A 69,852-nucleotide genomic window follows, 5' to 3' on the forward strand; every position below is an offset into this window, starting at 1 on the left:
CATGCGTCACACGTTTGACGAGTTGGGAGTGAGAACGTGTTGGTTCTGTTGATCTTATGTGCTGCACAATAATGTTTAATATTTAGTATATACTGTCATATTCCCATATATCATTGTGATGTTGTTTATTCTATTACTCTTGTTCTCTTCTGCTTGTTTTCTTTTTTCTTTCTCAGCAGGTGACCCAGGTGATTGATATATGCATTTTTTTTTCTTTTTTTCTTCTTTTTTTTCTTTTTCTGCTCATTCTGTTGGTTTTTGGTTTTTGCCCTTCTCCCCCGTCCCTCTTCTCAGCTGTTTCTCTTTCCCTCTTTCTTTCTCCCCTTCTTTCCCCCAGTCAAGTCTGTCCCATGTTCAGTAAGTGAAAATAAAATAAACAATAAAAGGTGAATCAAATGGACCATTATGGCAAGGCTGGGATGGTCAATTTGGTAAAGTAAATCCGTTGGGCATCTTTCTTTGCCTTTAGACAACAATTCTGATGGCAAAAGAGCCAAACGGGACAGGCAAAAAAAAAAAGAAAAAAGAAAAAAAAAAAAGAAAGAGCAGTTTCTCAACAGCTCAATTACTTCTTAACACAGAATAACTACTATGATACCTTGCAGTCAGGTTTTAGACAGAACCACAGCACTGAAACTGCTCTAACCAAAGTGTTTAATGACATATGTCTGAATACAGACAGTGGAAAAATGTCAGTCTTAGTTTTACTGGATCTCAGTGCAGCATTTGATACAGTTGACCACAACATATTACTCAAAGGACTGGAGAACTGGGCAGGTCTTTCAGGAACTGTACAAAACTGGTTCAAAACATACTTAGAAAACAGGAAATACTTTGTATCAATAGGTAACTTCACATCTGAGCAGACAAGTATCACATGTGGGGTTCCCCAAGGTTCCATCTTGGGACCTCTTCTGTTTAACATTTACATGCTCCCACTGGCACAGATTATAAAGAACAACAAAATAAACTATCATAGCTATGCAGATGACACACAAATAAATATCACAATGTCACCGGGAGACCAAGGCCCTGTACAGGTTCTTGGTAAATGCATTGAGGAAATTAGTGACTGGTTTGCCACAATTTTCTCCAGCTAAACAAAAACAAAACTGAAGTAATAGTCTTTGGAGCCAAAGAAAAACAAGTAGAGGTCACCAGAGAACTTCAATCTATACACCTAAAAACCACCAACCAGGCACGAAATTTGGGTGTAGTGATGGACGCAGACTTAAACTTACAAAACACGTTAAGAAAATAACAGCTGCAATCCAGGGGGATACTAGGATACCCACCCCAGCCTGCTGCCTCTCACCAGCGGCAACTCCAGACTAAGACAGAGTCTAGCCCCTCTCCGGGAAACTGGTTCTAGAACCCAAGCCATGTACTGAGGTGAACCCGACTATATCTAACTGGTACCTCTCAACCTCACCACTAACTCAGGCACCTTCCCCACCAGACTCTTTCCCCACCAAAGAGGTGACATTCCATGTCCTAATTGCCAGTCTTGGTAGGCCCGCCAGGGCCTCTGCTCCTGGCCGCTTCCCGGCACACAGTGCACCCGACCCCTATGGTGCCTCCTGTGGGTGGTGGGCCTGAAGGAGGATGGCCGAATCTGCCTTTTTCAGGCTTTGCCCAGCCGGTTCCCATGGACTAAGGACTGGCCACCAGACGCTCACTCTTGGCACCCTTCCCAGGCAGGGTGAACGGTTTCCTTGGTGTTGTGCTCATAGGGGTCTTCTGAATCAATCAATCAATCAATCAATCAATCAATCAATCAATCAATCAATCAATCAATCTTTATTTATAAAGCACTTTTCATACAAAAAATGTAGCACAAAGTGCTTTACATAGTTAAAAGCAGCCCACCCCACCCTCCAACTCACTCCCCACACTCTCATTAACATAAATGATGTGAATACACACATATCTCCCCCCCCCCACCCCCCCACCCCACCCACACACACACACACACACACACACACACGCACACTTAAAGAGTAAAAATTGGGCTGGGTTCACATGAGCCAAGTGAGGAAACACTATAACAGGGAGCCGTCTGCACCGAGAGCCGGTCACAGACCGCAGCCTCCAGGCTGGGCACACAGCAGGAGGGAGGCAAAGGAGGCCCCCAGCCAGGCTGAGAGGACCCCCAGCGACCCAGCAGCCACGGTCGATCACAGCCCCAGTGCAGAGAGCCCCCTCCGAGGAAACACTGGAGATATGCCACAATAGGCTATATACAGGGTAAAATGATAAAATAAATAAGAAGGGGATACAATATAAATATAAATAGAGTAAGAAGATTAAAAAATGGATAAGAATAAAATCAATAAATATTAGGTAAAGCCTAAATTAATAATAAAATAGCAGGATAGAATAAATAAGCATAAAATAAATAAACGCTAAGTAAAAGCTAAATTAAAAAGGTGAGTCTTGAGCCTATTCTTAAAAACATGTACGTTCTCTGCGGCCCTGAGCTCCTCCAGCAGGCTGTTCCACAGACGAGGACCATACCACTGAAAAGCTGCCTCTCCGTGAGTATGTGCCTGACTTTAGGGACAATCAAAAGGCCAGTACCAGAGGACCTCAGGGTCCGCGAGGGTTCATATGGTAAAAGCAGATCTGAGAGATAAGAAGGCCCAAGACCATTAAGACATTTAAAAACCAATAAAAGAACTTTAAAATCGATCCTGAAACACACGGGGAGCCAATGCAGCGATTCTAAAACCGGTGTAATGTGGGTCCGCCCTCTGGTCTTCGTCAGCACACGAGCTGCCGAGTTTTGCAAAAGTTGTAAAGTTGAAATATTCTTCTTAGGAAGACCAGAGAGCAGGGCATTACAGTAATCAATGCGACTGGTAATAAAAGCATGCATCAGCATCTCCGTGTTGGCCCGAGAGAGAATAGGGCGAACTCTGGCTATATTCTTTAGATGATAAAATCCAATTTTGGTTACATGTTTAATATGTGGGATAAAGCCAAGCTCAGAGTCAAAAATAACACCCAGGTTTTTCACTTGTAGCGAAGGACATAGTGAAAATGCCTCTAATTTAGACAAGAGTTTCTCTCTCTGAGCCTCAGGACCGACGATTAAAACTTCAGTTTTGTCCTGGTTAAGCTGTAAAAAGTTTTCTGCCATCCAAGATCTTATATCTAAAATACAGTTAAAAAGGGCATCCATTGGTCTGGTGTCATCGGGAGACACAGAGATGTACAGCTGCGTGTCATCAGCGTAACTGTGGAAGTTCACTCCATGCCTCCTGATGACACCGCCGAGAGGGAGCATATACAAATTAAAAAGTACAGGGCCTAAAACCGACCCTTGAGGCACACCACATGTCATTTTATGGATCTTAGAGGAGCATGTATCCATACTCACCATAAAAGTTCTGTCAGAGAGATAGGAAGTGAACCAGTTGTGTACAGCACCAGAGAGGCCCACCATGTGTTTCAGTCTGTTTAAAAGAATAGCGTGGTCTACTGTATCAAAGGCTGCGCTTAGATCCAGTAGCACCAGGACTGAGAGCTTTTGGGAGTCCCAGTTACATCTAAGATCATTTAAAACCTTTAGGAGAGCAGTCTCTGTGCTGTGGTTCACCCTAAATCCAGACTGGAATATTTCCAGGATCTGTCTATCATTTAGAAAATCATTAATCTGAGTAAAAACAAGTTTTTCTAAGATTTTACTTAAAAATAGTAAGTTGGATACAGGTCTGTAGTTATTAAAATCATTACAATCCAAATTGCTCTTCTTCAGAAGGGGCCTCACCACCGCCGTTTTAAAGGCAGCAGGGAAGACACCCAACTGAAGAGAGCAATTCATCATGTATAAAAGCTCAGCCTCAAAAAATCCATAAAGTGTTTTAAAGAGTGAAGAAGGGATTGGATCTAAAAGACATGTGGTGGGTCTCACTGTGGAGAAAACTTTCTGAAGGTTCTCAGCATTAACCAGGACAAAGCTGTCCAGTGTCTCCTCAGGTACAATCGAGCCCTCAGATACAAACATATCGCGATTAGATAAAATATCAGATCTGATGGCGCTTACTTTTCCCCTGAAGTGGTCTGCAAACTGCTCACAGAGTGAGTCTGTGGGGGTTCTTTGGGAGCTGTTAAAATCAGGGTTAAATAAATGATCTATGGTGGAAAAGAGGACCTTGGGATTATTTTTGTTATCACTGATTATTTTGGCGAAGTATGAATTTCTTGAATTCCTTAATGTATTATTGTACATTTTAAGTTGCTCGCAAAATATTTGATGGTTGATAGTATTTTTATTTTTCCTCCACCTCCTTTCTGCTGCCCTGCAATTTCTTTTGAGTTTTTTGACTTCTTCGTTTCTCCAGGGTGATACGTGTTTTACGTTAATCTTTTTGGTGGTGAGTGGAGCAACGGAGTCAAGGCTTTTCTTCAGTTTGCTGTTGAAATGATTAAAAATCAAATCGCAGGGTGCAGATAAAATCACAGGGGGGCATTCGTCTAAAACCCTGGTAAAATTTGCAGCCACTTCAGAGGTTAGATAGCGCCTCCTCACAGTTTGCACCGAGGTCTCCCGCTGAATAAAACCGGTGATGTTAAAAAACACACAGTAGTGGTCAGAGACAGCCAAGTCAACAACAGAGGATGATCAGTTTGACATGGGAGACCCTACCAGGGGGCAGAAGTCCCCAGACAACATAACCCCTGGGATCCCCTGGGACACACAAACCCCGCCACCATGATAAGGGTATTTCAGACAAACATGTAAGAGAATAGTGTATTTATTGGATATGTTCCAAGGTGTCTGAGTCCTATTCCCTACGTATTGGCAATTTATTAAAAAAACAACAACAAATCATTTACGCTGCCCAGTGTGCAATAAATACCTTAAAGGCAATAAGTAGGGAAGAAAATAATTTTTCCTATTGACTTGTTTGAATATTGCACAAAATAGGCCTACTGCTTGTCACGGTCATGTCACTGTAGGGCATAATAAGACATACCTTAAAAAAATAATGGGATGTAGTCTTGCTTCTGGCAATAACCATGCCAATTGATTAACTTGTCAACAAGCAACGAAGTTTTCAAAACTTTAATTAGTTGTAGACTCTCCTGACTGAGTGCTCCATCTATCAACAGTGTACAGCTATCAAGGGGAATGATCTCTTAGGAAAGATGATGACACCATATGACAACTTCAGTTTCATATAACCTTTAAAATAATGTTCCACTGTCATCTATAAGAGAACTGCAGCGGTCAGAAGAGGAAATTTGTGTTTGGAAAAGGACGAAAGGTTTCTCCACTAGACTGATTTTTTGGTTTCAGTCTTTAGAGTAAATCTTACATTTATAATGACAATGATTGACTCTTAGAAGTTATTTAAATACTCGTGTTTGTTCTCAATGGCAGGTAACAGCTCACTAATTTGTGCTTTCTTGCACCAACTATTGACAGTCCGGGTCATGATTGTGCACACCCTGGTCATAATCTTTCTTTGTATCAACATGTTGCTCATTGTGACCTTTGTAAAAAAGGAATGTTTTCACACATCTGCTCGCTACATTTTATTTTTTGTCACTTTACTGTCAGACAGCTTTTTGTTACTCATGACCGATATCCTGCTTATTTTAACCAGATGTTCAGTGCAAGTTTGGTTGTGTATATTTATCTGTCTTTTTGTGCTTGTGTATTCTATTGTCACACCAGTTACTCTGACAGCAATGACTCTGGAGCGCTATGTGGCCATTTGTATGCCCCTTCGTCATGGACAGCTGTGCTCCACACGCAGCACTATGTACTGTATCCTGATTATTCATGGCCTCAGCTCTGGGCCATGCATTGTTATCATTTCCATGTTCTTTGCTACTGCTTCACTTAGCTTCTACAATCAATACACTATTTGCTCTGTTGAAATGTTTATGCTTTATAGATGGCAGGATCATGCTCGCTCAGCTGTAAGTCAGTTTTATTTCATGACTATGGGCATCACTATTGTTTTTTCATATGTTCAAATAATGAAAGTGGCCAAAGCTGCATCAGGAGAGAGTAAGAAGTCAACACAAAAAGGAGTGAGAACAGTGATCCTTCATGCTTTCCAGCTGTTTCTCTGTCTTGTTCAGCTGTGGAGTCCATTCATAGAAACAGCTGTCCTTCAGATTGACGTCAACTTGTTTAGAGATTTCAGATATTTTAACTATGTATTTTTTAGTATTGTTCCAAGGTGTCTGAGTCCTCTCATCTATGGCCTCAGGGATGAAACTTTCTATCTTTCTTTGAAAAATCTCATGCCTACTTCATCCTGTTCAAAAAAACATGTGATTTGACAAAGTACATCACTACTATTAATAATGGTAACATCCATATTTAATCAAAACATTCATTAATTTGGACAATATCGACAAGCATGTAATGATTAACTTCATATATTTTAACAGGTACAATTTACACTGAGGTTTTAAAAAAAAAATGTAAATAATAAGAGTTAGTTCATCTCATTTGACAGAATTTACTGTAGAATATCTACACAATATGTGGAACAATAAACAAAATAATAAGTATGTGTGGTGTTTTCCACTTATCAAGTCTAACATAAGAGGCTAAATAAGAATAAATGTCTTTTTGAACAAATTTATTTCTCTAATGTCTTTAGGCATAGACATATTTAATCAGCAAGATCAAACACGTCATGATTATTTATCACAATATAAATAAAACTAAATGGAATTTTCCAGGATCTAATATGTTCATTATTAAAACACCTGAATCATGTCATCGCAATTTGGCATTATGTGATAGGGCACCAAATGTGGATGCACAACCGATATCATAACAATTATAAATTGTAACAAATACACATTTTCTTTTACTACTGTTATGTAGATGTCATAAAACAATGGAACACACAATAATTTTGTTATATTATTAAAGCAAAACACATGTTATATTTCACTTATGGATTAGATAGAATGGTGTCTGTCAAGAAGTCATTCTTAAGGAAGAAAAACAGCAAGAAAAGGCTGAAGTATGCCAAATTACATAAGAACGGGACTGAAAGTTAATAGTAACAAGCTGTAACGATTTATCCAACTTAGAAAGTTCTTGGTTCAACTCATCATTAATACACTTGGCTTCATTAAAGGTTGTATCAAACCTCAAGTAAACAAATGAAATAAATGCTTGTTGGTGAGTTTGTGTTACTTTTCTTAAAAGTAATGCAGCAAGCGAAGTTGAAAACCAGCTCAAAGAGACTTTAAAGACACCACAATGATTTTACTGTAGACACATGAACAGGTAGAAATGGAGATTGCAAGCCTGACTGCTCATTACTGCCTTTGTTACTTGTTAGCAATCAGGCTCTGGCTGCTGGGCAGTGGTGTCCATACACTCAGCTTTAATATCATTTACGTCTTGCATATTTCCAGAACTCTATATCCATAATCACATACTGTGTATACTACTGTTTATAATATTATCTTACTTATTTTGTATTTGTTTGTATTTATTTGTATTTTTGTATTTTTCTTCTGTACCTGAGCTGAGGTAAAGCATAAATTTTCCCGCCATAAGATCAATAAAGTCTTATCTTATCTTATCACTTGGGGTTCTTGGCTAGCTTTGCGTTAGCATGCCGTCTTGCAGATGTTTGAAAAGAGCTGAAGTTCTGTTAGCAGTATCATCAAAATCAGTATAACTTTGTTGCATGCTACAACCAAAACTGCAGACAACATTGGTTTAGTACGGAGCCCCACAGGGGACATGGGAGAAAAAAAAATTAAGACGGACTTTTGGGAGATCTCGCAAAACAAACTCGGGATCTCGCAAAAGTTTTGCGAGATCTCGCAAAAGTTGAATTCCAACAATGGCGGCAGCTACTTAGTTTTAATATTACTCTTTCTGGGTCACAAAATACACTTTTAAGATATTTTGAGGCGTGAATGTAGTTGTGTAAACGTCAGATACCTGCTCAGTTTACAAGACATCACATATTTGCAAAAGTGCTCCGACGTTTTTGGAGATCTGACACCCACTAGCTCGAAGCTAACGGCTCCCATCAACACTGTGCAAAACGAGGGATTTAGGAAAATGATCAACATCCTAGACAAACGCTACACAGTGCCGTCCCGCAACTATTTTTCTATTGTTGCACTACCTGCTCTATACACGCAGTGTCGAGCAATGGTGGAGACGGAATTTCAAGCAGTACAACATTTTGCGGCAACAACAAAACGTGAGACATTTGTTGTTTTTATGTTTATTTATTGTTTTTATGTTCAGTCTCAACTGTTACGAAGTTGATGTGCAGTTAATAAGTGCAATAAATATTTATACTGGAAAAGAAAATCGTGAGAGAATCGTGATCTCAATTCTAAGCCAAAAAATTGTAATTCTCATTTTATGCAAAATCGTGCAGCCCTACTATATGACTACATTAGAGCACTTTACTTGTTGTTCCTGGAGTATTTAAAAGTAAAATTGGAGGCAGAACCTTCAGTTTTAGGCCCCTTTTATGTGGAACCAGCTTCCAATTTGAATTCGGGGGACACACACTATCTCTACTTTTAAGATTAGGCTCAAAACCTTTCTTTTTTCTAAAGCATATATTTTGGGCTGGATCAGGTGATCCCCATCCACCCTTAGTTATGCTGCAAGAGGCATAGGCTGCTGGGGGATTCCCATGATGCATTGAGTAGTCCTTTTCAGTCACCTTTCTCATTCACCATTTGTTAATAGAAGTCTCGGCATTGAATCATTAATTACTATTAATCTCTGGCTCCCTTCCACAAAGGGAGTATTTCGTCCCACTGTCGTGATAGTTATAATAGGGGATAATAGGGTATATGATTGTTGGGTTTTTGTCTGTATGTTCTGTTGTAGGGCCTACCTTACAATATAAAGAGCCTTGATGTTGTTGTGATTAGGCACTCTATAAATAAAATTGAATTGAAATTAAATCTTTAAAAACAAGGAGGAGGACACAGTCATTTTATTTAAAAAAAAATCTTTGTTACAGCAAAACATATATTGTAATCCACTGATGGATAAGAATCACTGGAACAAAATATTAGTGATTCCATCGTTTTCCTACATTTACTAACCCTAATAAATAGTCTTAAATAAAAATATATGCAAGTGGTTTATTGTTAATTTTATTTTCAAAATTAGCCTTTTGTGCTTTGTTCTTCTGTGAAAGTAAACATGTAAATATCTCACAGCAGGAAAGCTATTACAGCAAAAAGAGTAGAAAAAGTTTTCAAAGTTGAGCTCATATTACTTTGAAATCAATAGCACTTGCACATTGTTTTCCTGTTTTCCCATATGTCTGTGTTAGTCCTCTCGTAGATAAGCCTCATGCACCTCAGGCCCATCACTATCCTCAAGGAAGGCAGCATATTCTGCCATCCTCTGGATCTCTTCTACTTTTGTCTCAGCCAGCTTCTTATCTGCCTCTGCAGAAAGTTTCTGTGCTTCTTCCACCTGCGACTGGGCCACCTGGATGTTTGTCCTCATTGAGATGGATGCCTGGTGAGCTCCTGGAAACACAGATTCATTTTGTCAGATTTCTAAGTAAAAATATAGGTGTATGCAACTATTCTCAGAACTTTATAAAGTAACAGCACATGTTTCAAATTTGATTGTAATGACTTCATTCATCCATAATTCAGGAAAATATTCTTCTCACCTGAAGTGCACGCTGCCTCAGCTGCCATTTTACACAGGCTGATGGCATTGATCCAAGCTGATTCATAACGTTTGCATTCGACTAGTCTTTCACTAGCCTGTTAAGACAGAGAGAAGTGACAAACTCAATAATTTTGTGGTGTAAAAGCTAATTTCCAAAATATAAACTCAACACAAAAGTACATTAAACATTTGTTTTAACCTCTTAAGCCCCAACGCCCGCTGATACGGGGGCAAAAGGCAGGCGATCAGGTAGGCTTGGGGCTTAAGAGGTTAAGAACAAAGAGGACAACACACACCAACCTCTGCACGCCAGCCATTGATCGCTTGCTGGAGTGAATCCTCCTCTGCTGGGGTAATTTTTCCCAGTGAGGCCAAATATTGTCTTTGAAAAGCAATGCGTGAGTGCACAGCCTGTGAGTAAACAGAGGGAACAAAAGCAGTCAGTTACAGTACACAGCAACATTTGAATTACAAACTCAGAAGAGTTTGTAGGACACTGAAAAGTATTTCGGGCTACTTGTGTAAATTCAAATCAGACATACAAGACTTTATTTTAGATTTTTTGCAAATTTTATCCATTGTCTCTCAGTTTTTGTAAATTGGTCCAAGTAAATTAAATTCCAAAGTTTATTGTCACCATATTTAATATTAGGCTGAAAACTGCTGCAGTATATTACTGAATAGATGTGTCCAGATGTTTTTGTCCTCTCATATTTGTGTTGAATTTAAAAGAAGCTTTTTTAAATCTTTTGGGATATGAAATTTTACAAACCATGTCTTACACACTGTAAAAACCTACCTTTGAATAGTCTGCAAGGGCATCAAAGTAAGCCAAGGTGGTCTGGGAGAGGAAAGTACATGAGCTGTCTGTAATCACTGAGGCAGCTCTTCTGATCAGAGAGTCATGTGAGAGGTTTTCCACTTGCTGCAAACAAATCAGTGTTTTTTAGTCTTTTCTTTAATTTCTCCATATGTATATTATCTATAAGAAGAAGAAATTTTCCTGAAGAGTCAACATTAGTGCTAGTTGTAGGTGACTGTACTAATTCATACTTCTATGATATTTTTGGAGACTCACCCACCTGTGTAAAACGGACAGTGCAAAACCCACGGGCAACGCTTAAAGATGCTATGCTCATGTGTGAAGGCTTTATCGGTTCCCCAAACTTCTGGTTTCCAGGTATCCTGCTCTCAGAGCTGCTGTAGAAACAGTGCAGAACGTTAGGAGTAGGACCAGCAAACAAATTAATGATATTTCATTTTGAAATGCTGTGAGTTATTGTCCTATGATCTGATTTGGACCAACTTGTGGTAAATATCAATTAGTACCAAAGATCAAAGTCCGGCTTTAACTTTGCAAAGCATTTTGTTGAATATTTATTCTTAACTTACCCGAGGAAACGAATGCAGGCTGCTCCTCTCCTCAGCACGCTCTTGCTGGTCCGCAGCACTGAAATATCTATCTGATTCCGCACAAGTCCTGTAGCGGCACGGCTCGCACACACTGAACACTGACGAACAGCTTGCATTTTGCAGATTAATTTGATCTGCTGCACTTACAGAGTCTATTTATCTAATCTGTAAAATAAGTTCCTGGCTGGAGGTTTTTCTGTTCAGTTTAAACCTTGCACTTTTCTCACTGTTGCCTTTCCTTAGTAAAAGTCTTACTTGCTGCTAGAGAGGTTTGAATCTGCTCTGTGAATAAAAACTATCATGTCTTGTCAGTATTTATAGTGACTCAGCACCACTCAATTACGCAAAAGGCATTGATCTGTTGACTGTCCCTGCAAATGTGCGTATTTGGTGTTATCTCTAAAACCCTGTAGATACGTGCAGGTTAGAGACCATTTGTGCTGGTTGTGGACTTTCTATCTTTTACTATGTCTATCACTGCTTAGGGTTTATATGTATGGCTAGATGTAGTTAATGGCAAAAAGTTTACCAACTTTCATTACATTTTAATTTGAAAAAAAAAAAGCAAAACAACTATTTTTACTCATACAATTTCCCACACCTGAAAAGGGGCTTTTATTTCATAATGTACAATTAGGGTTAGGGCAGAGCAGAAGATTGATAAAGCACAAGGGCCAAACTCTGTTTTTCATTTTTCATTATCATTTTTTGTAATGTTGCATAACTACAACGAAAGTCAGTAGCCACTACCTAGAACAACAAACTACTGGGAGTTGCATTGTGGGTAATATAGGTGTTTTGAACAGGCTTATTGAAGCTAGTAACTTCAAATGAAACCACCCCAGGTTAACACAAGAGCCAAAGATTGGAAGTAGGGCTGTTGTGCATGCTCACATTGGTGAGGAAATGAGACAGGAGAGACCAAGGATTGAGTGAAAATAATTAGGGAATTACAGGTAAAGCAAGACAAAGGTAGCAAGAAAAAAACAAAAGATGCATAAGGGAAACTTTCCAAAATAGAAGGAAGTGACTGTAAGTTGTGTACCACATCTGGTCATGGCACACTATACTCCTTGAAGAGGTAGATTTGTCACAATTCGGGTAGACTGTGGTGCATATGTAGTGCATTTGCTGTCTGTGCCTAACGTCAGCATTTCTTCATCAACTACCACTGTGAAAATCACTATGTTGTGTGTAATTTATGGTACTGCAAATCTATCACTTTGCATACAGATTTCCATACAGACTCATAGGGAGAGGGGTTTTCACTAACTGCATGTCACTGAGTGTAAATGGCCTATACATCAGTCGAACGGTTGACAAATGGACTGAAATAGGGAAGAGAGCAATATTGAAGTTCACTAAGAATGTGAAAAGTATGCAAAAACATCAACGATTAAAAAAATACAGAACATAACTGAAACAGATATTTGGTTTATTTCTGCTGCACTATTTTCAGACACTTTCTCGCCTCCCCCCCCTTTTGGATCAAGTTAATCTTGTATGAACAATATGACATAAGTGCAGCACTGAGTCCATTGTTTTGTACAAGTCATCTAAACTGTGTTCAAAACAAACAATGTTAAAATAGAAAGTTTTAATTACTAATGCAAATCTTATGATATCAAATATGCCAAGATGAATTTTGGCAGGTAGTTTTTCAAAATGATGCACAAAACATTACAAATGTTTTCTTTTCCAAAATAAACTTTTTGTGTTGGAATCCAAAAAGAGACTACAGTTGTTTATGGTGGAGAAAGAGGGCCTCAGTTGGGAAATGAGGAACTGCTGATGTCATAAGCTTCGGTTTTAATTTTTTTTTTCTTTGTAAGTACTGCATTAAATAAGCTGATATGATCAGATAATAAATTGACTTCAACAGGTTTAAAACTACTTTGAGGAAAATGACTGGAGAAACTATATACTTAGGTGTTGAATCTCAGGAAAACTTTACAACATGATGAGCACATTGGATGGTCATACAATTGGGCCAACACTGTAGCAAAATAATGCATCATTTCTTCGTCAAATCTGCATTACACACATACTTCACCTTCTCTGCGTTTCTCTCTGTGTGCCATTTAATGTTCCACTAAAACTCAACTGGCCAAAAGTCTGGCAATTGCCCTTTGTCTGATGCAATGAAAGTTATTTGCTGAGCTGGGTTCAAAAAACAGAAAGTTTGTTTTGGACAGAACTGTGGCCCAGTCCTCTGGGGTCCTCATTACTGACGCAGAACTTACGTAAACAGCTGACAAACCCCCATGAGCTGCTCTCTATAGAGTCAACTGGTTTGCCAAACAAAAGAAAACTTCGGGTTGCTCAATGGGACTCGAGAGCTTTGTGTTAATAATCAGCGAGTCTGTTAATTACTAAGCGGGGGACTTGGGACATGCCCTCTAACGGCCCTCTGGAGATTCAACACTCAATGAAGAAAAACCTCTTAATAGATTTCATCACCTTTTTTAAAAAAACAATACTGTTGTTGCACCTGCAGCTCTATGCTCTGATTACCAACTTGAGTGATGTTGTGCAAGAATGTTAAACATTGTCACAAAAAGATAATGCACTATGTCAAAGATACCACAGGTTTTGTGCCAGTAGGGTGTTTGCCATTTTTACAAGACCAGGACAAAAATCTAAGCAGCATATACTAGTACAGACCTGAAAATCACAGTTGGAGGATAAACAAAAATTAAATGGTGCATTGTGTTCAAAACATTCAGGCCATTCCTGCTGGAGTTCTGATATACAGAGGTCCACATATTTGTCCTCCTATCTGGCAAAAACATTACTTCTCATATGATACCAGCAATTATCATCGTTAAAACCTTACTGAACACTTAATCACATGTCTGAACATAATCCTGGACTTCATCAAGAGTCTGATGGTCTGTTTAAGTAGCTTTGAGCCATTGACAGTTTTGGACAATCCACTACAAACTAAGATAGTATGACCAGGTAGAGTAAACTTAGATTCTGGTAAAAACCCAAAGCCAAATCTTAGCTAGATGTCTAAATTCTTTACCAGTGATACTGCATTTAGAGCTGCCAGACCAAATGTGAGCAATAGTGTGCCATCTAGCCCACCAACCATTTTCCATTTTCCACTTTGTTAAAAATACTGACTGAAGGGGTTCAAACTCTAAAACATTTTATTTTATTGATAATCAAGCAAATTATTTTTAACTTGCAGCTAACTATACATTTTATCAAATGTTTTTTTAAATATAAAAAAACATCTTAAAGCATTAGATTCTTGTACTACATTTTCTTGCATTTTCTCTAACAATTATGTCCAACATATAACCAGAACTGGCCCACCAAATGTCCAATCTGTCATAGTGGATGGTTTACAAAATGTGGAAATTTTAAGAACAAAGTGGTGTGCATTTTGGACCTACATCTGCATTTTCATCAGTATCAGCATTTGTGGCTTTTCTACTGTGTTCGAGCCTTTTTCCGTGCCCTCAAAGTACAGCTTTTGGTACACATGAACCTTCATTGCATAAGAGGCTTCCAACATGGAGCCAAGTTCAGCAAACTTTTAAGCCTGTGGGATGGAAAAACACTGAGCTTAGGAAGGTAATTACTGTTCTGGTTTATGATCATTTAGGTGTTTTTTAATTCTTGGCTGTTGGTTTAAATATTTTATATATCTTGATTATGAAGGTTAACATATACATTAAATTCTTTGACCCTACAGTCTTTTCTAGGGATGGGTACCAGTATGCACCGGATAGTAACCAGACTGAAAAGCAGCGCACATTTTGGTGCTTTATTTCGGTGCTTTTTTTTACTGAGATGTCACTTTGGATTCTAGCCAATCATTTTACCTTTCCAAGGATAGTAGGCAGGCCCAGGTACGTACATTCTTTTAGAGCAAAGCTACAGATTAAAAATGCCCAAGGCGAAGTGGTCAAAAGTCTGGCTGTACTTCACAGCAAAAGATGCAAACTCAGCAGCCTGCAACAAGTGCTTTAAGCTGATACTGTGCAAAGGAGGTAACACCTCGAATCTGATGAAACACCTGACGACGCATAGCGTTTTTTTAAAAGCCAAGAAATGCACCGTATTTGATAGCTTGCTGCGAGACCTCACACCGAGCGCATCTACTGCGGGTGTGGTGCCTGTTATCGGACCCGGAGTTAGCAACATCCCCCAAGAACCCGAAGAGGAGAGTCCTGGCCCCTAGCCCTGCCAGTGTAGCAGAAATGATGACGGATGATGATGGCAGCAGCAGCCGTTCTTCTCTGCGTGAGTAGCTTAATGTTGTTCGTGTGTAATTTACGTTGAGTAGGCTCACCACGTTATTACATTAATGCATGTAAGGTGAACTAGCAAACACCATCGTAGTTACATGCGGCTGTCCTCTTGTTTGATGGCAGATACTCCCTTCACCCTGGCCAAAAATGACCAAAGAAAAAGTGGGAAACAGCTAAACATGAGAGGTTTTTGGACAAAGTTTGTGTTTTTTCCATTGTTTAAGCACTGCTTCCAGCCAAAAGTGATACCATATATGCCCCATAGCTGCAGAAAAGGCTAACATTGTTATCTTTTTACAAAAAAACAGCTAAACATGAGAGGTTTTTGGACAAAGTTTGTGTTCTCCATTCTTTAAGCAGCGGTTTGAGCACTGTTTAAACACCTGCACCGTTTCAAAAGTACCGGTTTGGCACCGGTATCGGATAAAACCTAAACGATACCCATCCCTAGTCTTTTCAGGAGGACATTTAAAGGAAATAGCGTAGGACTGAGGCCTGATGATCTTAATGCTAGTCCCAAAAGCATGTTGCTAAAATGAAACTTTCCAGTAAAAAAATAATGATGACAGCATACTGTTTGTTACTTAACCATTATTAGTAGACATTTGTTCCTGTGCTTGCAAGCCAGGCTTGACACCCCAGCATAATTTCTTCTGTCTTTATATAGCAGCTACTGAAAAGCTAATGCTGAGACTTCCTATTATCTAAAACCACTGGATTGGACCACAACAGCTACAGCCATCTTTTTCATACAATCTGTGCTAGAAGGCATGATATATCAGTGCTTCAAAACCACATTTTGGGTCACTAGGTGAGGTCAAGGTAGCTACATTTATTTTTATAATCGGAGTAAGAACTGTGCCTTTTAGTCAATTTAGAAAAATCTATAGAAGTTATGTCTTTTTTGTACTGTAAACAAATGCAGCCACACCCTCATTAGTCACACCCAGATTAAGGTCTAACTGTATATAATTTTGTTAGCAAAATTTATTAGGTAAAAAAACTCATCCTACTAAGACATTGCTACACCAAAAAATACTGCAAAGCTCAGATGATAATGATCTACATTTATTGTGGTTTTACTTAATACATTTTTACTTTTGCTATTGTATTTTGCTGCTCAGGAAAGCTCACTGGCTCACATACCCCTCCACTAAATATAATATAGTTTATATTCAGGGTATTTGTGTTTTGTACTGTTTAAAAAAAAGAACATTTACTTTTTTAATGTACGCTAATATTTTAGCACCAGTAATTGTGAAATTTTAATGATCTTTGTTGTCAATATGAGCAGTGAAATTAAAGTGAATTTAAGGAAAAAAAGTAAAAATACAAATTGATAACATTTAGTCAGTATCAACTGCTGCTTTTGATGCCTTACAACACAGGTGTCGGACTCCAGGCCCTGAGGGCCGGTGTCCTGCAGGTTTTAGATGTGTCCTTGATCTAACACAGCTGATTCAAATGGCTAAATTTCCTCCTCGAAATGTCCTGAAATTCTCCAAAGACCTGGTATTGATCTAATCATTTGATTCAGGTGTGTTGACCCAGGGTGAGATCTAAAACCTGCAGGACACCGGCCCTCGAGGCCTGGCGTTTGACACCCCTGCCTTACAATATAGAATCACTTGTCTGTTTAACTTCCTTTCATGGATCCTGTGACAAAAGGTGCTTTATCCTTTTCCCCTACAGTAATCTGTAGTTAATGAGAACCATGATGCTTAATGACGATAGCATGAAATTAATATATCTCTGGGGAATCAGCACTGAGTCAAACATAAGATAACCGATGCCAAACAGATCAGACAAGAGAAGACCATCTTTGACACTTTGATTGCTGAAAACATGTTGTGTGCTGAGAAGAAGAGAAATCTGAGCTCTTCTGTCAGACAAAGTCATTGTTATTAGGTGAGCGAGGCACTGTCTCATTTTAATGGGTAAATGGTTTGTATTACAGGGTGATTTGACTTTACTGATTATTTTATTAACATGAGGCAGCTAATTTCTGTTGTAAATGTAAATGATAGTATGCATTATGTTTTATTTTATCTTCTGTATATTGAAGTTTAAGTTGTGCTTTTTTTAACAGGTGTGCTGCAACTTAAAGCTGCAGAATGCAGAATCTGACTGAACTCCCTTTTAATGCAACTTCCCAGAAAAGCCTGTCTGTTATCATCAAAGTATGTGCAGTTATCCCCTTCTTCTGCACCTTCCTCTTCTGCATTGTTGTCATGCTGCATGTGTTTGCATCTCACAGGCAGTTCCTAAACACTTCACGTTACATCCTGTTTGCCCACATGTTGATCAATGACACCCTGCAGCTTCTGTCCTCTGTGCTGCTTTTCCTACTTGTAATGGGTCAGGTAAAATTTCCCATTTTCTATTGTGTTCCTCTGCTGTTCATATCCACTGTTACTTATCAGAACACACCTTTAATCCTGGCTGCAATGTCCCTGGAGCGTTATGTTGCCATCTTCTATCCCCTGCAGCGCCCGGCCACCTGGCGCTCAGGCCGTATCTGGATCATTAATCTTTGTCTGTGGCTTACAAGTTGCATGTTCCACATCATTGAGTACTCCATCAGAAAACAGCGTCCTGCTGTAGATGTCCTCTCTACACCTGTACTCTGCAAAAATATACTTATCAACTCATCTCCAATCCAAGCATTATTCAGAACTGCTGTGAGTGTGATGTTCTTTGCAGTTGTGGCTGTTGTCATCTTCTTCACATATGTGAGAATCCTGCTGGAAACCAGGAAGCTGAGACAGGACAGAGTATCTGTGAATAAAGCCAAGCACACTGTGCTGCTGCACGGCTTTCAGCTGCTTCTGTGCATGTTGGCTTTCACGCTCCCCATCACTGAAAGTCTCACATTGTTATACACTAACTGGCCAGTGGAAGACATTGCCTTTTTCAATTATTTCTGTTTTATCCTAATCCCACGCTTTCTTAGCCCACTCATCTACGGCTTCAGAGATCACAGTCTGAGGGGCTACATTGGGAAAACATTCCTCTGCTGCTTAGACACAGTCAAGCCCCATTTCAGAAGCAAACAGCAGGACAGCTTGTCTGCTTCTTGAAAAAGAAACAGTTTAGACTCCTGCAGAAAACCTGTTCAGAGTATCTGCATCTCTGTCTGTCGGTTGCCCGAATGAACACTGAGTAATTTTTTATGCTGTGATTATTTTTTCCATTCACACTGGCCATGAACAGATTCCTTCTTATACTGCACGTGGAACAAACTAATATCATGAAGTGACAGTAAGTGGAAAAAGTTACACTGAAGCGAAAACAAACTCTTTGTATTACTGTTCCTCCTCTAAAGCTCAACATATATACATGTATATATAAATGCTAAATTAAGATATCCACTTTATTTGTCTGATTAATATGTTTCTAAAGCTTCATATTACCTTCACATATTTTTGCACAGAACAGGGAATCTGACTCATGAAAGGGGCTCTGTAATTATCAGGTAAATATTTACAGTGAATAAAAAAAAAAAATTCCAGTGGTAATTTGAGCACATAAATATTGATTTGACTTCTTTTCCTTAAAAAGGCCAATAAAAGGTGTCTAAAATCTTAATAAGAAACTCGTCATGTTGGTCATGTGTTTGTGTCAGATTGCATGTTTGACTAAAAGTGTGATATTTGCACTAATAAATGTTTGACAACTCCATTACATCCCTAACCTACAATAGTTGTTTGAGTTTAGAGCGAATCTCAGAAAATACTTTTTTATTCTTGTTTCAATTTTGTCACTTTGTTAACAAAAATAAGTGCAACACTAAAAGATGTCCCTTTATACTGGAAGGAAATTCTATAAAATTGTGATAAAATGTCTTCATCATCTCAGTTTCATTTTTTAACACATTATCATGAAATCATCTTAAACTGCACTCTGGTTTAAAAAGTTGTCTTGATCAGCACTGGGGAAAATGTTCCCGATCTGAAATTAGTGAAAATGACCTTTTGAGCAAAGGATTTATTGATAATTTTGACATTAGTAATTTAATATGTAAATAAGATTCAAAAAATGAACTGGCTAAATCTCTCGGACTGTCTGTGAAAACAATCATGACCCCAAATGTTTTAGAGATCTAAGGCTGTTAAACATAAACCAGCAGAGACTAAAAATCTGTGCCAGAACCATCAGACAAGATTACTCAATTGTGGGAGTGAATTTAACGTAACTTTAATGACGTTTGAAGGGACACATCCTCTCATTCTTTCAGTGAGGATTTATGATTAACAGGGACTGAGTTGCATTCAAGGTAACTCTAAATGCTTTTTGGCTCTCTGTGAGTTAGTTGGACTTTATAGCAAATATTTAAAATTGTATGGTGTCAGTATTAAAAAGAAATACTTGCAGGAGTATCTGGATGCAGAACTTTTGAATGCATATATTGCAAAGATGAATCGAAACCAGTGTAGCTTTGTGAGTTTGCCTTTACTGCAAGTGTATAGACATAGTGCGTCGTTACACATTTGTACAATCTCACACAGCTCATTCAGGCTCACTGCCTTTGTCCTGCAGATGTCGCTGTGATTCCAAAAACGGTTTTTAAACTGTTTTTAGGAGCAGATGATTTCTCTTTTATTTTCAGATTTTAAAATACTGACTTCACAGTAAAATGTAACAAAATATTGCATATATATATATATATATATATATATATATATATCGCAAAAATATATCGCATTATTTGCTCAGACTGAACTCATTTAATCAGAAACAGCATCCTTGACAACCGCATAAATCTGATGATATTGGTGAGCACATGAGCGCAAATTAATTGTTCTGAATGAATCCAGGCTGTATGTATGATATGATGAACAGAGGGCGAAGGTTTATCTCAGATCAGCTGAGAGCCTGCTCCAAATGCAGAAGCGGTACTGTTCAGCAAAACTGAGAGACGCAATTAAAGTCAATGGAGAGGCCCGTACCCTTATATGTATGATATCATTAAAAAAATGCAGAAAAAATAGATTTAAGGTTTTTGTGGCTTTATTTCACTATGTTGGATGCAGGATCACTGATACAAAACATACTAAGTCACTTCCCGCTAATTTATACAAATGACTCAATAGTTCTTCTGTGGAAGTGTTTCTAATTTTGTGAAGGAATCTTTTGGTCATGAGAAATCAAACTTTGGCTTGATTGTGTCGTGGTCTGGGTGAGTGCTGGGGTTTTTCCACTGAGTCACAGTTCCACCCCTGGGTGGATTCGCTGCTTTCCTGCATGTCTCCACACCTGCTGGCAATTGAGCTGCCAATACTTAAGACCAGCGATCACCACTCCTCTTCGCTAAGCCTTCAGCTAATCACAGTTAGTGCGGGTCACCATAGTGGTTCACTGAAAGAGATTTTGTTTGCAAGAGGATTATCTTCAACCTGTGCTTTTTCTTCCATCAGCTATCCTGTTGTCTGCCACCTCCATCTCCTGGCAATACACACTTTCATCCTGAAGCTGGTTTGTGCTTGGCAGCTCTTTGCGTCACAGCACCTCTCGGATTCACTCGCCTGCCTGCCCTCCTGTCACAGTACTCAATCAGACTACCATCTCCTGTAGACCAAAGACTGCTCACTTGGACCTCTCACCCCTTCCTTGCCATTCCTCCACCTGCCAAAGTAAGAATGTTTCTTTATGGTTCACACTCACCAGGATTTACAGACTCGGTCACTAAAACTTGTCTCCTCTCATTCTAGTGTTCAGAGCCTCCAGGTCATGTTTCCTGCCCCTTGCCCCTGTACATATCCCCTCGTCACAATTCTCTAGTGCTTTCGTAAATCTAGTGTTTCTCATAGTTTAGCGTCACTCCTGTTTACCACCGTAATTGAAGTCCCATGTTATTCCTCATAGCTCACAGTATTTGTCAGGTACGGAAGAGGATTAGGGCCACTGGAGAGGAGAGAAAAAAAAAAAAAAGAATTCTGACTTTAATCTCAGAATTATTTTTTTTATTATTATTTTTTCCCCCAGTGGCCCTAATCCTCTTCCGTAGTCAGGCCCTAGGAAATAAAGTTCTGTTTATTACGCTCGTCCATGCCTGTGTGTATGATCTGCATTTGAGTCTGGTTGTCGGGTTCGGCCTTGGCCGTGACAGATTGTGGTGGATTTTTGCAGTGTTTGAGCTGGAATAAGCTCAATATTTATGGTATTTATATGAGATACGGGTTTCCTTAAATCAGTCTAATATTCTAATTGATACTTTGCCCATGGAGGACTTTGGCAGATGTTAATTTAATACATTCTTATCTTTTTTTTTTTCATTTTGTTCCTTTCTTCTGGTGAAAATAAGGTTTTGTGCATAAAAATGCCATTTTTATTATTGAGTTTTTATTATTTTCAGTCTGAAGACCCTGTTTAACAATACTGTATCTTCACACAGTTTTTATGCCAAAGTATTTGACCTGCACACAGATCTTTACAAAGATCCAGCAGGCGCAATGGCCAACCCTCTGGTGGCTTGTACTTTGATCAGAAGTCTTCATTCAGAGTGGCTGAATGTTGTCTACAGCAATGAAGCCCTCAAGAACCTACAAGGCTGCCCCTCTGCCTTCTTCAAAGACACATCTGTCCCCTCATCTCCGCTGTTGCCACCCAACCCCTCCCCATTCACCTTTTGCCCCTCTGCTGTCCAGTCCTCAGGTCCAGTTACAATGAGGAAGAGGCTAATCTTGAAACTGGAAGACCTTGAGACTTTTCCCTAAAGTCTTCCCAAAAAGTTGAGTCTGTTCATCTGGTCGTGACGTTTTCAGTGGGAGAAACATTTCGTCACTCATCCAGGGGACTTCTTCAGTCTCAGCCGACTGTAGGTTTCCCCAACTTTATAAACAGAACATTTGGATAATGACTGAAACCGGCACCACTGATTAATAATGGGTGGAAGGTCAGTTTATTGATCATTAAAATGCAAATTGATTAGTCACCACTGATCAATGGCCATGAGTACCATTCACAGAGAGTGACTTGTACTCAATGGCTGCAATCACAGTACTGTAAGATGGTGAAAGATGTACCCTTAGGCCCCTCCTCGATTCAGAGATGGTCTTTCCCTTTTCATGTGTCCATCCTCATCGTTGGAAGACTGTCCACTGGCCTGTAGGTGTAAATGGACTGCGGAATCCTGGCCTGACGAGTTAGCTCTTCTGTGTTGTGCCATCTTCTTAGCCAGAGGTCGTTTGGTTTCCCTGATGTATAAATCACTGCAATCCTCCTGGCACTTACTGCAACAGCATACGCTATATTACCATATTAGAGGCCAGATCCTTGGACCAGATTTTGCTGCAGTGTGTTTTGGGGTTGGAAAGCAGAGGAAACAGAGTAATATAAGTGGCACTCACAGCAACTGTTGAATTTGTATTGTTTATAAAGTTGGAGAAACCTGCAGTCAGCTGAGACTGAAGAAGTCACTTGGCTGAGCATCTCCCATCCAGATAAACAGAATAATTTAGAGGGGGTTTCCATACCTGGATGACTGAACATGCATCAAGACAATGTAAACTTTGTGACTATAACACTGACAGTATTATGAGGGAATTGCTTTGCTGGTCCAGGTAAAATTGCACTGCATGTGGCACAAAATGAGTCCTGCTTTATTACATTGTTAGTAAGAAACACTTAAAGGCCCATGTTTTACTCTTAGCTCAGAGTGAATATGATGATATAGTAAACTTGTTTCATATTAACATTAACTAGGCGTACTAAACCTAAAAGCTAGATTAAACTAAAAGGAAAAACTATGAACAGGCAAATTAAAAATACTTTGATGCAACCGTGTAGAAAATAATTATAAAAAATGATACAGAAGTCTGCCTTAAATTAACCTTTCAATAACCCTACACTGACAGGCTCACTATGAAAGAGGCCTCACCAACATCCCCACATCACAAACTGTCTCTACACTGACTTCCACAGTCATTCTTAAAATTTAATTGTACATAAATGTGGTCAAATGCCATCGCCCAGACGTTCACAAGCTACGTCCATGCTTACACGGGTATTTTTGAAAACGGCGATTTTCCGTTTTCGTTTTAAAAAATAATCCCGTCCACACGTAAAGGCAGAAATGAAGGAAAACACTGCTATGAACATGCCAAAGCAACAGGTGGCAATATATTCCTAACCGTGCAGAAATGTTGGCCAATCAGAAGCAGTGTTGCCAACTTAGCGATTTTGTCGCTATATTTAGCGAGTTTTCAGGCCCCTTAGCGACTTTTTTTCTCAAAAGCGACTAGCGACAAATCTGGCGACTTTTTCTGCTGTTATTGGAGACTTATTTTTGACGACTTTTGACGTGAAAGAGCGTGTTGCTCTTACTCTCAACAAGCAGCGGTGCTGCCGTGGGCACCTCACCTGCTAAAGCACTCACGGGCGGAGGATAGTCCTCCCCCAGCTGCAGGAGATGTTCACAACTATGCGTCCAAACTGCAAATGAATCGCGCATGAGCGAAGCCGCTGCTTCCGCACTGTCTGTAACCAGTCAGTTCTTCTTTTACTGTTATGCTGTTTTGTGGATCACAAGGTTTAAAACTACTTATAAACACACACACAAAGTAACTCCACCAGAGTGCCTATTTCGGGTCACTTTTGCCGGTCGAAGCCCGGATAAAGGAGCAGGGTTGGAATTGTGACATTAAAAAACAATAATTGCTAAAAGAAATTTAATTTGTAGTTCTAAATGCATTTAGGAAGTTTTTTGCTCACTTTATGTCTCTTCCACGATGTTATTTCTCTCTCCAACAGCGTAGGTTACAATTATATTAGCATGACCAATTATGCAAATTAGGTGATGACGTCATTTAGCGACTTCTAGCGACTTTTAGGACAGCCAATAGCGATTTTCCTTACTGAGGAGTTGGCAACACTGATCAGAAGTCTAGAAGCCTCGGTGGGAAAAAGTAAACAAAGCTGGGGCATAGAAGCAGAACCGAGTCGTATGTGTGGAGGGACAGTAACTGTGTGTATTTGTAAGCATTTAAACACTGCAGAGAGTAGAATTAACAGTAACAGTATTGTAGAAATTCATTTCACCGAAACAATAACGTGGCGCACAGTGTGATGTCAAAAAATGCGCACACCTTTGACGCTGCGTTTTCTCCGTTTTTCTAGTCCACACATAAATGCAAAAACTGAGTTTTCAAAAATATCCACCCTGGCCGGAGTTTTTAAAAATCTCCGTTTTCAGTGACCAAAAACGCTGTTTACGTGTGGACGAAAGGTGCAAACGCATAGAAAAATCTGCGTTTTCAAAAATACCCGGGTACGTGTGGACATAGCCGCAGTTTATACAAGAAACAGCTGGCCCAATTAACCATGATCATTTGCAAGGTGTCCATTCAGCAAAGTCAGTGTAATGTGAGGGCCAAGAGAGAGAGTTGGACCCCAAAAGCAGACACAACAGACCAAGATTTCCAAACACTGAAATCTTTATTCAACACAAAGAGGTCTGGGATAAGAGCAGGGCATTGAAAGGTAATCATGCAGGTGCAGCAGCAACTGTTACAGAAGGAGAGGAGGGTTATAAGCAGGCACTGAGAAAGATCGAGGATATTGCTGGGTGTGTGTCGGCGGGCAGGACGGCAGGCAGGTGAGTTCTTTGATCCTTTTCAGATTTCCAATGAGCAATGGGTTGGCAGCAGCAACGGGCAGGTGAGTAGTCACGGGTAGCAGATCTGCACCAGGAAATCCAAGAAAAGAACTGGTTAGTGTGGGTAGTGATCCAGAAATGCCAAAGACTGAAGACAAAGAGAACAATAGGTTAACACAGGATGTTACAAAGTTTAAACGAAGCATTGAGGCTGATTTACTGCTAAAGAATAGCTGACAAACTGGTGAAGACTGGAGGTGTGAGCTGGTCCTAAATACAGGTGAGCTAATTACTTACGATGCACTGCAGGTGAGGAGAAGAGGACGCATGAAACTGGAGGTGGAGATGGAGCTTGGTGCTCTGAAAAGGAAAAAACAATTTGTAGAAATACAAATTGAGAACATTTTTCCTAATTTGACTGTTGCAACTGCTGCTTTGGATGCCTTGCGATATAGAATCACTTGTCTGTTTAACTTCCTTTCATGGATCCTGTGATAAAAGGTGCTTTATCCTTTTCCCCTACAGTAATCTGTAGTTAATGAGAACCATGATGCTTAATGACGATAGCATGAAATTAATTTATCTCTGGGGAATCAGCACTGAGTCAAACATAAGATAACCGATGCCAAACAGATCAGACAAGAGAAGACCATCTTTGACACTTTGATTGCTGAAAACATGTTGTGTGCTGAGAAGAAGAGAAATCTGAGCTCTTCTAACAGACAAAGTCATTGTTATTAGGTGAGCGAGGCACTGTCTCATTTTAATGGGTAAATGGTTAGTATTACAGGGTGATTTGACTTTAATGATTACTTTATTAACATGAGGCAGCTAATTTCTGTTGTAAATGTAAATGATAGTATGCATTATGTTTTATTTTATCTTCTGTATATGGAAGTTTAAGTTGTGCTTTTTTTTTAACAGGTGTGCTGCAACTTAAAGCTGCAGAATGCAGAATCTGACTGAACTCCCTTTTAATGCAACTTCCCAGAAAAGCCTGTCTGTTATCATCAAAGTATGTGCAGTTATCCCCTTCTTCTGCACCTTCCTCTTCTGCATTGTTGTCATGCTGCATGTGTTTGCATCTCACAGGCAGTTCCTAAACACTCCACGTTACATCCTGTTTGCCCACATGTTGATCAATGACACCCTGCAGCTTCTGTCCTCTGTGCTGCTTTTCCTACTTGTAATGGGTCAGGTAAAATTTCCCGTTTTCTACTGTTTTCCTCTGCTGTTCATATCCACTGTTACTTATCAGAACACACCTTTAATCCTGGCTGCAATGTCCCTGGAGCGTTATGTTGCCATCTTCTATCCCCTGCAGCGCCCGGCCGCCTGGCGCTCAGGCCGTATCTGGATCATTAATCTTTGTCTGTGGCTTACAAGCTGCATTTTCCTCATAATCGAGTACTCCATCGGAAAGCAGCGTCCTGCTGTAGATGTCCTCTCTACACCTCTACTTTGCAAAAATTTATTTATCAATTCATCTCCAATCCAAGCATTATTCAGAACTGCTGTGAGTGTGATGTTCTTTGCAGTTGTGGCTGTTGTCATCTTCTTCACATATGTGAGAATCCTGCTGGAAACCAGGAAGCTGAGACAGGACAGAGTATCTGTGAATAAAGCCAAGCACACTGTGCTGCTGCACGGCTTTCAGCTGCTTCTGTGCATGTTGGCTTTCACTCTCCCCATCACTGAAACTCTCATATTGCTGTACACTAACTGGCCAGTAGAAGACGTTACCTATTTCTGTTTTTTCTGTTTTATCCTAATCCCACGCGTTCTTAGCCCGCTCATCTACGGCTTCAGAGATCACAGTCTGAGGGGCTACATTGGGAAAACATTCCTCTGCTGCTTAGACACAGTCAAGCCCCATTTCAGAAGCAAACAGCAGGACAGCTTGTCTGCTTCTTGAAAAAAAAAAAACAGTTTAGACTCCTGCAGAAAACCTGTTCAGAGTATCTGCATCTCTGTCTGTCAGTTGCCCGAATGAACACCGAGCAATTTTTTTTACGCTGTAATTATTTTTTCCATTCACACTGGCTAATAACAGATTCCTTCTTATACTGCACGTGGAACAAACTAATAACCTAAAACCAGTCTTCATGAAATGACAGTAAGTGGAAAAAGTTACACTGGAGAGAAAACAAACTCTTTGTATTACTGTTCCTCCTCTAAAGCTCAATCTGGAAACACAAACAGGCAATATATTTAAAAATATATCTAACAGATCCAGTTTATTTGTCTGACTAATGTTTTTAAAGCCTCATATTACCTTCACATATTTTTGCACAGATCAAAGAATCTGGCTCATGATAGGGGCTCTGTAATTATCAGTAAATATTTACAGTAAATTTAAAAAAAAAAAAATTTCAGTGGTAATTTAAATATTGATTTGACTTCTTTTCCTTAAAAAGGCTAATAAATGGTGTCTAAAATCTTAATAAGAAACTCCTCATGTTGGTCATGTGTTTGTGTCAGATATTTGCACTAATAAATGTTTGACAGCTCCATTACATCTCTAACCTACAATAGTTTAGAGTGAATCTCAGAAAATACTTTTTTGTTAAAAAATAACTGCACTATTAAAAGATGTCACTTTATACTGAAAGGAAATTCTACAAAATTGTGATAAAATGCCTTTATCATCTCAGTTTTATTCTTAAACACTTTGGTTAGTATTATCATTAAATCATCTTAAACTGCACTCTGTTTTAAAAAGCTGTACTTTGTGAACATTTTCTGCCGTTTTAATCTGAAATTTGCGAACCATAATGCTTTGACCTTTTAATTTAAGCATTATTGATAAGTTTGACATTTAGTAATCACATGTTTAAAATCTTATGTTGTCAGTATTATAAAGAAATCCTTGCAACAGTATTTGGATGCAGAACATTTGAATGCATATAATGATATTGTTTCTTATCAGACTTTGATGTTTACTGCATTTCTTTGAGGATGATTATCACGTGATGTTAATAAAACTGAACACAGAATAGAGCTGTTGAAAGTCTACAGCAGTAGATAAAAAATTTTCTTCTCGGTTACCCAACAAATTTGTTGTAGATTAGTCTTAAAAACGTAATTCCACAAATTTTTAATCTGAGAAAAAAAACACCTTTTTTCAGATGAATCTCTTCATCATTAATATCACAGTTACAGCCTTCCTTACTTTACAATAAGTCATTGTCTCCTGCTTGTTACTTTTGCTGCACATGGCATCGCAATTCAATGGCAATCTGAAAATATCTTCATATTAATAATAAAAGAAAATCTTTACACAAGACTAAAATAGTCTTTACAATGAATTAAATACATTTGAGTTTGTTCTGGTTCGGTTTAACTCATTTTTAACTGCAGGCTGAATATCTAAATAGAACGTTTACAGCAATGTCAAACTTAAAAAAATATTAATAATTTAGCATGTTTGATACATATTTTCGGCACATAATCTCACTTTAGAAGAACCCCCCCCCCCCCCACCAAAACAAAAAACAAAAAATAAAGAGACAAATGGGGAATAATTTTATTATAGAGGACAACAGAGATAAAATAAATAAATATGCATACTTTTAAACACAGGATCAGTTCTAAAATCTACTGTGAGATTTGCATGGAAATTTTGAAACCCATTGTGTTTTCCCTCTTTGATGATCTTTTTAGGCAGGTGACCTGTTTTTTTTTTTCTTTTTTAGAGAAATTATAACAATAAATATTTTATCACTATTTGTTGTGTTAATAAAATTTCTGAAATGACTTTGCATCCCATACTGTACACTGCTGGTAGATTCATTTCTGGAAAGGTACACACTGCTCAGAATAAAAAGAGGCATGTATGCTTTGATGTCTTTCTGATTTACTTGCTTTCAGTTGTCTTTATAAGTCTGTTTCCCCTCCACTTTCATTGCAATAAACACTATTGGACTCAGTCAAGAATAGGTCAAAGCAGTAATTGATGTCATCAGTCCAGGATACGTCATGGTTTTTTGGTTCTGTGATCATCCTGATGACATTTTTAGCTGAAAGCCAAACTTGATTCTCAGGTGGGGATTTCCCCTTCTTTGAGTGACAACAGCCTCAACATAGCCATTCTCCTCATCACTGAGTTCCTTCTCATCAGTTATTTTTTAGCCTAGATTGCACAGATTATATTCCATGCCATCTTCCGCTTTTGACACTTCCTTATCTATTCCATTCTCACTGCTAGTTTCCTGGCCTCCTCCTCCTCCTCCACTGTACTGATCAAAAATCACCACCAGGGAGGCGCAGTCCGTCTTTTAGGGATCCTTGCTGTGGCACTTCGCTGCTGCAGCTTGGTTGTTGCGCAGAGCTTTGTCCTGCAGATGTCGCTGTGATTCCAAACTCAGTTTTTGAAGAGCAGATGATTTCTCGTTGATTTTCACATTTTAGAAAATTGACTTCAAAGCAAAACTAAACAAAATATTGCAAATATATTACATCGCATTATTTGCAAAAACTGAACTCATTTCATCAGCATCCGCGAAACCCCATAAATCAGATGATGTTGGTGAGTACATGAGCGCAAACTAATTGTTCTGAATGAATCCAGGCTGTACGTATGATATGATGAACAGAGGGCGAAGGCTGATCTCAGATCAGCTGAGAGCCTGCTCCAAATGCTGAAGCTCAGCGGTGCTGTTCAGCAAAACTGAGAGACGCAATTAGAACTGGTGAATCTGCCGAGGAAGAGAGCGGACAGCTCACTTTCGGAGATGAAGTTTTGTGTTCTTGTTTGCTTTCTCTCGGGCCTCCTGAGTGTCGTTAGAGGGGAAATGTATACATCGCTGCTGAACGTAAAGCAGGCGGTCAGAGTTGAACGGAAGCTGATCGATTACCTGAGAACTTACATTGACCACGAGTTGGACAGACTTGAAGACATCAAACGGTGAGTAATGGTGAAACACTGGAAACAGATTTGATTGTAAAGGATTTAAACGATGTGTATCTTGGAAAATATCACACAGAATTAAAAGAAACCCCCATAGGTATTGTTATCTCGGTTTGTTCGAGTTTTCCAGAGGTGGTAATTAACCCGGGAGACACTGCACACACACACATAGTAAATAGTAATAGAACAAGCGTTGCAGATGTGAGGCTTGATAGTGAAATGATCATATAATGAACTACATAAACCTTATATGTATGTCATTAAAAAGCAGAAAAAATAGACTAGGTTTTCGTGGCTTTATTTCACAATGTTGTATGCAGGATCACTGTTACAAAACGAAGTCACCTCCCGCTAATTTATACAAATAACTGTAGTTTTGTTTGTTTGTTTTTTTGTAGAATTGCTTCTAATTTTTCTTCTGGTGAAAATAATGTTTTGTGCATAAAATGCCATTTTAATTATTGAGTTTTTATTGTTTCCAGTCTGAAGACCCTGTTTAATAATTCTGTATCTTCACACAGTTTTTATGCCAAAGTATCCAACCTGCACACAGAACTTTACAAAGGCCCAGCGGTCACAATGGCCAACCCTCTGGTGGCTTTTACTTTGATCAAACGTCTTCATTCAGAGTGGCTGAATGTCGTCTACAGCAATGAAGCCCTCGAGAACCTACAAGGTTGCCCCACTGCCTTCTTCAAAGACACATCTGGTGGTGATATCTAAGCATCCACCCCCCTCTACTGTCACCACCCAACCCCTCACCATTCACCTTTTTGCCCCTCTGCTGTCCAGCTCTCAGGTCCAGTTACGAGGAGGAAGAGGCTGATCTCCCCAATCTGGAAGACCTCCAAGGGGCTGCTAAGGGGCTAATGAGGCTGCAGGATGTATATGCTCTGCAAGTTTCCAGCCTTGTAAGGGGCCGTTTCCAGAGAGTCACTAATGGCGAGTCTGTGGATGTCTACATGCCTGCAGTATCTGTCCAGCTCTCTGGTGATGACTGCTTTCTGGTTGGGAAGGTACTGAAAAAATTATGTACTTTGGAAAAAACACAATCCTGCATGTAAAAGAACAGAAATATTTGGAAAATTTAAGTAAACAAAAATAATGGTGCTGTTTTACTATGTAGCTTTTTTTACGTCTGGCTCCCAGCCCAGGGTTTGGTCATGTGATGGGCGATGCCATGTATGTTCTCCTCCTATGCTTAATGTGTTGGGAAAGAAAATCTTCTACTGCTACACAAATACGTGTTCACAATTTTGTCTTATTTGTCTAAGTTTTACACTTTAGATCAAAAAGTAATTTTTACCAAATTGCCTGAAAGGCAAACCATTCATCAGTGAATCTAATAACTACCTAAGCCTACATAAAAGATGGATAAAGCCACAATGACATCATTCAAAGGTTGGCGGGTTGATGTTTAAAGCTTTGAGTCTGGCATTTTGACCATCTCCATATTGGGGTTTTTTGAGCCAGAAGTGAACAAATGAATTTGAAGTTAAATTATCTGTGGACTGTAAAGGGGCATTGCACTTAACTTTCAGTTAGTGCAAACACTGAGAAAACCATAAAAGTGGTGCACAAACCTCTTGGCAGGCTGTTAGTGCAGTTAACCACAGAGCAGGCCATATTATTTGTCCGATTACTGCAGTGAAAATCCTCCAAAATCAATACCAGAAACAAAGTTGAGAGAGAAGGTTCAGTGACTTGATTTAGTAGAGATGACATCTAAACAGGCAGCTGTTAGCTTCAGCTGTATGTGTTGGCTGCACCACCCGCTTTAATCTTTAACAATGCAAGATTATTGTTTTCTTTTAAACAGGAAAATATAGCTGTGTTATAAATGTTTTCAAATAAAATGTGACGAAGCATAAAATGAAAGCAGTGTAGAGTATACAGTATTTGTGCCAACTCTGTATTTCTTAAAAGCACAACAAAGGAAGTGTGGTGCAAGTACACATCTGTCTTCTTTCTGGAACAGCTGTCAGAGTAACATAAGGTAGGAGGAGTCACTGAAGGAAATTAACGTATTTGGAAGTTGGTGTCCTGAAAAGTTTTCACTCTGGTTAACATCCCATTCCAGAGGGCTGCAGTTTTATCCCAGACTTGTTAATAGTTCTGTTGTGGGAACCTAGACTAGAAAACTGGGATTCTTTCCATTGTGTGCCTGGGAATTCTTTTCATGCGCAGATGAATATAATATTCTATAGAAGGGGGAAAAAAAGGAGATTTTCCCCACAATAAATTCCACTGTTTTCATGCAGTGGTTATGTGTAAGGGTAGGGCACTGTGTGGGAGAGACATACTCTTGTATGGAAAAGACATTAAGTCATGCTGCAGAAGCTTGTCTTCACTTGTACCAGGGCTGAAATTATGTGAGGCGGTCAGTCAGCAGAGATGCTTAGTTTTAGGGTTTTCTCTATAACAGAGCTCCTGCATGCATGTGCTATCATGTAGTTTTTAAACTGATCTTCAAAACCAGACACATTTAACACAAATTTGAGTGTCTCAGTTTTAGTGGGGAGAGGTTTAGGGCCCTTTAAGGTAATTGCCAGCTGACGCTTCCCTCAGGCTCATTACCTCATCAGCTGAGTATTTTTACACATTTATTGCTCTTTAGGCTATTTCTGTTAAGAATAGCTGATCTTAAATTAAAGAGTGAAATGTGGGTGTAAACCTGTGGTGGATTAACTCAGCATGTGTGATGAGTTGGTGGGCTTCTGTGTGTGTTTGTGGGGGTTAGATAGCACACATGGAGCTGTGGTTGTGGATGTAATCTGTGACGGGAGGAGTCTCTTACAACCCACTTTCAGTGTGGGTGCTGTCAGCCCTTTAGTCAGCACCTACTTCATCAAGTCAGGTCAACTGCTAAACTGCTTTGAACCTAAGTAAAGGAGACCTTTAGTGTTTGTGACTTTCAAAATCTAAAAATGCTGTAGTCCAGTTTTATATTTCCACATCATACATGAAAATGTGATGCAGGGACACACTCTGTGGAAGACATGCCTACATGTAATGCAAATCTACCGCCCATATTCGGTTACAGAAATGTCCAGATTATTTTTTTATCTACTTGCTTCAGGCACTGATGAGAATCAGGCTGCAGAGGTCTGTTAGGTTTACTTTATTGACTCTGCAACCTAGATTTTTTTCCCAATTATATCTTTCAGCTGACACCACTTTGTAGTACTTTATCAGATTTTGCAGAGCTTCTCTAAAATCATGAGACCCAAGGAAAAGAGAAATTCAAAAGACAAAGTCAGTTTTTGAAAGAACAAAGAAGGAATTCATTTATTTTGGTTGTGTGTGTTTATCAGAGATTTGATTCCAGGTGTCAGTGTGCTGCGAAAGGTTTCTGAAACTGGGCCTTGATGGCAGCTGTAGAACATAAGCTGCTACATGATACACGCAGGATAAAAGGGGGGACTAAACAAAAACTGAAAGTGGAAGAGCACAAGGAATAAACACAGGTGGGTGAACAGATGGGCCGACAATAGGGTGAAGGTGAGGGAGAGACAACAAAAGCAAAAATAGCCATAAAGGTGTGGAACAAGAACAAAGGAAAGCAATTAACAAGAAGCACATATAGAAGAATTGAGGAGGTACAAGGCACCACAGGACACACAGAAGAGTAAACCCTAAGAAAAAGGATGGCGGTGATATGCAAAAAAATGAAACAAGATCCTAACCCAGTAAATCCAAAAGAAAAGAATTCAAGTCAAGCTGAAATGGCTAAAATGGCTCAGCCAGCCACAAACATATATCAGCTGACTATCATGAGAAACTATCTGACTCTGGCTGCTGACTCTGACTCTGGCTGGTCTTACAGTTGTTAGTGTGATCCTTACTGAAATCATCCCTGCAACCACAAAACCTCACAAATTCTGGCTGACATGGATGCAGTATTCAGCTCTTCAGTTCTAGACAGACTCTGTTTAAATTGTGAAGTACTTGTTTTTTTTGGTGTTATTGTACCCAGGTGGCCTATGAACAAGAAGACTATTATCACTCAGTGCAGTGGTTGGAGGAGTCTGCGCGCCTTTTCAGGGGAGCAGGAGAGGAGTGGAGCCCTGAAAATGAAGGCACTTTGGAGGATGCTTTGGATCACCTTGCCTTTTCTCACTTTAAAGTAAGTAAACAGACAGACTGAGGAAATTTGCATGATTGATGATTTAGATTTCTCTGAATTCCTTTTCTTGTCTCAGACAGGAAACGTCTCCTACGCTCTGAGTCTATCTCAGGAGTTACTGCATCACAGTAAGGCTCTTAAAACCCCTTTTCTCAGTGAACTGTGTCATCCCTCTCTCAGACTGTTTACACATTTTCTTTCTCAGATCCAATGAATGGAAGAGTTTTGCAGAATGTTAAGAAATACGAGAAGCTCCTGGTTGCTGCTGGTCCACCCAGAGGCACTGGGTTGACGAGACCCTCCTCCAGTTTTTTAAGGACCAGGGACACTTATGAGAGACTCTGCCGGACTCGAGGCTCTCAGGTATTGCAATAATGAGGAGCAGATCAGGACAGGAACACATCAAACTTTTTAAATGTATATACAGTAATGTAGCCTTGAGTTACAGGGTTTTATGTCACTGGATGTTCAGTGTTTCAGGATGCACTTTATTTAAGAGGATGTTTTGTTTTTTCATTTTTACATGGACTACAATTTAAATATTTACATCAGTGTATGTAGATGTCATGTGAGATAAAAGTTGAGGCAATTTTGGAGAGCCTTTTTTAAAATCTTCACATCGGTATGCCAATAAAAATAATTATTTTTTCACCTTTTTTCACCTGAAACATGCCTGTCACACTCATGAAATTATTTCATCAAAAGTAAATACGTATTTATTTACATAGCCTCTTTCAAGATAAAAGCACAAGCACAAACTTCACATCAAATAAAAACAACAAACATGGAAATTGACACTAAGATACTGCTGACAAAAAAAACCAAAACACCACCAGTACTAACAGAGGAAAATCTCAGTGATTTGATTTGATTTTATCCTCTGAGGATCCTTAATTTCTGTCCAAAAACACATGAATCCATCAAATTAGTTTACAAATGTAAGTCTTGACCAAAGTGCCGATCTGAAGTCATAAAGCTTCGCTCCTAGCATACTCTAACAACTTCATTTAATTTCTACATTTTTAGGTCTGTAAAATGTTTTCTTGGCTTTAAAAAGCACCGCAAAAACTCTAAATGTCGTCTTTGTTTTTAAGCTTTTATGTGGTGACAAGATCCATTATATGAGTAACTGTAGATGGATATCCATGTTTTGATCTTGTTAATAGACTTCATATGGTCGTTGCTTCTTACAGCGCAGGCATTTTGCAAATCCCCAACTCTTCTGTGACTACTTCACCAACAACAATCCTGCACTGATACTGATGCCTGCAGAACGGGAGGTGGTGAGCCTGCAGCCGTATGTGGTCCTCTACCATGACTTTGTTACTGACACAGAGGCTGAAGACATCAAGAGCCTCGCCCAGCCAGGAGTGAGTGCTCATCGCATGTGGTCAAACAACCCATGTGCCTTCAATACGTTAGATTTTTGGGAATTAAAAAACAAACAAACAGTGTCTTAACGTCTTGTGTTTTAGTTGATTCCGTCAGATTGTTGAATGGTTTTGTAATCCAAACTTTTGGAGAATCTTGTCAACAAAGGGAGGGGGTTTCCCACATGGGACTCACAAAACATGAATCTGCAAAATGTTAACTTAGCAACAAGAAGTCAAATCAACAAAAGCACTAAATGAACACTTTTTTCCTTTGCAAAGTCACATTAAGGTGTGGGACTGCCAAACTGAAGCATATAATAGATGTTCTAATAGACTAAATCAATATATATGTATATGTGTGTGTCACTAACAAACATTATCATTTGACAAGTTTTTTCTTTAACGAAACACATCTTTCGGCCTTTGGAGCTTTTATTTATAACAGATAAAGATTCAGAGTAAACTTTTAAGTCATGTTTCTTGATGGTGAAAAACATCAAATGCTGAATTGTTATAAACAGTTAATACATTTAGTTTTTAAAATTTGGTACACTTAATTAATGCATGAGTAGAGGGAATCTAATATTTTAATATAGATGTATATAAAATGCTGTGAATAGAAATGTAGGTCATAATGAGTACTATTAATTTTAGTGCTTTTTGCTGATCATTCTTTAATTTTGCAAAGACAAGACTTGAATCTAGACCGTGTGTAGGTGTGTTACAAAATGCCTCTGACTGCTGGCGTCTAAGCCAGACTTCCTACTGGGAAGATTCTGGAGGGATCATATAGCGGAAGAGTTGGCGTGCTTCCAAACGTTTAGCAAAGCTTAAGGAAAAGAGGAATACATTACTACAAAAACTTGGCTGAATTCCTCAAACTGTCCAAATAAACCAACAGAGCTGGGGCCGATAAATGTTCAGTCCACGATAGCTGAGTCTTAATATCCAATGAGTAAAGTGAAACTTTACTGCAGTGGATCGTCCTGAGAGCTCTTCAGTCTTCTGATGCAGGAAATATTTGGTGGGATAACACATTTGCTGCCCCTATAGTTTCTGTGAGGTTTTGGCATTGTTCAGTGGGTTTTCCATCTCTTGCTCAGATGGAAACCCCTGTACTTATTTCATCATTATGTCAGCTTGTAGGCTGATTGAAAACAGGCCCCTGGTCTTAGTTTGGAGCAGAGAGTGGAATGGAGCATGGTTTCCAGCTTGCTGTTGCTAGATCCCAGAATACAGGTCTGTTAACAAACAGTTTAAATAGGTTTTCTTGGTGATTAATTGTTTGAACTGTATATATTGAGTTGAATATTTCACTACTGATTCTCAGCATGGAAATGTTTGTGTATACCTGTTGGAAAATTGGAAAACAATCATGAAAACCGGAGAAGCTCTGTGGTTTACACAAATATATTTGCGGTGCTTTTTTCTCAGGTTCTGCTTCACTTTCCTCCGAAGCCCTAAAAAGAAAGAAGGATTAATGGAAACCCATCCTTAGATGCATTAAAGTTTGGCTGCTGTAACATTCGCAAAATTAAGATGCTTTTTTCTGTCTTTGCTAACAAGCTGAGAAGGTCTGTAGTGGCAGCTGGAGAGAAACAAGCAACAGCAGACTATCGGATCAGTAAGAGGTACAAACATCACCTCTTGTTACTCTACTACTGCCATAACAATAAAAACATCTGCTGCAGGTTTACTACTACATGCAGCTGGTATTTCTTTTCAGTCACCGTATCATTTTATTAATCAATATCTTTTATTGCTAGTGCATGGCTGAAGGGCTCAGCACAGTCTATTGTTGGGAAGTTGGACCAGAGGATCTCACTGCTCACAGGTCTGAATGTGAAGCATCCATACGGCGAGTACCTCCAGGTGGTGAATTATGGGATTGGTGGCCATTATGAACCTCATTTTGACCATGCTACTGTAAGTTTGTTGCGTTAGTTGATTAGCGCTTATTTACATGGTGATCGTGGATATTTTAATTGCCTTTATAATGTCTGTTTGCATTTCTGTAAAAACAGTCACCTTCAAGCCCCGTGTTCAAGTTGAAAACTGGGAATCGGGTGGCTACATTTATGATATATGTGAGTAAAGCCGAACCATCTATTGACCCTATTTGACCCCGTAGCTAAAAGTTCTTTGGCAGTTCTTTTTCAGCTGTCCAAAAGTCTAAATTAAAAATAAACACATTTGGAGAACCTGGCCAACTTGGACAGCAAGCCTGAGAAACTGACAACAGTAACTACATTTACACTTTAGGGATATTCTGCCACGCAACAAACTTGAAACAAACTCTCACAGTCACCTTCTTATCTGTCCTGATGCGGTGGCTTCAGGAAATATTTGGTGGGAGAACACATTTATTTGAACCTTTATTTGTGTTCATGTAACCAATTTGTCCTTCTGCTGAGTGCTTTTGTCCTTACAATAAAAGTAAAACTGGGTGGTGATTGAAAAAGAATGAGTCTTCAAACACTGCAGCAGACAGAGCGGCTTTTCATAACATGAGCACGTAAACACAAGACACAGCTCTGAAGGAATGTCCTTTTCCACAGCTCAGCCCGGTGGAGGCAGGTGGGTCCACAGCGTTCATTTACGCCAACTTCAGCGTTCCTGTTGTGGAGGTAAATACACTGCAAATATCTTAGTATCTGTTACTTTTATTTCATATTTTTCCCTTTTACACATTTAAATAAGTTTGGTGTCAAAATACTAAATGTCCGATCACAGAAACAATAGCCTTGAGATGAATTTACTACTTTATTTCACTACTACTTTACTTTGCAAAGTCAGTGGAGGGTTTTTTTTATCTTTTGTTTTTTGGTATGTTTTTCTGGTTGATAAATGAGCTGCAGTGTAAAGTTTAACAGGCCATTCCTGGGGTTTAACCTTTCACCTTAGAACTCATTTCTTGTCCAAACTTCAGAAAAAGATAAAGTGACCAAAAAAAGAAAAAAAAAAAGTAAGAAAGAGAAGCCATACACATTGGTGACAAATTAAAAGAAACACCACCATAAAAAGTAAAATACTAGGAAACAATGCCAGCATATTCAATGCCAAGGTGTTCAAATGCCAACACCTTGGCATTGATTCTTCAACTCTCTGGAAGTCTTTGAAAAATGCTCTTTGAAAAGAAATTTCCCCCTTTGGTGTTTTAATTATGGCCGTGGGGAGACAAGGTCTAACATGGTAGTCCAAATCTACCACAGGTTTTAAATTTGGTTTGCTGTGGTTACTGTGAATGCCAAGCACGGTTTAAAGCATTTTTAGACACAATAAACCATTTACTGACCTCTAGGATGTAATATCGTCCTCCTGCGACTGTATTGACTTGCAGACATCCTGTTTAAGGGGACAAGTGGACCATGTCAGCAAATTGCCTCGCACAACAGCAGAATCCAGTGTGCTTTTTTTTTTTTTATTTTAGGAAAAATAAAATACTTACGCAATAAAATACCCACTTTTTAAACTTGTTTACTTAATAATATTATATAGGCCAAAAATTAAGACTATAGAACTTGTTATTAAGTACTTAAAATAACTGATAGTTACTGACCATAGTTTAAACCACACTTCTTTTTTTAAGATACTCAAAATGATTTGTTTTGTTTTTCATGTCACAGAAAGCTGCTATCTTCTGGTGGAACCTGCACAGAAATGGTGAAGGAAACGACGACACACTGCATGCTGGCTGCCCCGTACTTATTGGAGACAAATGGGGTAAGACCCAGGTGCATTATGATGTGACAGGGCTGTGAAAAAGTAGCGTAAATATGGAAAGTAGCAAATCAGTCACCATCGCTTATCCAGCATTCAGCTCTCCTGATATGCTGGTGCACATCTGTACCCCATTAGGCATTTAGAGATGTGGCAGAGAGCAGTTCAGACACTTGGAATGTAAACATCTGCTGATGCCTGGAACCAGGCCATCACACGTGTGTTCAGGACTCAGTTAAGCTGACAGAAAGATATTAATCATTGAAAAACAGCTGCAGAAGTATTTAGTGAAGGTGTTGTTTTTAGCAGCCATATATATCGCCAGATATTAACCTCCAGGCTACACTTTCCAAGTACAATGACTCCAAGTACAAGTTGAAAATATTCAACAGCAAAAAAAAAAAGAAAAAAACTTTCATGATACTGTTTTTTTTTTCTGTAGAAGATAATTTCACATGATTTGTGTCTGTCTTTGTGTTCCAGTGGCAAACAAATGGATCCATGAGTATGGTCAAGAGTTCCAACATTGCTGCAGTCTGAATCCTCAAGAGTGAAGGGGTGGAGCCATTGCTGGGCCCCTTTGGAGTGCAAGCCTTTGCAATTGTGAGCCACATCTACAGGGAGAGAGAAGGAGGCAGCAGGAAAGTTGATGCACAAGCAAGGGCAGCGAGAGCTGGGGAAGCATGCATCTGTGATTGGAGCCCTAAAGCCCCAGGGATCCTGGAGTGTACAGCGGACACTGCTGCAGTGGACATGGTGGAGGAGGAGGAGGCAGAGGAGGAGTGGGGCATCTGGCAGCCAGCCCCCAAGGGCGAAATGCTCTTTCTGGCCAGTTCCTGCAGATGGATAGAGGCCTTTGCCTTTGCACACTGTGCTGGCTTTAGTACACTGTGCAAGGCTGTTTACCTCCTGACAGCTTTAAACAGAGATCTTATACAGCCCTGTTCCTACACTGGGCTCACTCAGGGATCTGCTTTTACAAATCAAACTTTATTTTGAAATATAAATAGTAAATTAATAATAAATACTAAGTCAACAGAGATAATCAGTGTCTCAGAAAGAATCAGGTTTCAAGAGGTTAAAATCCGAGTCACCAGAGATTAATGTTGTCAGAGCTCAGGCTCGAAGTTCAGGGTGGTGCCAGTGAGTCAAAGGAAGTAGAAATTGTGAATGTGCCTGCACATTCCCAGCTGGCTGAATGATGTGGTCATTGCTGTCTGTGGGAGACTCTTTGAATTTGGTTGGATTTAACTGAATGTCTCATGGAACAAATGAACCAGCAAGAGTAGAGAGTTGAGGTTCAGATTCTGCTCTTCATTAATGTTGGAACTTGTGTAAACTCACATGAACAATCCTGACTGCATACTATTCAGATATGAGTGTCTAAGTAGGTCATAACCCATCATAAAACAGTGCTGAAATTCACTATATGAGGTAGGAAAAGCAGGATTGGATGTATGTGACATTTTGGAGATGCCCTGCTGCTTGAGTGGAAAGGATCTCTGAATAATACCTTTGCTCACCGCAGTGTACACAGACAGTACTTCCAAGTATATAAACCAGCCTGTTTCACATTCCTGCATGCACAGTAAAGAGCAGGATTGTTTTCCCAGGGAGATGATGGATAGACAGGCTCGACTGCTCTGAAGCTCTAATAACGCTTTGCTTGTCATGTGTAAGTCACAGGAAATGCTCAAAGCAAAAAGATCTTAGAACACAAATTTATTTCATTTAAAGAATAACTAAATACTACTATATTAAAAAACACTGTAGTTACAAGCTGGGTTAGGTATTTAGTTTCATTTTCTTACCTATAAAAATCATCTAAATCATCTATTTTTTAAATTAATAAAAAGATTATTTTTATTTCATCAAATCAAACATCTCAATAATCAGAATGGTTTAAAGTAATCATTTCTTTCTGTCTGTTTTAAAATTTACTGTTTCTTTTAGAACTGAAGGAGTTTAAATCTGCACTCTGGATGTACTCATTATCACTGGTTCTCACTGTTTCCACAGCAAATATAGCTGCAGATGGACTTGCTGCTCTGCAAGCGTAAAGTCCAAACTATTTGAAGCTCACATAACCAGAGGTCATAATATCAGGTCATGCGTAGGTCTTCCTCGGCACACTGTCAAGAGCACACAGTGATTCTGTTCCTCACAAAACAAATTCTTCAGAGCCTTATGGGTCTTTCTAAGTTTTGAGAACTAAACGAACACTTTTTAAAGTCAGTGAGTTTGCACAACTGATGGAAAATACAGATAAGTAGCAACATAAAAAGCAAATCATAGGTAATAACAAGTCTTTTTAATCTCAGATTCAAGAAAGGGGGGGGGGGGGGGGGGAGCATTACAGACTTGTGTTAGTGAACAGCTTTGACTGAAAGACCAGGGCTTCCCTCTACTGGTAGACAGCTCGGAGGTGTATTTGTAATTTTTCACAGTAATATATATTGTTTGGTTGTTTTTTTAATCTATTGTTTATTTGCTTTTACACAGTTGAACAGTTTTGGATTCATTGTTGAAGCTGCACTTATGGTTGTTTTAAAGGACTGTTGGACACTGGGTACAAGAAAAAACACTTTTGTGCCAATAAAATACACTTCTGAATAAAATGATTGCAAATAAAGCTTTCATATGTGTGTGTCACATACATTGTGATACATATTTCACAAATTTTAGAATCGCTTCAATTCAATGTAATGGTTGAGCTGCAAAAAGTAAAAGTGTCCACTGTGGCTAAAAAGCAAATGGCAGAGAAAAGTCTTAAAACAGAATATTATTTGCCCCCCCGCCCATCCCGATTAATCTCTGTATTCCTGCTTCCATTTCAGCAATTATTTAAACATTATGGTTTAAAAACCTCATAATTAAGATAGACATTGTACACTGTTAGTTACTGTATTAGTACAACACAATGTAAATGCCATAAATATAAGTGTAATAAATCCTCCCTCGTGGCGGTTATCATGCTGCTCAGTAATTGTGTAGTCGTAGTTTTCCACATTTTTATTATGAATGAATCTATTCAATAGCTCTAAAAAAAAACATCGCAGCAAAAATTAACTCACTTTCCCAGAATGCCTCTGTGAAAAGCAGCGGCAGCGGAAGCGGGGTAGTTCGTTGCTCGGGAACAGTTTTCCGCGCTGCTGTTTGTATTATGAGTGTCTGTGGGTGTGTGTGTGTGCCGCTCACTCAGCTGCGTTTAACGGATTATAAGTTAGCTGCAGAGCGATAACATGCCTGCTAACGTCTCTGACTGTGCTTTGGCCTGGCTGTTAGTTACAGTCCATGCTTACTGAGCTGAGGGATGAAGAGCAGAAAGCAGAGGTCCGCCAGAACTGCAGGCAGCAAAAAGAAAGGTAAACTCAGTTTAGCTAGCCGTTAGCTACTGTAATGTTACCGACAGCTGTCAGCCTCAGATTAGCCTCAAATGTTTACTTACTTATTAGTTACATTTCTCTATGTACTGTCTGTTTTGTATGCACTGTCTTTCGGTTTGTTTCGCCGGTCTTCACAAATCTCTTTTGTTTGTTTACGTGTAGCTCTAGCAGTCAACTTTATGCAACCTTTGTTTGTGGTTTTGTCAAAATATGCTAAAGCTAAAGGCAAAGTATACAATCTCTCTTTAAAACGGGCGCCTTCAATCGGTTTCTGTTTTATTCCTTTTTCGTTTTTGTGGTGTTTATGCATAAACAAGACTGTATTGATTTCATAAGAGATACCAAAATACTTGTTAATACATGGCAAGTTGGTGTAAGATTAAAGTACGCCTGTTTAGGCTGCTGCTGGTGGTGTAAGGCTGTGGGGATATTGTTTTGGCACACTTTGAACCCCTTAGTATGTATTTACTGAGAACTGTTTAAAAAACAAAACACAGCCTTCCTTTGTAATGTTGCTGGCCATGTCCATCCCTTTACTGAACATTGTATCCATTTTTTGATGGGTACAATGTCACAAAGCTCAAATTGTCTAATGTTGGTTTCTTGAACATGGCAAAGAGTTCATTGTACGTAACTAGCCTTCACAGTCATTAGATCTCAATCTAATAGAGCAATGGGCGATATTAAAAGAACTTATAAAATATCCATTGAACGTATAAGCATTGGTGTTTTTTGCTGTAAATTTATTTAGGTCTGATTTAAATCTCTGTGGATCTATGTTGTAACATACGACCTAACTGAAAGCCCCATATAACCAGTTATATCCCGCTGAAGTTAGAACAGTATTGTCAGTGTGATTTTTAGTTTGGGTTAAAGTAACTTTGACAGTAAAATTTTCCCTCTTTAACCTAATATTTTTCATTCGTTTAAAGAAAAACATTAGGTAAAATCTTTCAGTACATGTTTTTCTTTCTAGAGGAAGGCTTGATATAATTTGTCATATCCAATCTGTTATATTTGTCCAATGTTTTTCAAGCCAATAAAAGAAAATATAGGTAAACTGAACATCCCATTCTTTTTATTACTTTCTTTGTGTTTCCACTTTATCTCTTGCAGTCCCCAGTGATGTGTCCCCATCCACTAGTCTCCCACCTCTGGTCGAGGGCCAGCTCAGATGCTTCCTGAAGGTGACCATAGGCCGAGTTTTATGGACAGTTCACAAGCCACCATCTGCAACGTTCATCAGGCTGCGCTGGTGGGGAGAGTCGTCCGACGGTACACATTTCTTTCCCAGAGATGGATCACAGCTGGCACAGAAAACTATCAAGACCACAGCTCGCTTCCCCATCCGCTGTGGCCCAAAACAGTTCACCTCTTACCTTACAGGTAGTTAGGAGAGGTTGATGCTCTTGAGTTTGCTATGCTGCTTCGATTTCCTTTTAATCTCCATTATGCTGTTCATCAACAGATATGGGCTCTTTGGTGCTGGAAGCCCTAACTAAACCAGATCATCTGCCAGTTGCACGAGCTCAGGTCACTGGCATCTCCCACCTGTCACTATCACAGTCAATCAGTGGATTTTACACTCTTGTATCTCCAACGTCTGAAAAGCTGGGAGAGCTACAGGTGAGTGTAGACTTAAAATCATATTTACTTGCCAAGTGCTTATTTGGATCTGAGTATTATTGGCTGTATTGAAATTGGGCTTTGCTCACTCAGTTTGTGACATTGAGGACAGTCCACATCTAAGCTTTTTCTTACACCCCTCATCAGGTAGCTCTTAGTTTGGAGCCACTGACAGAAGCTTATGACAGCAGCGGCTCCGGTCCCCACACAGACCTCAGCACCGAGCGACGACAAGTCACCCCAGTGACCGTGCCCTCACAGCACAGGTTGCTTTCAGCCAACAACGGGAAAGAATCAGCCGAGAGCAGTGGCGGAAACACACCAAGGTTTAGAGTTGAATTCAAACACCTGCACAGCATCTCATATCTTGGCATACGCAGTGCCATTTTTAAATCAGAGGACAGTGATCTTACTTTATTCGTTGCTATAATATTTTCAGAGGGAAGGACCACTTATATTTCCAAAATGCACAGAGGGACGAAGAAGAGACGCTTGAAAATCAGATGCCAACAACAAACAGATCTCAGAACAGTCAAACAGCTGTGAATCCTTTAAATCAACCAACTAATGATATCATTTCAGGTTTGTTTAAGCATCCATGCATTATCAGTTTGCAGAAACGCATATCTATATTTTGAAATTTTATTTCTTTCATCTCAGTTATTCTCCACCGTGGAAACAAACTCAGAAATGCAATGGTTATATCAGCTTTGAAATCTGACACCGATAGTGCGGCGGCTCTGAAAGATACTCCACTGCTTCTACCAAAGGATAACATCCAACCTCTGCCAAAGTTAGTGTTGAAAAAAAATAGTGCTTCCTCTCTCTTACCAATTCACTTTCTGTAAGACTTTCTTCTTTTCTTTGCAGGCCCTTGTCTTCTCCTTCTGGGATGTTTCTTGAAAATATCCTTCACACTGATTTAACTCTGAAGCACTCTGATGATGTTACTGTAATCTCAGACAGTGGCTTGGACGGACCTGCTGACATAGACAACAGAGCTGTGGATCTGGTACTTGGCAGGTATCCATGTTTGAATTTATATCCAGATGCAGATGTACGATGTTGTATTTTTACTTAAAGTTTTCCCTTTTTTTCTCTTTTCTTTAAAGCTCTACTTCTGCTTTTCCTCTCTGGGATGGACAAGGCCCCTGCCCTGATTCTCTTTCTGGTCATAGCAGTGTCTGTAGCGATAGCGAGCTCAATGATCCACAGTATGATCAGAGCTTGCTGGAAAATTTGTTCTACAAAACTCCTGTAACTAGATGACTTTTATATGTTTGTTTTTTTAAATTTTGGTAAAGTAAGCTTTGTCAGTTTAACAGATTTTCTAGTATAACTGTCATTCTTTCAGATTACAGGTACCACATTAGCTGACACTGAGGAGGAGTGCCAAGGGATCGTGTCTTCAAGTAAAGATCAGGCAAAAAAGCTGACTGAGTCTGCACCCAAGATTAGTGAAGGGTGAGGGCCTTTACGTATTCTTTTTAAGTCAGAGCTAGAACTTCTTTCAGAGGCTCAGGTTGTTCTTAGATGCATGAAATGGTTGGGAACTGTGTTTTTCTGTGTCCAGCCACAATTCAGAGAATCAGCGGTCAGGAGATGGTGGGAATATCCATTTTCTCCTGAGTGCAGAGCAGCTGACTTTGCTGAGTTCGGTGCGGCTGGCAAGAGTGACGATTGAGTCTCTGACTGTACCAGCTGGCAGCTCACCCACAACACCCAGAAAAACCTCAAATAAAGGAAAACCACTTCGGCCATTAATTGCCAGGAAATGGTTAGGAAAACATTTAAAATCTTGTTGATCATAATGCTAATAATAATTATAACGATAATAATAATAATAATGATGATGATGCAAATCACTGACTTTGTTATAAAAAATACAAACTTTTAGGGACAAAACCGTATGTCATTTTCTTCTTTTAGTACATATTTTGTTGAGTATTCGTTCCCAGTGACTTCAAATCGACATGATCGCAGTAAGGCAAGCCGAGATGGGGAAGTGACCAGAGTTGTTTCCAGTAAAGTCACAGGAAGAGGTATGACCATTGAGAATCTGCTTTAATGAAATCATCCCAAGTGAAAAGTGCTGCTTGTGGTGCTTCAGGTTTGTGACTGACAAACATTATGTTTTTTAGTGGTGAACTTCCATCATCTCTCTGTGTTTCCTGTCAACTTCAGTACAGCCACAGTTGAACAGTGGTGGAGAACTGATCTGATTTTCAAGATTTACTCACGAAAGAGTGACCAAAGGAAAGTAAGTATCTTCAGGCTGACTATTAGTAATTTGATTTTGTTGAAATTTGTCAGTTATTTCATGATATGTGAGCTACTGTTTTTCTTAACAAAGGCTTTACGTTATGATTATTTTTAATTAACTGGTTGTTTTGAAGTTAAAATATTTTTGACATACACATTTTCAGACAATAACACAAGTGTGATTAAAATATTGAAGAGTCTGTTATTGTATTTCTAACATGTTCTACAAACACATGGCTGTGATTCCATTAAATATAAAAAAAGATCATTGCTGTTTTCTTTTAAATGCTCGGGTGTACTATGTGTTAAATCGCTATATCCTGTGTTGCAGCCTGTTGCCATTGGTAAGGCAATTCATCCATTGCGCAGTCTGCTGCAGAACGAGCAGCTGAGTCAGTCTGTCGTGTTGCCTGTTCAGAGAGAAGGCAACAGTGAAACATGGGAGTTTGGACCTCTCAAGGCAATATATTTTCATTGGCTTGCTTCTTTTACTCAGGAAGTAATGTTTGGAAGCAACTGTCACAGAAGTAATGTTGATGTGTTTTGCAGGTTTCACTAGAACTTGGAGCACACAGTAAAGGTTTCTCCTCTGAAAAAAGTAAAAGCAAGGTGACTTGGAGAGACATGTCACCGTCACAAAGTCCTGAGAGACAGGTGGGCCTCAGAACCCAGCATGCTACCAATGGCAGAGAGGAGTTACCGGCTAGTTCTTTTGAAGAAGCCAGGCTGAATGTTTGGACACCTCAGAGACCCTCCAGGGAACCTGCTCCTATTTCCGGCTATCAAACATCTCCCCCTAAATCGTGGCAGCAGGTGGAGGAGGAACCTGAGGCCCTGCTGCATGCCTTACTCATGGTACCAGATGGGAAGAACTTCAACTGTGGGCCTCTGCAGGCTCCGAATGTTTATTTGAACTGTAAACTGTTTTGGTGTGATGAGCCGGCAAGATCTGTTGTCAGCTGGGGTCAGCCAAACCCTACGTTTAACTTTGTTCAGGTAAGTGCTGCAGGTCCATTATTCTCACCACATTTAAAGTTTGCTGCCTGGCTTTGTACGTCATTGGAATGATCTTATTTATGAAGGGAAATTACTATAATGTTTTTGCAAACTGAATCCACAAAACAAAAGACATAAAACTTACTTTTTCTCTTAAGTCTTTTTTCTGGATCTACAAAGAGTTTGCACAAAGCTGTTTTTTGTAATAAAGGAGTATATGGGAGCATTATGAGTTTTTTATTTTTGACTGTTGTTTTAAAAGCTTTACATATTGTTACATGTTTTTTTTAATATTTTATTTATGTACGTGATACTGTGCTATTCTACAAGAAACTAGTAGTAAAATTAACATAAGAATAAATTAGCATAAACTAGCATTAGAAATTATTCTGTGGCTTCACAGAGTAGTGGTTTATCTGTTTGTCTATCATGGGAAAAATCCCTGGTTGGAGACCAGGAGGAGAAACAAATCCTCTTGGGGTTCCTTCAGTAAAGGCATCTGACATAAAAATCAATGCATACATTAGTCTGTTTTACCTGGCAGGCGTTTTGTTTATTTGTTTATTCCAGAAGCTACCAGATTTGGAAGCTGTTTGTTGAATCAATTAAAACTACATGGATGCAACAAACAGACACTTCAGAATTAGTGAAAAGTAAATGTAGATTAATTAAATGTAGTAATAATAATATAATTATTATTATAATTATTATTATTATAATTATTACTTATTATTATTATCTTTAAAACTGTTTTATGTTCCAGGCTTTAATCCTTTTTTTTAGTCTGGCATTTTTAGTTGTCGGGATCATTGATGATTTCTCAGTGCCTGCAGCTTGATCTAAATACACTCTTTACATTTCTCTGTTTTAGGTGACACCTGTGGCCTTAACAGCTAAGCTGCTGGAGAGGATGAAGAATAATATGATGGTCATAGAAGTGTGGCAGAAGACTAGAAGCTCAGGGCAGGATCGACTCCTTGGCCTAGTTAAATTGCCTCTTCATCAGTTCTACATGTCATTCAGGTAAGATAGGTAAACAATAATATAGGATAATTATGAAATATTACAGTTGCTAGCTGGTCAGCTGACCATTTATTTGTTTGCAAAAAGTATCTCTGAGTTTTTGACTGAAGGAATTAGTTAAATGTGAATGCTACACCATTTGTGCCTGGGAATTATATTTTGATGTTTAGTTTTTTTGACTGTTCATATACCAACGCTTTGAGAACGTTATCCACTGATTAACAATTGTAATTGTTATTTAGCTGACAGTCCTATAAATTGGAATCACAATAATAATATCTGAGAGGGAAGAGCAGTGAAAACTTTTAGTATCCCAGGTTTACATACACCAAGAATGTATTGTAAAAGGCAGTTACCCTACATTCTAGTCACTAAGTGGATTCCTAAAATATATGACAAAGTATAGAACATACTAACATGTTTACTAAAATATGTCTGTCCCCTTCAGGGATCCAAAGATCACCCACCTCCTCCTGCAGGCGCAGTACCCTGTTTTAGGGGTGGACTGCTACATGCCTGTCATTGATGTGTTCTCAGGGAGCTGTAAAGGAAACCTCAGGGTTGTTTTGGCTATGGGCCAATCAGAGCAGATCGTTTCCCTCCAGCGTACGAGAGATGAAGAATATGACTCGTTGCCTCATCTTGTGAGACCAGTTCATCTGCTTGATCACCATCCACATTCACAAACAAAGGTTGGTGTTACCATTGGCTGCATAATACTTGTCAAATAGATTAGTCTGGCAGTTTTTTTTATTTTATTTTAATAGAAAGTATAGAGAAAATTCCACTTTAAATATGTGCTGGCACACAATACAGACCAAAATATAAATATAAATAAATCTGCACAATTTACATTTGTCCCTATTGAGTTTTTATGGAAACTCGCTGCAATGCTTTTTTGTTGTTGTTGTTTTTTGTTAATTTAGATCCTTAAAACCTCACAACTCATGAATGTGACTTGGTAGAATAAATATTCATGAAAACGTTAACACCAAACTTCAACACAACTTGTTTGTTCCCTTTCTTTCTCTAATGTGTTGGTATGAAAACAAACAAACATTAACTGCTCTGCTCCCTCAGGTGACTGCAGCACATGTAGAATCTATGAGAGAGCATGTTTTTGTGGTAAGGGTGGAGAGGGTCAGTGGGATGACTCCTCTGCAGTCCACAGTGTGGGGTGAGGCAGACTGCTACATCCAGTACAGCTTCCCCTGTCAGGAGGGCAACTCTGCTGCAGACATGGACCAAAACCTCATAGAGAGCAGTAAGGCCACCTAATCATTTCAAATCTTCATCATAAGATGTTTCTATTCCCTCTGAATCATTCCAAGCTTAATCACATCCCAACAGCTGTGAACCTGAAACCATTTCGTACCACCACAACGCTCTGTGTTCCTGACCCGGTGTTTGGTCACACAGAGACTCATGTGCTCCTGGCTCCTGAAGGAGTTCCTGTCCAGAGGCTGCTACTCGGCTCTCTCTCAAGTCAAGGTCTCAGCAGCGGTGGAGGCATCCAGTTTGAAGTGTGGTGCAGGTTTGTGGATGCTGTTATGTCATCCATGTATCATTTAAACTTTAATAAAATAATGAAATGATGTTTACCACAGTTAAAATGCTGATTATAAGCCTAATATTTTTACCCCAGGAATGGTAATGTTTTGGTTTCCTGTTTTAGCTGAAGTGCCCTCTGTAAAAATAGGTTTTAAACTTTACTTAAAGTTTCATTAGGTACAAGGAGCACAGAAAACTTTACTTCCTTGGCAGCTTTTGTAAATTTTGTTTCATTACATAAATCTAGTGCATTTTGTATGTTTTTAATCAGTGAGTATCACACTGTATCCTGTTAAGGAAAATACTTTATTTCTAAATGCTCAGTTGTGCATACGGTAATGATATACAGGTCTGCAGCATTACTCTTTAGTGTCTTTAGTGAAGTGATTCTCAAGCTGCATGTGTGTGTACAGACAACCAGGTGTAGTGGGGGCATGCCAGACAGAATTTTGAGATCCACTAACTTAAATCAGAATTTATGTGAAAGTAATCAGTCTTAATTGTAACTGGCTCAACTTGTTTTCTTTTTGTGATCAATATAATGTCTCTCTGTAGATATTACTATCCAAATGTGAGAGATCAGCTCGTGGCCAGAGGAATGCTTCCACTGTCCAAGCTGTGTGCCATGGTTACCATGCAGAGGCAAACTCCTGATGAGGCTCAGATGTTCTCTCTGCCCCTGATTCCCAGGACAGAGAGTCCCACAGTACACCAACCTCAGCCTTCAGGTATACACACATAATTATGCACGCATGCTAATAGGAATATATAGATACAGGCCGTATCTGAATGTTATTGCTTTTGTTTTTGTAGGACTGTTAGATGTTTGCATTCGATACAAGCACAGGCCTGTGAGACCTGAAGGACACACTGGAAGAGGAGCTGCCTCTCGAGTTGTGACACTCGTGGTTCAAGTGCACAGAGCATGTGGTCTGAAGGCTGCCGCAAGGTACATCACTATTACTGACCTCTGGACAATTTGCCTTTTTTATTTCATCTATGTATGATAAAGCTCATTAATTAGAACAGATTTTCTGTACACCTGCTCACTTTGATAAAAATATTTGGGTTAGGATGTAGGATTAAGAGCTGATGATGTGCACCAAATCTACAGTTGTTGAGACTCTGCTGTTTTATTTTTGTTCATTCTGAGATTGGTGGCAAATTTCATCTGATCAAAATAAAAGTATTCGCTCATTTCTTCTTTATGTGTATTGAAACCATAATGCCCAAATTAGTATTTAGAAATACTGCCTCTGCTATTTCAGGATATTATCAGAACAAGATGAGAGGTTCAGCTACTTTGTCGGCGTTGGTTTGAACACTTTCATCACAGTCCAGCTTTCTTTCTTGCCCGAGAGTGAAAGGAGGTGCACCCGCACAGCAGCAAAGGCTTTCTGCCCCGAGTTCGACCACCACATGGAGGTGTCCTGTGATCTGCTTGCTCAGACCAGCAGCGGAGAAACCTTCAGCCTTGCTGAGCAGCTGGAACAGGCTTCTGCTGTCTTCACTGTGTGGAACCGAGACAATCGTAAAAGTTTAAGTGAGCTCAGTGCACTCTTTGTGAAATGAGGTTACTCTTACATTTAACTTGCCTAAAGTATATTATGTTACAGTTTTCTGATTATGTTTAACTTGAGACCATTAATCATTTATTTTACTTTTTATTTATCTTTTCTTTACCCATCAGTGGAGCCTTAAAGAAATTGTCATAGTTTTTTTTTTTTTTATATATTATATCATATACACCCGTGCAATAACTGACTGATCTAGATATTAAGAATCGTCATGAATGTTAGCCCTAGTTTGTGAATATTTTTCGTTATACACCATTTAACAGTGAGATAAACATCAATGCGTTGGAAAAGTTTGTAAAAGAGCTGATCCAGGATGGGACATTGGAGGATACCTTTGCTTTTTGGCAGCATAATGTCAAGTTAAAAAACAAACAAACATGTATTTAAAATTTTTGAAACATTATTGTGTAAAAATTTTATTAGCAGTATTTGTTTCTAATATTGTCCTTTTTTTTTTTTTTTTTTTTTTTTTCTTTTGTAGGTGTGAACGTTTCCAAATCTAAAGATTTAATGTTGGGGACTGTGAAAATACCTCTGTCTGAGCTCATCAACAAAAGAACAGGTATGTTGGGCTTAAAATAGTTAAAGCAGTTATTTTTTGTTAAGACTTTGTCAGAGTTTTTCTTTTTCCACATATGTAGGTATTTCTGGCTGGTTTGGAGTTTATATAAGTCTTGAAGCAAGTTCTTCTCAGCACCAGCACATCTTGGTCGGAGGCCTAGAGCTTTCCATTAGCTTCGCTCACCACTCTGATAGAGAAAGGGTCATTAAAGCTGCTCAGGGTTTAGGCTGGGAAAATACCCTGACTGACAGTTCCATGATGCAGGATGAAGAAGAACTGTTTGAAGAGAGCATGAGAAAACTCTCGCTGACCTTTACCATGCCTAGAGTGTGGCTACCCATCCACTGTTTGCTGCTACCTGGGCACAGTGAGCTGCTGCGCTCCACCTACTGCTACATCAGGTACAAGTTCTATGACCGAGACGCCTTCTGTTCTCACCTGAAACACCCATCTGCTGATGAAGGCGCAGGGGAAGACAAGGCCACAGTGAGTTTTGAAGGAAGTAGGACTGTTGAACTGAGACGTACGCAGCCTTTAATGTGGTATCTAAGGGAGGAGAGGCTGGAGGTGCAGGTGTGGGTTGCCTTTAAGAAAAATAAAACCAGAAGGCCCAGTGACACAGACCGACTGGTGGGCTCAGCATTCGTCGATCTGTCCTCGCTTGCAAAGACTTCCAAGCAGAAGCTGACGCTAAGTGGTATGAAATAACTGCTCAGCAATGCTTTAGTAAAATCGTCTCCATATTTCAGAGTGTAATAAATTTTGTATTTTCACAGGAGTGTACCCTCTGTTCAGGCGCTCAGCAGCAGATCTACAAGGAGCAGCTCTCAGGGTACACATCACCTTGACAGGCGGTTCAGATCCAGGAGAAATACCTACTGGAGCTGAGACTCAGGTGGACTCTGACAGTCAGGAAGAACTGGTATCAGAGGACATGGAAGAAAGAGATCAAGTCCTTTCTCCATCTACACTCAGAAAATCATCAGCACAGAGCAAACACAAGTATAAATCCTCCAGAGCCACTCCAGACATCTCATCTGTGCAGCACACGGAACAGAGTACAGATGAATCTTTCCCTGTGACAGTCACAGTGGATCGGGCCATGCACCTGAACCTGAAAGGTGTGACCTGATGTCTTGTGCCTTTTTTTTTTCTAAAAAAAAAGAAAGCAAAACAGAAACAAAACGTACAGTTCACTAACAACAACATGTTTGTCTTTTCCATCAGGCTGTCCCCTCGCAGAACGCAGTGAAGGGATGCCATGTTGCTGTGTTTCATACGCCACTGCTGACTCTGCTGAACCAGTGTCCACGGCTGTGATAGCTAACACAGACTCCCCTGTGTGGGACCATCAGCACGAGTGCAGGTTGAATAACTTCACAGACCTCAACTTAAATAACCTACTGATCAAACATCAGGCTAATGTGTTTGTTTCAAATTTCCAGGCTATCAAAGCAGCTCCTGGTTGATCCACAACAATCCCTTGTGTTTAAAGTCTGGCATAAAGGAGGTACAGGAGCTGTTTCACCCCGTTGTTTGTGTTGCTTTAATGTTTTTGAAGGATTAATTTATTCATTTTCATTTTGCTTCCATAGAGCTGGACAGGGTGATTGGATTTGCCTCTGTAGACCTGTCCCCTTTAGTCTGTGGCTTCCCATCAGTGTGCGGTTGGTACAACATCACAGACTTTGGCGGCCAGTGTCACGGCCAGCTTAAAGTGTCCATCACTCCACTGAAGGGGGTCCAAGATTTACGCTGGCAGAGACTATCTGTGAGTGAAGAAGCTGCCAAAAACTCATTGGTGAGAGAACTCAGACTGCTTGAACAGATTTTTTTACTCTTGATGGCTTTCTCAAAATTTGAAACAAACCAGAAGGTGTTTGTCTGGCAGGGTTTGTTCCAGGCCTTTCCTCTCAGCTACCAGACTACAGCCACATACAGCAGCTTTCCCTCTCACATCAGCAGGTTCCCTGAGCAGAAGATCTCATCACCCGACCACACGAACAGGCTGTTCTCTGAAAGGTTTTTATTCACACCATGGTTGTGCCGATCATCTGTTAGAATATTTGCAGCCAGTAAGGCAATGGAAGATGTTCATCAGCTGTGTTTCATCATTTTTGTGGTCCTTATTCCTGAGATCCAGTCTCATAAATGTGTATCACTTAGTTTAGACACATTGAGGACTGAAAAACATTAGGGCAGGTTTTTGTATATCTACAGTAAGTAAGTAAGCCTTAAGCCTCCCCTCATTTCTTTGTATTTTGCCATGAAAATCAGAAATATGTGCAGCGATTTGTTGAAACGTATAAATCTGGAAACAAACAATTAAGCATTTAGGCAAAAAAACAGTTTTAACATTGGTGACACAGTTTAGTTTAGTTTCCACTTCTTGTGTAAAATAAAATAATATTTTACAAAAATAAAATTAAAAAAACACTGGTCTCTGAAAATGATATGGACTGAAAATGAGTTTAAAGCAGCCAATGTCCTCCAAAAACCTTCAGAAAGTCTGGAGAACTATTGCACAAGACCACTTCAAAAAATTACAAGTCTGACCCCTTTGGAAACAAAATACAAATAAATGAGTGTAGTGTAAGTACTGTGTATAATACTGTGTTTGTGCAATGGGGATTAATTCGTTTTCCTGTCACAAAATGTCAACAAAACAAAAGAACACAAGCGTCTGCTATCAGATTATTTTAAACATTGGTATTGGCACAGAACTGGTGCTTTGCAGAACCGGTCCTTGCATAGTTTTATTCATTGCCACATGCTACAATATAAAGTCTGCAACTGTATTTATATGTTATTGTAATGACTGCTGCAGGTCCAGTGAGAGTGACCGTCATTCTGAGCACATGGACAATGTACGCCTGTACCATCAAAGTCTGCAGGAGCAAACAGCGTCTCAGTCCTTTCACAGCAGCAGTGCAGGTGACATCAATCCTTCCAGCTCGATCCTGTTCTCAGCACTCAGGTACCAGTTTATGGACACTGCATTGTTTAACCATTTATGACTGATGCAGAGCCTGAGCTTTGTTTCTTTTCTTACAGGAAAAAACTGAGCGAGCTTGACAACATTCAGAAATATTTCAGCCGCAAACTTTCAACTCCTACATTCCCACCTATGCCAGAGCAGGAAAGTCACAATAAACATGAGAAACGGAGGGACTCGGAGTACAGCTCATCTCAGCTTCTACTAAAGTCAAACCAGTTAGTCGGAGAAGTCCACAACATCATCAGTGGTGAGTTCATCCATTTACTGCTAAGGTCCTAGAGGACGTTGTGGTCAACCAGTTAACTGCTGCTCTGGATCAGCACAGCATTCTTGACCACTTTCAATCAGGTTTTTGTAGATTTCATTGAATTGAAACGGCTCTTCTGAGAGTATCACATGACATTTTGAGGCCGAGCAACAGGGGAAACTGTTCTCTGCTGCTCAGGTTGGACCTTACCTCAGTTTTTGATACAGCTGAACGTTTCATTCTGCTTAATAGGCTGAAGTACTAGGTTGGTATATCAGTATCTGGTTGGAGGGATTCTCTTCATACCTGTCTGACAGATCATTTTCTGTAGCTACTTCAAAGCACAGATCTCCCCTTATCCAGTTCATTTTGGTGTACCTCAAGGTTTCTGTTTTGGGGCCTCTGCTGTTTTTATTGTATTTGGTCCCCCTTGGGCACATTCTGTCAACCTTTAAGGGCATCTCTTATCTCTGCTCTGCAGATGATAATTGGTTCTACACCTCATTTCACCCAAATGAAATTTGAAAACTTAGCAGTTTATTGAAGTGCCTAGACACTGTTAAACAGTGGATGGCAGACAGTTTTCTTCAACTAAACCAAGACAAAACTGAAATAATTAGAACCTCTTGGTTCTTTGGCAAACTTGGAGAGCTTTTCACAGACAGACACCAGGTTATACCAGAGGGCTTCTACTAACATATGTCTATGGCAGGCCCCTGAGGTTCTGTGACCAGGGCCTGCTGATGGTGCCCAATACTAAGCTGAAAACAAAAGGAGACAGATTCTTCTGTTTAGTGGCCCACAGACTCAAGTCTTAAGATCGGTGGACTCTTTTAAAAGCCAGTTAAAAACAAAACTTTTTAAATCTGATTTTTATTAATTTCTCTTGTTTTGCTTTTTTATGCATAGTTGGCAGAGTTGGTAGAGCAGGTCACCTCCTAACCAGAAGGTTGGTGGTTCGGTCCTAGTATGCTCCAGTCTGCATGCCAAATAACCTTAAGCAAGATGCTAACCCCAGCTTGCTCTCCAATGCATCCATCGGAGTGTGGATGTGTGTATGAATGTTAGTTAGACAGAACTAAAAAACTTAAGAAAAGAGAAAAGTGCTTGTGTGATTGGGTGAATGAACGAGTTGTGTAAAGCGCTTTGAGTGCTCAGAATAGAAAAGCCCTATATAAGAACCAGTCCATTTATTATAATAATAATAATAATAATAATAATAATAATAATGGATTGCATTTATATAGCACTTTTCGGGCCCTCAAAGCGCTTTACAATTCCACTATTCATTCACTCTCACATTCACACACTGGTGGAGGCAGCTACAGTTGTAGTCACAGCTGCCCTGGGGCAGACTGACAGTCTTCTGCTGCTTGTTATTTAAATGAGCTCATTGTACAGTTTTTCTCATATCCCATTATATTTATTTTATATGCAAATTACATTTATGTTATTAACTTCTTCTGTGTGAGCCAGACAAAACTAAAAAGATTCAGCTTTGGGTTTAGACACATGTTGCATGCATGTGTGTTTCTCAAACCCTTCAAACTTTGTCTGTCTCTTTACACAGGTCTACAACGACACCGCTTGGAAACAATTCCTTCAAACCCACAGAGTAGCTCAACAGTGTCACCTGTTGGAGACAGCAATACACAAGCAATCACTGAGAGATCGTCCAGTCCTCACAGAGTTTCACATTGTTCCCCAGAAGTCACGTCTCCTCTGTCATTTACACCAGCAGAAGTGTCTGAGGACCTCACAGACTCTGAGCCTGAGGAAGAAAAGGACAGACGAAGTGGCAAGGCTAAAATGACTGAGAGTGATGAAGAAGAAACAGGTTGCAGAGAGGAAGAGGACGATGATGTGGATGAGCAGACAGATGAGGATTATGAGGAGGTTGTAGTGAAGCTGAGGCCTTTAAATGAGGTGACCTCATTAACAGACAAAACCAGTCCCTGGACCAGCATCTTGTCAGATCCTGAATTGGCCTCTCTGGAGAGCCTGGAGGGACCAGAGCACCTGGACCTGAGTGAAGATGAGGGCAAGAAGGAACTGCTGGTAGATATGGAATCGGGTCACCCCAGTGGGAAGCACAGGGAAGAGGAAAGTGAAGACGACTGCAGCTTAAATGGTTCCACAGGAGATGCTTCAGATCTGGAGAGAGGTGATGAAACGTCGCAACATGCTGGAGGTGAAAGACAACAACAAGAACTAAACAGCCCTAACAAGAGGTCACATGACACAGATTCATCACCAGCCAAACAGCACACCACAGACACCCACAGTGTTTCCGCCTCCTCAGACGAGCCACACCTCCAACGGTATCTTTAAATGTGTTTCATGATTCATTTGTGGCCGTTAGGTTATGCTGTTGGTTTTTGCTTTTCTGAGCCAGTTCAAATCAGTGATTCATTATAAAACTTGTGTTAGGTGTGTAAATGCTTCATCTTGTGTGGCGTCTTTAGGGTTTTATTTCAACATTCATCTCAACAATCTAGACATAAGGAGACTGACAGGTGGAAGTGCGAAAACGTTCCTGCTGAGCAGGCTGAACATAAACTCACACACACTAAATCCCATGTGGTTGCTCACAGTCTGTGTAATAATGAATAATAATAATGGATTAGATTTATATAGCACTTTTCAAGGCACTCAAAGCGCTTTACAATTCCACTATTCATTCACTCTCACATTCACACACTCGTGGAGGCAAGCTACAGTTGTAGCCACAGCTGCCCTGGGGCAGACTGACAGAAGCGAGGCTGCCATATCGCGCCATCGGCCCCTCTGGCCATCACCAGTAGGCGGTAGGTGAAGTGTCTTGCCCAAGGACACAACGACCAGGACTGAGAGCCCGGGGATCGAACCGGCAACCTTCAGATGCGCTTCCCCTTAATATAGTTTTCCCGTGGAGGTCAAACAGATATTTTTTTTTGTTTTGTTTTTCTGAACATTTACTTTCATGTTTTTGGGGAGTGTTTAAACACAGTTCCCCTCCTCTTCAGTTGTAACTGCCTCAAAACACACTGAGAACGTGTTTTCTTTAACTTTATCCATTAAGCTCTGTTCCTGCAGAGGTTCTAAACTTCTTCCTCCCCTCCCACCAACTGGAGGCGTCGATGAGAGCTATACGTTTAGCACCCACGTTCTCCCAGGCATCCAGCAACCCGGTGAGTGTTTGTCCACGGGCAGTGCTTTTGGCCGTCACGCCTGCTTATATGTTCACTCTCTCCACTCCTGTTACTTTTACAGTGGTGTTAGAGATTAACCTTTACCTTTGATGTATCTGTTCATGTTTGCATAATTTAATGGTTTTGCAAATATACTTGCCCAACCTTCTGTACACACAGTGTTATGAATAATCTTTCGCATGATGTGTGATGTGCGTGATGCCAGACTGACATTCGGTGTAATTTAACACTCAGTTCTGCAGCACTAACAGGTTGACTTTCTCTGATCTCATTCACAGTGTTTGCCCAGCATTTAAATGTTGGGGTTTTTTTGTTTTGTTTTTTAAACCAACAACACATTTTTGTATTTTTGCAAACTTTGGATGTGATTAAGTAAAAAGTATGAATTCTAAAACCACTGATTGGATCTCTCTTCTAATGTAATTGATCATTTTAATATAATTTAAAACAAACAAAAATAATAAATCAAATACAGCTTTATTGTCAAAAACCATATGTACATTCCATACACAAGAATTTGAAATTGAAACGGTCCCACGGCCCTCAGTGTACACTAAAACAATATAAAGATAAAAATAAAATAAAAGTCTTATATACAACACAATATAATACTGCAGTACAATACAATAAGATGCTGTCACATGCAAAAAAGAAGAATCAATGGAGATGACTGTCACTCCTGTTTTTTTAATTTTACAACTTTTTGAAGAGCACAATAAAACAGAGAAGTTGAGAGTTAGAACTTATTTGGAGAGGTGGTGTGACTGTTGGCACCACCTCTCCTCCCTGCATGATGACGAGACCTTTCAAAGAAACTAGTTCAGGCATGCCATTTGTTGCTGATACATGCAGCTGACAGTCTCACAACATGAAGGCTAACCAAACAAAGGTTTGTTGTGTGTGAATTGTGAGTCATATAATCACAAAAAAAGATTCAGATCAATTAACTTATTTGTCTTCAGCCTCCCCTGCAACTAAGCTGTCTTGGTACACTGTGTGCTAGCAGTTCAGAACTTGTGTTTTTTTTTTTTTTTTTAACTTTAACGCTTCATGTTTTCAGGACCAGAACTCATCGGTTCACAGCGCCCCACCTCCCAGAGGCCCTCGGCAGCGTCCCAACATGTCACCGTCATCCATGAAGAAAGAGACGGAGAGAATAGCAAAAATTTTTGCAGCTCACTTTGATGAGACTAATTAGAGACGTTTGGTTTCAGCCTGCAACAATAATCATGTATATTAAATGTAACATGTTGTATTTTTATAAATAAATATTAACCATTTTCACTACTGAAGTTTTTTTTTTTTTGTGGTTTTTGTTTTTTTAAATGTTTTATTGAAGCTGAATGTCTGCAGGCTGGTGGCCACAAGTTTTGGTGATGTAACTGTTTCAGGTTCTCTCTTGAATAAGACAGCTGTGTATGTTAATTTCATGTTTTTGGGTTTCCCATCATGTTGATTTGTTAAAGAAATAAAACATTGAAGTTCAGTTTAAAAATGCCATTGCTAGTCCACATCACCTCTTCACCTCATTATAGTAGCTGACATAACAGAAGGGCACCTGTACATATGTGTGGGTATTTATATGAGAAATGTGATACACGTAATTGGCATCAAATAAAAAAAATGCAAAAATGAGGCATAAGTCAGGATAACTGGGAATATTTATGGAATATGTGGTGGCAGTTAAAGTTGAACGTTTCGTTGATAATAAACAACTATATAAAAGATAAACAAATATGGAAGAGTGGGGAGGTGTGATCTCCAGACTTTAATATTTTCAGATAGTGGTCCTACTGAAATATTAACACACCTACAATTCCTGTAAATAGAGGGTTTAAATACATCATCCTTAAGATGTATGATAGCAGAAACATGAAACCTGAATCGATCTAAAAACAAAAAAACAACCACATATCCATGATACAACACCCAAATGACACTGCAGGGTAGTTTTGGGGATGTAACATAACTCAGTTAAAGTTAATCCTGAACCATTTACTCCTGTACTGAGGATGTTGTGAGGTTCTGTTATACTTTGGGGGGCATTTTTTTTTTTTTTTTTTTTTGCCATGGTTTGAGTCTTCTTGTCCCTCTTAGAGGAAAATGTCACTGCCAATCAAGAGAAAGTGCAATTTCTATAATAAAAGACTATTATTTCATATTATTTCCCTTCATAGTTATCGATCGTGGCTCAATTTGTAATCACAAGGTTGCCGGTTCGAGCCCCGGCTTGCTGGTGGTGGTCAGAGGGTCCGGTGGCGCCAGTGTCCGGCAGCCTCGCCTCTGTCAGTGCGCCCCAGGGTGGCTGTGGCTACAATGTAGCTTGCCATCACCAGTGTGTGAATGGGTGGATGACTGGTTGTGTACAGCGCTTTGGGGTCCTTAGGGACTAGAAAAGCGCTATACAAATACAGGTCATTTATCAGATATACACCCACGTGAACTCCTGTGAGTTGGTGGTCGCCATTGCCATCATAAAAACACCAAAAGCAGGATTATTTCCCATAAGAATGGGAGGACATTATCCGTACTAAGATACATAAAACTTTCCTGATGACGCCTCAGCTCTTGTCCGCTGACATTGAAATTGTTTTTTATTTGAAAGCAGGTGGATCATGACAGAGAACACCGATAAAGAACAATCCGGGGTATTCCGCGCATGTGTGTGATGAGTATCTGGAGTTCTGCAGGGCGGTGCAGCAGGTCCGTTCAAAGTCAGTAAATGTGGGCCAGGCTTCACTCGTCGGCTGCGCAGTCAGGTGTTTGTTGACATGCAAAGATACCGACTTAGTTCAGTTTGCTTTCGACTTCTTGTCGTGAGCGTTTCTGTGTAATGGCACAACGACGCTGTTCCCTTCAAACTCCAAACTTTCTTTTGCATGGAGCTTGACCTACATCGCTTTTATTCGTTTCCGTACACGAAGGATGAAATGATGATTAGTCCTTCAATGCGCACTTTGTTATTTAAGTTTTGTTGTTGCTGAGGCTTGCTGTTGAGCTCAGGCACTGATCATGGTTGGAGGGAGAGCGGCTGATTTGGTGCCCACAACTGCTGTTAAAATCTTCTCAGCTGGAACAGCAGGCTGCGTGGCGGACCTAGTCACCTTCCCACTGGACACCGCCAAAGTCCGGCTACAGGTGAGGCATCAGGAAGCCCCACCCACCTCATGGTATTTGCAACTATAGCCACCTCAAAATATTCTCGGTAATTAAGAGCTTTATATTTTATAACAAAAAGTGTAACACAATTCAGAATATAAAAAAAGTGGAAAAATTGATGCACAAGGACACCCCCCTCACCCCGACCCGGCTCAGCTTATCGTGTAAGTGTTGTTTCCTGATTTCTTTCTTTCTTTCTTTCTTTTAACATATTTGTCACACTCAAATGTTTCAGATCACCAAATTACCGAAACCCCAAAGTCCGTTTTTAACTGATGATTTGAGTTATTAAAGAAACAAGTGTAACGTGAGGGTTCACTTGATGGAATCTCCCTGAATAATTAGGAACAGCACGATGGAGACAGTTAACTGTCTTACCAGCCTCTTTACTCTCAGCACACAGCAACAACAAAAACCAACACTTCCTGTGTGCCGCCGTCATCAATATTTCACTGGGCTCTAAGAAGCCAGGAAATGTTATACTCAGATCAATGCAGAAAAACCAACTAGGTAGATATAACACATACTTATTACTGCTTTGAACATGCATGTGTAAACATTCAAATGTGTAAACATGTAAATACCAAAACAGGTAACCACCAAATAGCTGCATAACTAGCTCTATAACCCTTGTAAACACCTCTTTTTGTATATCAAATTACCTTTAAATTTACTTCCACATTTTACACAAGATATCCAAACCTACCTTGCCTTGTGTGAAAATGTAAAATTTACTGTGACCACTCACATTTTTAAGAAAGCAAAGTTCAATTTCACTAGCCACACCCAGGTGTGATTACTGCCAGTCTAAAAAGTGAAGTAGGCTAAAATATGACACAATTCAAAGAAACAAAAAACCAAAACAAAACATGTAAAACAAAAAGTCACTGAAAGATATCAGTCTGGAAATGGAAATGGAAAGTCATTTCTAAGGCTTTGGGACTCCAGTGAACCACAGAAAAGAACCCAGTACAACATCTGAAGAACTGCAGGCCTCACTTCAGCTAGGGTCAGAGGTATAGAGGTGATGGGAATGTGATGGTGTCGAGCTGCTTTGATGCTTCTGAGCGACTTGCTATAGCTAATGGAACCATGAATTCTGCTCTCTACCAGAACATCCTGAAGGAGAATGTCCAGCAATAAGTTTGTCCCTTCAAACCCAAAAACACTTGAGTTATGCAAGAAACACACTAGTGTTTTGGATCCTTATCCTGCTCCTAAATGGTAAACTGACTGGTTCTTATATAGTGCTTTTTTACTCTGCCTCATTCACCCATTCAAGCAAGCAATTTTTGCTATGCTTTTTCTATCTACAATTCACACACATTCATACTCCGATGGATGCATCGGAGAGCAACTTGGGGTTAGTATCTTGCTCAAGGATATTTGGCATGTAGACTAAAGCAGCCAGGGATGGAACCACCAATCTTCTGATTAGCAGATGACCTGCTCTAGCACCTGAGCTATAACCACCCCAAATGGCCTTGTCAAAGTAGGAACTGGCGTTATCAAACTCCAGACTGAAATCTTATTGAGATGCTTGGGAGTTATTTGAAACAGGCTGTTAACGCCTGTTAAAAACAATGTTGTTTGTTTTATTTTTTTTACAGGCGTAACTAACAAAATTACCAGTGAGTGTCAGTTTTCCCAAAATCATTGAAGTTGCCATATCTGTCTAAGAGCATAAAAAATAACATTTATTCATAATGTTACCACATGAGCATTTTTAGGATACTATAGATATAGATTGTTGTCAGCCAATACCTGTGTTTTGGCTGACTAGAAGATAAACTGCTTTTCATGTTGTCCAACCCCCTAGTTCAAGCATATGCTCAGAAATATCTCAACACGGCTGCATGTTACACGAATGTAACCTAACAATTAAGAAAGCAGCCTGATCACAGACATATGTGGACATTTTCCCTCTAAGTGAGGCAGTGAGGCTGATGGCACATCTTGAACCTGTTATTATGTTTCTTCAGGTGCAAGGTGAATCCAAGCCCTTACTGAAAGGCCAGAGGGCGGAATACCGAGGTGTGTTTGGCACCATCTTCACCATGGTGAAGACAGAGGGGCCGAGGAGTCTGTACAGCGGCCTGGTGGCAGGGCTGCACAGGCAGATGAGCTTTGCCTCGATCCGCATCGGCATGTATGACACCATGAAGCAGCTCTACACGCGAGGCTCAGAAAGTATGTCTGCATCAAAACCACATCCCACAACTCAGTACACAGCAGTTTACAGCCAGTGTACCTCAGGAGTTTCACAACTACCAAACAAATTTAACCTGTTAAACCTGTTGCTGGTCTTGAGCTGGACTTTGTATTATTTGCCTTGTTTGGATGGATTTATTGTTTCTGTCCGATGTCTCTTTATGTTATAATTTAGATTTTTTTTAAACAAACCTTATAATGGTGAACTTTTAAAGCCAGGTTTCCATTGGTAAAAGAGATCTTAATTTACGGCACTTCCTGGTTAAAGTAAAAATAAACATAAAAAAAAACCCCAAAATGAGCTTCAAATACAATTATTTTATGAAGGACTCACTGTCTTATTGTTTTGATTAATAATTAAAATTATCACAGCTAAAGGTGGTACAGATGGAAAACAGATAAAATCCTTGCAGGTGATCCAGATGTGCAAAAATTCCTTTACTGTGAGTTTGATGTCAGTGTTTCACAGCTTTTAGGAAATACATGCCAGTCGGCAGGTATAAACATGTAAGAAATTATGTTCAGAAAGAGACGTTTAACTGATGTTTAGAGCAACTGGTTAGTTTAGATTTTTTTAAGATTTCTTAAGGGGCTAATGAGCTCAAACACTCCCTTCCTAATATCTGAAAATAAACTTCAGAAATTGAAAACTCCTGATCATCTAACCGGAAATCAGACTCAGACTAAAATGAGTTCTCATTTCCATGTCCAACCCTCTCTTTCACTTTTTCTCTGGTTTTTAAACTCTCCCAAAGGCATAAGGACATCTGCCTGACCTTGATGAGGACATCTCCAAACTATAATCTCTGGCCTAGCTTGTTGCTTTATTTAGTGAAATTATCAATTAAACCAGTTTGAATGAATAATGTTCTACCAAAGAAAACAGTGTATGTCTACCCCAGTAGGAAATGATGCTTGAAACCTGAGAGAAGAGGATCTACCAAATAGAAAGTGAAATATTAACTCGCTTCATATTAAAAGCATAACTGAAAAATTTTGTGCATCCAGGTTTCACTATGATTATCCGAACTGCACCAAGTTTGATCTCTAATTGCTGTGTGTGTCTTTGTTTGAGGCACCAACATGTCATAAATCAATTGCTTGCGTAACAGATGCTGGACTCGGGACTCGACTGCTGGCAGGTTCCACCACAGGAGCGATGGCCGTGGCTTTTGCTCAGCCCACTGACGTGGTGAAAGTCAGGTTCCAGGCTCAGGCCCTGCGGCCTGAGAGCGGCTCTGTCAAGAGATACAGCAGCACGACTGATGCCTACAGGACCATTGCCAGGGACGAAGGTTTTAAAGGCCTCTGGAAAGGTATATTAAAATACACTCCACAGGGTTTAGGTGTTATTATTGCACAACATGACATCCCTAACACCACTGAGCAGCGGTCATCTTGTAGCAGTTATGACTTATATCATTATATTTCTCATAGATTGCCACAGGGATGATTCATGTCAGCCTCTGAGCTGTAACATCATGGTCAACAAAAAGGAAAAAGCAAAAAGCAAGGGTTTAGGGTCATGTTAAAAATATAAGCTCTGAGGGAAACAAAAGTAAAAATCATACTTACACAAGTTAGTGGTGCTTTTATGGTTTCTGCAGCCTAACACTTATGTTACGTCACAAATTAGACCACAGGTGACTGACTTCAACTGACTTGTCCCCAGAATTTTACGGAGTCTTCTGTTGGCCGAGCATTTCTCAGAGAAACCGGCTGCCTTATGTGCAGATTTTATGTTGCAAAACAAAGATGTGACGCTTGCGTTACTTCAGGCATCTGACAGAGAGCCCACAATGACCTCTGGATAAACCAGCACATTTTCAGATTAGTCTTCCTAAAGGGGAACCACAGTGATTTTACATGTGAGTCTTTTTCAGGTGTTCATGAAACTACTGTATGTTTGGGAAAATACTGTGTGGCTCCAGAAAAAAAGTGCTTCCTCTATTGACTGACAAAAACACAACAAGTGATTTGAATTTGTTTTGGTGAAGAAAATTAAGATTAATTAAAAAAAGGGCTTAAAACTACGTTAGCTGCTTGCAACATAACAGAACTGAACAAACTCCCTGGAATTGTTGGTAATCAAATCACAAGGTTTTCCCCAAGGAAGACAAATCTGTATAATCCCACAATTGACAATTATTTTTCCCATTTCTATTAGTGAATAAGACATACAGTAGAGTCTAGAAATCTTTGGACAGTGACACATTTTTCATAACTCTACATTCTTGAGTGCAGACTCTCAGCTTTAACTTTTAACCCTAAACCTTATTTGGCGGTGAAGTCATTACATTTCTATGTGCTTTTTTTAATCAGTGTGGGTTAATAGTTCAATATATGCATTTTTTTGTGTCCTTTAACCATTAAAACTAGAATTAATTTAGACAATGCTTCAAAACAACAGTCCAAATACAGCAAGTACCCAGAGATGTTACCACGATGGCTGTTGAATGGCAAGACTTGCTTCCAGAGGGACTTGTGGATATTTTTTATAAATTAGCAGCCAGTGAAACTTCTACATGATCATTTTTTCCCCTGAAAGCCCTAAATAAGTTACACAATAGATTTTTAAGGAATAAGCAAATATGCCACAAATTTAAACTTATATTTACTTTTGTTTTTTATCCTCTCACTCCATTTTTTGAAAAAAAAATTGCAAATTTCTGCTGATAATGACATGAGTGTGCTGCTGAAACTGATTTAAAATGAGATGCTGTTAACTGTTGAGGCCAGTAGAAGAATTTCTTCTTTATAGCAAAGTGAAAATCATGACTGATTTTCATGACTGTTTGATGACAGCGCAGGATGTTTTTTAAGACTGAGTTCACCAGAGAAAGAAAAGTGTTCCTATATGTTTGCTGTTCTTACAGGTTGTCTTCCAAATATAACTCGTAACGCCATCGTAAACTGCTCTGAGCTTGTGACCTATGACATAATGAAAGAGCTCATCTTGAAGTATAACCTGATGACAGGTAAGTGCAAATCTTTCTAACGCTCTCTCCAGCGTCGTGTTTGTTTGTTTAAATAACAAATCAGTTTTTCCTGCAGACAACATGCCGTGCCACTTCACCGCAGCATGTGCAGCCGGTTTCTGCACCACGATTGTAGCATCCCCTGTGGATGTGATAAAGACACGCTTCATGAACTCAGTGCCTGGGCAGTACAGCGGTGCTGTTAACTGTGCTATAACCATGCTGATTAAAGAAGGACCAACAGCTTTCTACAAGGGGTAAGGAATGTATTTTTGAAAACCAAGCATGACAGAGTGACTCCTACACACATTCTTGTTTCATCTGATTTCTTTCACAGCTTTGTGCCCTCATTCCTTCGCCTGGGTTCCTGGAACATTGTGATGTTTGTGAGCTATGAGCAGATAAAGAGAGCTGTGATGAGGTTTCAGCAGTTCTGAAAATCTTTGCTCGGACCTGTTTGCCTGTTGGTTTGATACTGAAGCCATTGTAGCACAGCTATTGTTGTTGGTTTAGACCTTTTCACCCTCAGGAATAAAAGTGCACATCTAACAAGGAGAAACTGCAGTGATGATTGATTTTTAAAAAAAAAGCATTTATTTAAATATTTACTAATTCTTTTCTTATATCTCCAAAAGCCCTCTTTTCACACGAGGCATTTTAATGTTTACTGGCACACTTGAACAGACGCACAAGACAAAATGCCCACAGTGCATTCTTTAAGTTGTATCTTTCTTAGGCAAGTGTATGCATTCATTGCCTTTGCTTCCAAGTGTAGTAATACACGCATGAATGGAGAAGCACAAAGCTGAATTTAGATGTGCAAGGTAACAAATGACTGTTGGATATATACTGACAGAACAGGTCGAACATGTTTCTGAGGCTGTAAAAAAGAATATAGGAAGTGCAAATGTATGTAAATATGTAGCCCAGAGTAATTATCCCATTTCATACTGAATTTTCCCAAAGCATACAATTAACACCTTTTGGAATGAGCAGCTCCTATTTTTATTTTTATTTTATTTCATGGATAAGGTAGAAATGTTTGTTTTATGTTAGGCCATAATTGAAACTACTGAGATAACATGTATACTCTACTCACACTCTTCAGAAAGGCATGTTCCTGGATACTAGAGAAAAGGGCAAATTGTTTATTATAACTGCAGATTCAGGAGGAACAACAGCTTTCATTCTGGTTGTGTAATGGTGGGCCAGCTCTATATCATCCTGAGGTGCATAGACATTTGCCCACCCAGTCTACCTGTGTTTTGTAGGAGGTAAATCAGGAGTAAGGGTGTTGAGCAAACTGTTGTGGTTTGCTGCTTCACAATTCCAGCAATAAGTCGCTCATTCTCAGTGGGTGCTGGATAATGATGACCAAAACAAATAAGCCTCTTTTAGTTACCGTGATCAATAACCTTTTGCTTGGTGGCTTTGAACCCACCATCTTCTCTGGTCATATGACAAGTTATGCTAAAGTGTTATTATTTCAATATCTGCTCAAAATGCATAGATATATAATTCCGACATAGTTTTAGACCTTTATATAACTCAGATCAGTATTGTGACAGATGAGATTAAATGGGTTACATTAAATCCGACATAATATTTGTCTTCTAAAATGTCTCAGTCTTCATTGAAAACTTGAACTCAGCACTCATAGCATATGTTTGCTCACTGGGTTTAAGCTACTGTGGGAAAACTCCCTGTAAGCCTCATATATTTTCTGTATTTTGGGTAAAATTATTGCTTTGTGACTTTTGTTGGGTTTTTTTTAAGTGAATGTATTGCTGGGTCAGGGCATTTTTATCTCTTAACCTCTCTCTAACCTCATATACGAGGTTGACTGTGTGTGAGTTAGACTCTATGTATAAGTATACTGGTTCACTTGGTCTGTTGCACTTGTATGCCTGTCAGTTATGTCTAATGTATGGTTTATGCTTTGACCAACTGGACTGTCCTGTTTAAAGTTTTAAAAATATGAATAAAATGTAGATGAAATAAGAAGGCAGTAAATAAAAGGACAAGATTTTCTATAGGGGGGCAAATGTTGACCCACACACGTACACAATGAACCTCATCATGTGTTACTATATACCTGCTGTACTACTGGATGCTGTTACAGATACTCTTCTGTATAATCCCCCATGAGACCTTTCAGGGAAACAATACAGAGATAAAACACCACCTAAGTGTGAGATTCAAGCCAGTAAAAGACTTTTCAGGCTAGAGGATGCAAGCTCCTACAAATATTTTATGATAGTTCATCTTTCTTATGCCATTTGTATCATTCTTGGTGTGTATACAAGCTTATTAACAAAAGTATCCGCATATTCAAACATAATCGAGTTTCCTGCCAAACAATGCAGAGACACGGAGGTGAACAGCACAAAACAACCAGCTGACAGACAAGAAAATTGCCCAGTTTGAGTCTTGCAGGACAAAAGACGCTGCTGACAAAGATGAAACTGAAGTCTGTGCTGGAACAAAAGCCCGTATACATGGTCCACCTTGCTAATCATCTCCATGGCTGAACTGGTATGGCAAAGTGTGGTGGACCACATGGCACCCAGGCTAACCCTAATGTCCGCTCAGGCGAGTCCATGTTGAGCCAAAGCAGGACATGGACTCGTTGGTCTTTTATCAAAAGACTTTGAGCGTGGACATCATCATGAAGGAAGCGTTGTTTGTGCTCCTTCTCTGACCTTGGCAGGAGTCTCTGGGCATAAATGGCTGCAGGTATCGAGTGTCAGTGAGCAGTTCAAGTTCACCACAGAGAAAACATTACTGTGTTCTAACCAGTTTATAATTACTGACGGCGTTTACAGTAAAATCACCTTAAGTTAAAACTCTGTAATCAAAATGATCAAAGTTTGATTTTTCCTCCTGTTATTGTTGGTGTGGTTTACCATGTTAAAATAGTATATCTGCAGTGTATGGTTCTAAGGACACTTGTTTCCAGCACTGAATGAATGAAACTTGAAATTTTTCATTATGAATGGCATTTTTTTTTCAGTTGTGGAAAG

General features: G+C 39.5%; 7 protein-coding genes across 8 annotated transcripts; 6 read left to right on the forward strand and 1 right to left on the reverse strand.

The window, feature by feature from the left end:
- Positions 1 to 5,382: 5,382 nt before the first annotated feature.
- On the forward strand, positions 5,383 to 6,580 carry LOC113036578 (odorant receptor 131-2-like). The gene is made up of 2 exons (XM_026192991.1): positions 5,383 to 6,258; positions 6,533 to 6,580. Exons 1-2 carry the CDS (start codon positions 5,383 to 5,385, stop codon positions 6,578 to 6,580), a joined length of 924 nt encoding a protein of 307 aa, XP_026048776.1.
- A 2,520-nt stretch (positions 6,581 to 9,100) lies between these two features.
- LOC113036951 (diablo homolog, mitochondrial-like) lies at positions 9,101 to 11,373 on the reverse strand. Of its 2 annotated transcripts, none has more exons than XM_026193587.1 (6): positions 11,054 to 11,373; positions 10,744 to 10,858; positions 10,461 to 10,586; positions 9,962 to 10,072; positions 9,660 to 9,756; positions 9,101 to 9,510 (listed from the first exon to the last, which is right to left on the reverse strand). In XM_026193587.1, the coding sequence occupies exons 1-6, from the start codon at positions 11,188 to 11,190 to the stop codon at positions 9,305 to 9,307; spliced, it is 792 nt and encodes a 263-aa protein (XP_026049372.1). In that variant the 5' UTR covers positions 11,191 to 11,373; the 3' UTR covers positions 9,101 to 9,304. The 2 variants fall into 2 exon arrangements, with proteins under 2 accessions (XP_026049372.1, XP_026049370.1); XM_026193585.1 differs by having other exon boundaries at positions 10,744 to 10,861.
- Positions 11,374 to 17,364: 5,991 nt separating this feature from the next.
- On the forward strand, positions 17,365 to 18,908 carry LOC113036323 (odorant receptor 131-2-like). Its single transcript, XM_026192599.1, has one exon. The coding sequence runs from the start codon at positions 17,454 to 17,456 to the stop codon at positions 18,417 to 18,419; it is 966 nt and encodes a 321-aa protein (XP_026048384.1). The 5' UTR covers positions 17,365 to 17,453; the 3' UTR covers positions 18,420 to 18,908.
- A 6,925-nt stretch (positions 18,909 to 25,833) lies between these two features.
- Positions 25,834 to 27,347, forward strand: LOC113036613 (odorant receptor 131-2-like). Its single transcript, XM_026193027.1, has one exon. It carries the CDS (start codon positions 25,884 to 25,886, stop codon positions 26,847 to 26,849), a length of 966 nt encoding a protein of 321 aa, XP_026048812.1. The 5' UTR covers positions 25,834 to 25,883; the 3' UTR covers positions 26,850 to 27,347.
- Positions 27,348 to 28,634: 1,287 nt separating this feature from the next.
- Positions 28,635 to 41,391, forward strand: p4ha3 (prolyl 4-hydroxylase, alpha polypeptide III). Its single transcript, XM_026193259.1, has 13 exons — positions 28,635 to 29,840; positions 30,365 to 30,519; positions 30,636 to 30,859; positions 33,820 to 33,969; positions 34,046 to 34,097; positions 34,175 to 34,332; positions 35,163 to 35,339; positions 36,909 to 36,973; positions 37,109 to 37,268; positions 37,367 to 37,429; positions 37,901 to 37,969; positions 38,969 to 39,065; positions 39,546 to 41,391. Exons 1-13 carry the CDS (start codon positions 29,668 to 29,670, stop codon positions 39,614 to 39,616), a joined length of 1,614 nt encoding a protein of 537 aa, XP_026049044.1. The 5' UTR covers positions 28,635 to 29,667; the 3' UTR covers positions 39,617 to 41,391.
- A 707-nt stretch (positions 41,392 to 42,098) lies between these two features.
- On the forward strand, positions 42,099 to 59,773 carry c2cd3 (C2 domain containing 3 centriole elongation regulator). The gene is made up of 33 exons (XM_026192373.1): positions 42,099 to 42,427; positions 43,565 to 43,834; positions 43,917 to 44,074; positions 44,222 to 44,400; positions 44,514 to 44,656; positions 44,735 to 44,867; positions 44,945 to 45,097; positions 45,187 to 45,331; positions 45,429 to 45,538; positions 45,648 to 45,851; positions 46,004 to 46,116; positions 46,216 to 46,334; positions 46,668 to 46,796; positions 46,886 to 47,332; positions 48,204 to 48,355; positions 48,804 to 49,047; positions 49,436 to 49,619; positions 49,706 to 49,889; positions 50,462 to 50,634; positions 50,720 to 50,855; positions 51,175 to 51,449; positions 51,965 to 52,045; positions 52,125 to 52,742; positions 52,822 to 53,166; positions 53,273 to 53,411; positions 53,491 to 53,555; positions 53,641 to 53,846; positions 53,937 to 54,067; positions 54,873 to 55,022; positions 55,100 to 55,290; positions 56,861 to 57,611; positions 58,352 to 58,460; positions 59,542 to 59,773. The coding sequence occupies exons 1-33, from the start codon at positions 42,376 to 42,378 to the stop codon at positions 59,677 to 59,679; spliced, it is 6,627 nt and encodes a 2,208-aa protein (XP_026048158.1). The 5' UTR covers positions 42,099 to 42,375; the 3' UTR covers positions 59,680 to 59,773.
- Positions 59,774 to 61,141: 1,368 nt separating this feature from the next.
- On the forward strand, positions 61,142 to 68,864 carry LOC113036968 (mitochondrial uncoupling protein 2-like). The gene is made up of 6 exons (XM_026193616.1): positions 61,142 to 61,619; positions 63,623 to 63,830; positions 64,964 to 65,167; positions 66,728 to 66,829; positions 66,906 to 67,086; positions 67,167 to 68,864. The coding sequence occupies exons 1-6, from the start codon at positions 61,494 to 61,496 to the stop codon at positions 67,264 to 67,266; spliced, it is 921 nt and encodes a 306-aa protein (XP_026049401.1). The 5' UTR covers positions 61,142 to 61,493; the 3' UTR covers positions 67,267 to 68,864.
- Positions 68,865 to 69,852: the final 988 nt, after the last annotated feature.

This window comes from Astatotilapia calliptera, chromosome 14 (assembly GCF_900246225.1).
Source record: "Astatotilapia calliptera chromosome 14, fAstCal1.2, whole genome shotgun sequence".
Classification (NCBI taxonomy): Eukaryota; Metazoa; Chordata; class Actinopteri; order Cichliformes; family Cichlidae; genus Astatotilapia; species Astatotilapia calliptera.

Coding starts and splice junctions, on each gene's coding strand:
- LOC113036968 (XM_026193616.1), top strand. CDS start 61,494: ATGGTTGGAGGGAGAGCGGCTGATTTGGTGCCCACAACTGCTGTTAAA. Junction 65,168..66,727: donor TTTTAAAGGCCTCTGGAAAG/GTATATTAAAAT, acceptor CTGTTCTTACAG/GTTGTCTTCCAAATATAACT. Junction 66,830..66,905: donor GAAGTATAACCTGATGACAG/GTAAGTGCAAAT, acceptor TTTTTCCTGCAG/ACAACATGCCGTGCCACTTC.
- p4ha3 (XM_026193259.1), top strand. CDS start 29,668: ATGAAGTTTTGTGTTCTTGTTTGCTTTCTCTCGGGCCTCCTGAGTGTC. Junction 30,860..33,819: donor ACTGCTTTCTGGTTGGGAAG/GTACTGAAAAAA, acceptor TATTGTACCCAG/GTGGCCTATGAACAAGAAGA. Junction 37,430..37,900: donor TGGCTACATTTATGATATAT/GTGAGTAAAGCC, acceptor CCTTTTCCACAG/CTCAGCCCGGTGGAGGCAGG.
- LOC113036951 (XM_026193585.1), bottom strand. CDS start 11,190: ATGCAAGCTGTTCGTCAGTGTTCAGTGTGTGCGAGCCGTGCCGCTACA. Junction 10,587..10,743: donor GCACTGTCCGTTTTACACAG/GTGGGTGAGTCT, acceptor ATTTGTTTGCAG/CAAGTGGAAAACCTCTCACA. Junction 10,073..10,460: donor CCCTTGCAGACTATTCAAAG/GTAGGTTTTTAC, acceptor GTTTACTCACAG/GCTGTGCACTCACGCATTGC.
- LOC113036613 (XM_026193027.1), top strand. CDS start 25,884: ATGCAGAATCTGACTGAACTCCCTTTTAATGCAACTTCCCAGAAAAGC.
- LOC113036578 (XM_026192991.1), top strand. CDS start 5,383: ATGGCAGGTAACAGCTCACTAATTTGTGCTTTCTTGCACCAACTATTG. Junction 6,259..6,532: donor CTTTCTATCTTTCTTTGAAA/AATCTCATGCCT, acceptor AAACAAAATAAT/AAGTATGTGTGGTGTTTTCC.
- LOC113036323 (XM_026192599.1), top strand. CDS start 17,454: ATGCAGAATCTGACTGAACTCCCTTTTAATGCAACTTCCCAGAAAAGC.
- c2cd3 (XM_026192373.1), top strand. CDS start 42,376: ATGAAGAGCAGAAAGCAGAGGTCCGCCAGAACTGCAGGCAGCAAAAAG. Junction 43,835..43,916: donor GTTCACCTCTTACCTTACAG/GTAGTTAGGAGA, acceptor GTTCATCAACAG/ATATGGGCTCTTTGGTGCTG. Junction 53,847..53,936: donor AAGCTGCCAAAAACTCATTG/GTGAGAGAACTC, acceptor TTTGTCTGGCAG/GGTTTGTTCCAGGCCTTTCC.